Genomic DNA, 72,089 nt, shown 5'->3' with positions numbered 1-72,089 from the left:
TGGCAGTGAGATGGGTAGGAGAGGCTGGCAGTGAGATGGGTAGGAGAGGCTGGCAGTGAGATGGGTAGGAGAGGCTGGCAGTGAGATGGGTAGGAGAGGCTGGCAGTGAGATGGGTAGGAGAGGCTGCCAGTGAGATGGGTAGGAGTGGCTGCCAGTGAGATGGGTAGGATAGGCTGCCAGTGAGATGGGTAGGAGAGGCTGGCAGTGAGATGGGTAGGAGAGGCTGCCAGTGAGATGGGTAGGAGAGGCTGGCAGTGAGATGGGTAGGAGAGGCTGCACAGAGCTGGCAGTGAGATATGTAGGAGAGGCTGCCAGTGAGATGTGTAGGGGAGGCTGCCAGTGAGATGGGTAGGAGAGGCTGCCAGTGAGATGGGTAGGAGAGGCTGCCAGTGAGATATGTAGGAGAGGCTGCACAGAGCTGGCAGTGAGATGGGTAGGAGAGGCTGGCAGTGAGATGGGTAGGAGAGGCTGGCAGTGAGATGGGTAGGAGAGGCTGGCAGTGAGATGGGTAGGAGAGGCTGGCATTGAGATGGGTAGGAGAGGCTGCACAGAGCTGGCAGTGAGATGGGTAGGAGAGGCTGGCAGTGAGATGGGTAGGAGAAGCTGGCAGTGAGATGGGTAGGAGAGGCTGGCAGTGAGATGGGTAGGAGAGGCTGCACAGAGCTGGCAGTGAGATGGGTAGGAGAGGCTGCACAGAGCTGGCAGTGAGATGGGTAGGAGAGGCTGGCAGTGAGATGGGTAGGAGAGGCTGCACAGAGCTGGTGATGAGTTGGGGCAAGCTCCACTTTTTCAGAAAGTCAACAAACAGTGTTAGGTGCCTATTACTGGGATCTTAAAGACTGTAGCAAAAAGTAAGAGTGAACAAATTGTTAATTAGCTTTATTGAGAATTAATATCCCAGTTTAAATGGAGAGCTTCTTAAATGAGCAACTGAATTTCTAACCTCAAAAAGCACAAAGACGAATGCCATGTAACATGCAACAATATACACAGCTTTACTCTGAGACTGTTAGGGGTTACAATAACTCAGGAGAGGAGGATGCTGTGTTTAAACTGCGTCCCAGCGCAGGCGTGGAATAAAGAAAGTTACAATACTGGATGTTATTAAGACCAACCTATAAAAAAACCCAAGTCAAGATAAAAAAAAACTAAAAAGTACTGAATGAATGTGGCATGAATTGTGTAATTAGGATCAAAAAAGGCAAAGTCAATGCAAACAATAAAGATAATTAGAATGACTCTGTTTAACCCCTTACGTGTCTGAAAGGCCCTGCTGGCGCCCAAGGGATTAATATTGTGGTTTTCTGCTTCTGCGTAACAACAAAGCTTCACGGTTTTGAGTGACATCTTGTATATTTGGTGGACTCCGTTCAGGGGTAGTTTACTGACATCTCTAAGAAAATAGAACAGTCACTGTATGTTACTATACAATTATACTATAAGCTGTTCCAGGCGAGGAGTCTCTTCTCCCCATAGCTGCTAGCTATGTTTGTGTTCCTGCATTCCTCGCTCTGTCCGCACCTGTTTGCCTATACAACTGCGAACACAGGTAATGCTCTATAGCAAGGAGGCCAACCCTTGTCCTCAAAGGCCCCTGACAGGTTATTTTAAGGATATCCCTGGGTCAGCACAGGTGGCTCAATCAGTCCCTGCTTCAACACAGTCTTCGACTGAGCCTCTGATTTAGCCACCCATGCTGAAGTTTGGGTATCCTTAAAACCTGACCTGTTGGTAGCCCTTGAGGACTGCCAATCCTGATCTATAGCACTCACGCAATATGAATGCAGTATTAATAAGAGCGATGGCAGGGTACCTTGTGATATTTTAAGTTATTTGCGCTGAAGAAGCTGAAGTAAAGTGTGAGCTTGCTTTGTGGAGGAGGAGGAGGAGAGGGGTGAAATAGTGTTATGTCTATGGGGAAATGAGGGAGCCAGAGAGTGGTTGTGAAAGAGTTTATATAACCCAACGAGGCTCAAAGGATAATACATCGGAGACCTGGTCTGCTTAACCCAAAGAAAAATGCATGAGTATTACCACACTGAGGCTTAAAACATTATGCTTGGCTGCCTGTGCCACGTTCTGTGTCACAATCGTGTAACACGAGCGGGCACTGTTGTTCTTTACCAGCCGCCTAGGGTGACCCTTGGCAATTGTGTTTGTACAAGAATAAAACTGTAGCCATTGTAATGTTCCATCTAAGCTGAAGAACAAACAGATCGCTGGGCAGTCGCCAGCTCTTCTCTTGGGAGACTCTGCTTACTTTGCATTGAATTGTAATGAAGTCACTGTCACCCACAGAAGAAGCAAGGGGATGGGGCAGCTTTTTATTTGACTTGGTTACAAACTGCCCAGATTTCCTTAGCGGTGCCAAGCTGTAGGGCACCTTAGCACCCATTCAATGGCTCGTGTAGTGTCTTAAATCTTACTAATAGTGCCCTTTGTCCTGGGTAAACCAGTGGAGCATGAGAAAAACCCTCTTCACACATGGACAGGCTTGGGGGGGGGGGGGGGGATAACAGGGGGACCAGTGGGACAGGGGGCAACGAGCCGGGCAGAGGGCAACAAGCAGGGCAGTGGGGGTAAGTGCATAATGAGGGAAGACACTGGATGACATGGTGGAGGGTCAGTGGCTAAAACGGGTGACAGAGGGATACAGTGGGTGACAGAGGAGGGTGGTGGGGGTTAATAGGTGACAGAGGGGGGCATTGGGTAATCGGGGAAGGCAGTGAGTAATATGGGGGGCAGTGGATGACAGATGGGGGCAGTGGGTGATATGGGGGGGTAGTGGATGACAGAGGGGGGCAGAGGGTAATCGGGGAAGGCAGTGGGTGATATGGGGGGTCGTGGATGACAGAGTGGGGCAGAGGGTAATCGGGGAAGGCAGTGGGTGATATGGGGGGTAGTGGATGACAGAAGGGGGCAGAGGGTAATCGGGGAAGGCAGTGGGTGATATGGGGGGTAGTGGATGACAGAGGGGGGCAGAGGGTACTGGGGGAAGACCATGGCTAACAGGGGGGGAGGGGTAGTGGATGCTCCTTCCTGCCTGCTCATCACTGTGTCCTCCTCCTTCCTGCTCCACCCACATGAAGCTTCTCGCTCCGCGCCGGTGCTGCTGCTTGTATATGAGGCCGGGCAGCGCGGAAATGACAAGCTCCATCCTAGCCGGCCAGGGCATCATTTAATGGCCGGATTTTGGGGCCGGAAATTTGGGGTTTTGGAGCGGACCTTGCCCGCTCAGGCCCTATCCTGGCTACACCTACGTATGATATTTACTACATTACAGTCAGGTGTATCTCTACAAGTCAGATGAGTATAAATCATTTAAAATACTTTGTCAAATGTTTATCCCGGAATTGGACATGGATGGGGTTGAGAATAAGTCTGATCATTTATTAGGGTGAAAGAAAGAAGCCACAGTATAAATAGGCCCCAATCGCCTACTTTTACCATATTAACCATATCTGTGGCATTAGTTCAAGTTGCTTCTATTCCTCCTATGTGGACGAACACCTTTAAACCTTAGTAGGTTCCAGTGAGATGCGTTTTACGTCCCATGCATTCTTCAATCTGTATGTTTCATGTTACTCTGCCTTCTCGATACGTCAAACCACCCTAACCTTGCAGTAGCCGGGATTCTGTTTTGCTTCAAGGCAAGTCCGTCTTTGACCGATATTACTTATCTTGTATCGCTTGAACTTTTTATGCACACAGCATTGGATCTACAAAAGTTAGGTAATCCTGTCTTAAAACGACTGTTCAATAACCTAAGGACTTCAAAAGGTCTCAGTGATGGATGACTAATGGATATAAAAGCACCCACAGATAACATACAATCCTTATATATTTTACAGATAACCTATAGATCTTATAGGTTTAAAGTGGCTGTACCTCTTGGGGTATAAAAATAAATATATATATATTATTACTGGGATTGAAGCATGGGGGTCTACAGAGCTGAACCGTGTTGATTTAAGCTCCGGGGGGCCACCTGTGTCCCAAGATACTTACACCTGAAGAGGCTGCAGAAAATGTCTGTTTAAAGGACCTGCAGGCCATCAAGAAGCCACGGCGCCCCCCCCTGGCGGCCTGAGACAGGACCTTTAAACAGAAGAGATACCGGCATCACCTTGATGTAAGTATCTCGAGGAGCAGGGGGTCCCCAGAGCCGAAATCAACGCGGTTCAGATATGGAAAACTACTGCTTCCCATTGAGGGGGATAAACATTGTTATCCTATCTATCTATTCTATCTATCTATTCTATCCATCTATCTATCCATCTCATAGAACTAACAAATAATACAAATAACACATAATGGAACCAAGGGCTTCAGACATAAAAGTGACATTTAGGAAAAGGCGTTCCTGCCCCAAAGAGCTTACAATCCAATTGAGATTGTGCCAAAATCAGGAGGAAAGTGTCAAGTGTTCACGACAAAAAAACCAGCCTAACATTTGTCTGCAGTCAGATTATTGATATTGTTGGTAAACGTGTTATTTAAGGAGTGTAAGTTCAAATGAAACATATTGGATATGGTGGGAGGGAGTAACGAGGGAGTAACGAGGGAGTAACGAGGGAGTACTGAGGGAGTAATGAGGGAGGCTCATGGAGGTGCTAAGATCTCTTCTTCCTTCCGCACAGAGCTGGCTGAGGAGCGCACGGACGGCATGCTGGTAGAGAATACTGTGGAAGGAGGGGCGCTGGCTACTGGTGGGGTCATCGCAGGAGGGGGGAGGAAGACTTCCAAAGTCGGAATGAAGGAGCTGGCGGTGAACCGGGAGAGAGCCAATGAGCAGCACAGATCCAAAATCAACAAGCACTCTCACTCCGAGGACAAGAAGTTACGGCAGCCGCCCGCCAGAGTCAGTCACAAATACCTCTTAACCAGGGGTGGGCAACTCCAGTCCTCAAGGGCTACCGACTGGTCAGGTTTTCAGGATATCCCTGCTTCTGCACAGGTGGCTCAATCAGTGGCTCAGTCGAAGCTGTGCTGAAGCTGAGCCACTGATTGAGCCACCTGTGCTGAAGCTGAGCCACCTGTGCTGAAGCTGAGCCACCTGTGCTGAAGCTGAGCCACCTGTGCTGAAGCAGGGATATCCTGAAAACCTGACTTGTTGGTGGCCCTTGAGGACTGGAGTTGCCCACCCCCGCTCTAAACCTTTTGTGTGTCTTGTGGTGCAGCAATTGCAGACTGGTCCTCATCCCAATATATATTGCAGAGCCTCTGCCAGCAGCAGCTGGATCAGGTCCTGGAGCGAATCTCCGCCATGCACCTCCCCGACGAGAGGGGACCCCTGGAGCACCTGTACTCTCTCCACATCCCCAACTGCGACAAGAACGGCTACTTCAACTTAAAACAGGTAAGCGGCTTTCTTGAGTAGAACCAGGTTCTCTGTCTGTGATTGGTAAGAAAACAAGTTTCCTGTGCCCTACACCTGTTCTGCACGGGTTTATAGGAGGGGGAAATAAACATTTATTCTAATGAACATTTGAAGAATAAAAGAAATATCGAAATCAAAGTGCTCTTAGAATAGGACGACCCGCGTCCCGGTTTTTGGCAATGTGTCCTGACGACTTTAAAAAAAAAAAAAAAGGAAATTGCCAAAACGTCCCGTATTTTCTGTTTGCCGTTGGCACTTGTGCAAATGGCCTACACCGACCACGGATTCACTGCCAGCAAAGAGTTAATTGCGCATGCGCGGCTGGCAAGAGCCGATCCGGCTCATGTGTGATTGGCTCTTGCCAGCCGCGCATGCGCTATGGGTGTGGGCCGTTCGCACATGCGCGGTCGGCACGCGCATGCGAGGTTGGCTCTGGCTGTTTGCCCCTGCGCGGTTGGCGCGGGCCTTTTGCGCATGCGCGACAGTTGTCCAGGTTTTTCACTGCGAAAATATGGTCACCCTATCTTAGAAACATTTGGCAATCCTATATAATATGATTCAGAATTCAGAGAATTGAATCAATAAAAACATTTCTTCCTATGAGATCATTTGACCGGCTCAAGAGCCGCTTTTACATTGGACGCTATACGCGGTGGGCGGGGCCTCATAAAGGCCCTGGGCACTCCCATAATCGTAGGCCCCCAAGATACATCTATATATAAATATTTGCATTGTATACAATGTATAGGTGCCATAATATAATCATAGATCTATATAACATTAATGTTTAATGTACATTTACTTAAGTCAGAGCTAATATTATTCAACTAAATTCAGATTTCCAACACTCTACATTGTACGATATTGTTATGCTGTTGCTCTTTTTAGTATTAGTTCTTGATTATTCAACTTCCCATAATACCTCACAATTTGTATGTCACGTTACATACATGTGTGTATATAAACGTCAACATTTGTGGACGTATTATTATAAAAAGGTTGCGTAAAGTAATTCAATTAAGGCAAATAATTTAGTTTGATTTAGCAGTTTCCTTATCTCATTTTTTGAGTCCTCTGAGATTTTTGTGGGCCTAAAACTTTTTCGTAGGCTTTGGGCCTTGTGCCCATTGTCCCCAGTGGATAATTAAGGCCTCGTAGCAGGCAAGATATTCAATCTCAGGCAAGTACTATGGAGAGAAAGAAAGACGTTAGTGCATACAACTTTAGATGTAAATATATTGGTCTCCCAGGGGAGAAAAAACCAGCCAGACAGCTAAATAGTTTGCATATCACATTATCATGAGTTGGCCTATTCTGTTGTACGTTCCATGAAATGCATGTTTGTTTAATCAGTTAGTCAACTAACAAAATGTGTTTAAAATAATGGGCGAACCTGATTGTAAAGAACTAACTTTGGAGACCTATAAATTCTCTTCTTCATGCGTAGCGTACATAAAAGCTTGTCTGCAAATGAGGCAATTATAATTAAGAAGAACTATTATGTTGGTTCATTATGAGACATTGAATCCTGAAACAAACCGATCATTGTGAAGGAAGACTTCCATTTGTGTTCAAACATACGAGGGAACTTTCCGTAAGCTATTTACTGGAGTTAAATAATATTAAACAGGTGCATAGCAAGTTACAAGACACGGAGGAGTACACCTGATACCCCAGGGCAGGGTAATTATCCACCATTTACTGCCACACCTTATGCTGCTGCTGGGTGATTGCGCTTGTGGAATCCCCCTTTCAGTGATTGCCAGCAATTTCTTAACCACGTCGCTGGAGAATGTATTACTTTCTAGGTCGGGGAGGTCAGCTTCAGTCCTCAAGGGGCTACCAACAGGTCAGGTTTGCAGGATATGCCTGCTTCAGCACAGGTGGCTCAATCAGTGGCTCAGTTGAAGACGGCACAGGGGGCTCAATCAGTGGCTCAGTCTTCTGTGCCCCCTGTGCTGAAGCAGGGATATCCTGCACACCTGACCTCTTGGTAGTACTTGAGGACTGGAATTGGCCACCCCTGTTTAGGTGCTGGAGGCCTTTGCTGACGTCCTTGCGGGTAATGCCTATCCCATTCTTTACTTGAATGGAGTTACGGCCATGGTGTAATGGCAGCGCCGAAGCTTGATACATTGTTCCTCCTTGTATTCTGAATAACCTCTCCCTCCTGCTTGTCCCTTTTCAGTGTAAGATGTCCGTGAACGGTCAGCGAGGAGAATGCTGGTGCGTCAATCCCAGCACTGGAAAAACCCTTCCCGGAGCACCCACCATAAGAGGGGATCCCGAGTGCCAACTGTACTACCCAACCCCTGAGCAGGAGGAGCGTGGGGCGCACGCCCTGCGGGCTCAGCAATGAGACCAGATCCTCGTCCAGGCCATCGCGACCTGCCCGCTGCCAGCTAATATCCCAGTGTCTGTGTTTATATACATAGGGTTACAACTGACTTCATATGATGGTTTTGAAAGTGGGCTAGTTGATGTACAAGCTTAGCTGAAGCTGTCACTGCAGCCATCACTACGTTACCCTCCGAAATGCCATGTGTTTGTGCCGCCTTTGGCATCTAAGGGTCTAAAAGGAATTCTTCAGCCTTTTCAGGCTTTTATATGAACCATTCCAATTTCAAAACCTACGCTGGATGGACATACACTGTAAGAGGGGTCAAGAGCCAACTGGCACCTCTGTCCAGCAGAATGAGAGCTTCGCTGTGTGTAATTTGGGCAGCCACGTGGCCCAGGTCATTGGGACAGATTAAGACAGTCCTCGCCCCTCCCTCTTAATAAAAAGCCACTGCTAGAAACCCCCAAATGCTTTGAGGATCTAGTAAGGGAATAGCTAAATCCGCTCCGATGGCCCTTGACCTCTTTGTAACAGTATGACAACACGCAGAACGGTGGGCTGAGGAATACCTCGTTCATTTACACAGCCACCTACTGCCATCTTAACTGAAGGGGCCGAGTGCAAATAGGTTAATAAAAATAAATATCTACTGCTCGACAGAAGGAGACATCTGCCAACAGCAACAATAGTTTATTCTGGTTGTTAACTTTTGCATATTTGGATCATATAAAATTATGGACTTGCCTTATATTAAATTATAAACCCCTATGGAAAGGAATAGTAACCACGTAGGAGATAATATTGCTGATGGCAGAGTTGATTTCTTGCTATTCCCAATGAAATACCGATTTACTTAACCCTTTTACTGACACGGCCTCTCTGGCAGGGAAAGGGTTAGTGACGTTTTGCATTCTTCTTTCTTGGTTTTGTTGCTATAAGTGTTTTGATGAGGTTTGTGGGTGTGGGAAAAAACATGATCCGGTTACCGGGTTTGTCCTACTAATTTTCTCATGGTCAGAGGTCATTACTTGTGGTTTTGCCGGTTAAGAAATCCTTTGGGAGAACTCATTACGATTCAACGAAGGAAAGAAACTAACTAGATGTTGCTAATAAAAATAACGGAGTTGTAATTGTTCACTTAACGGACTCGCAGTTAAAACGGCTGTAACGGGGACATCCTCCGACAATGTCTGTTATTCTATGTTAACTGACATCTGTATTCCTCCAAACAGGAGAATACAGGAACATTTCTCAGGAACGTGTGTGACCGGGATAAACAAGTAACAGCACCGGCAAAAAAAGTCTCAATAAGTGGCTTAGTGTAGGGAAGGCCAACTCCAGTCCTCGAGTGCCACCAACAGGTCAGGTTTTAAGGATAGCCCTGATTCAGCACAGGTAGCCCAATGAGTGGCTCGTTCATTAACTCATTGAGCCACTTGTGCTGAAGCAGGGCTATCCTTAAATCCTGACCTGTTTGTGGCCCTTGAGGACTGGAATTGCCCGCCCCTGGTTTAGTGGAACGAGGGTTGTAGATTGTGAAAGTAACTGTGCGGCTTAAAGCCCCCACAAAATCCAGTATGACAGTCCCCGTGGCCTGTTTCGTGGTAGTCATGATTTGAAGACTTTGTAGAACATGGAACATACGCTCCCCTGCTTTGTCGTGTGCTTGGGATACCACCATACCTAGTGTCAGACCGCAGAGCTGCACGCTCAGTAGTGCCAAGCGAGTGCCACTTCTCATTAATCCCCAGGGCTATGGATACGGAATGCTGCACGGAGCTGCGATGGAGTCACAGAATGTACATGTGCTGCTCGGCACGTTGCTCGAGCTGCTGCTCCGCCAACCATGACCTGGCTTTTATTCTGAGGCTGACAGCATAGACCAGGGGCCGCCAACTCCAGTCCTCAGGGGCCACCAACAGGTCAGGTTTTCAGGACAAACGCCGCACAGGTGGCTCAGTCAGTCACTGCTTCAGCACAGGTGACTCAATCAGTGGCTCAGTCGTAGACTGAGCCACTGATTAAGCCACCTGTGCTGAAGCAGGGATATCCTGAAAACCTGACCTGTTGGTGGCCCTTGCGGACTGGAGTTTGCGCTCACCCCTGTCCTAGTGCATCATGTATATGGCGGTGTTTTATTTCTTCATGTTCCTCACACCTAAATCTTCATTGTATTACTCCATTTTGTGTCAATTCTGATTGTTGTCAAATATTACAGTACAATTCAGAATGTTCAACCGCGATATTTGCAAGTGCCGTGTGCCTCTGTGTAGAAACATGTTTAGATTGAAAAAGGTACCCTGAACTGTAAAGATGAAGAGCCCCCTTCCACCTTCGGGCCTTTGCCGGCAGGACAGGCCCCACTCACAGTGCAGTGTGTGACAGGAATGCGGCTTGCGCACTCTTCACCCATAAGACAATTCTGCTTTACTATGGATTAATCATTTCAGCTGCTCGCCGCCGTTTAACTGTCTCCTGTCAATAGCAGTGTTTGCACATGTTCTCCGCATAGCTCTTTCCCAACATGCGCTTGTACAGTCCCCTATGGGCAAGATTATGTTATAAAGAACCCCACCCATTGTAATGATTCAGTATATTCAGTATTTACAGGGACTGTGCGGCTCCTTTTCTACTCATTTCAGTGTCCGATTAAAGACAGAATGCTGTTACCATTGAAATAATAATTCCCCTGTGCTTACACAATATAAACTGTTTGTAGAATATTTAAGTATGTATTTGTTGTTGTTGATTTGTTGATGTAACCTGGCTTAGGGAGTGGGATGCATTCTGAACAATAACCACTGGGTGGCAGTCATTAATAGATCCCTTTGCAAAATGCACAGAGGCCCTACAGTTCCCACTGAAAACAAGAGGCCCAAGCATGAATGGCTGCTTTCACCGCTTCACTGCTAAAGGATTGTGTTGGGAAAACAATGGTTACAATTGCTGTTCAAGCAGCATTCTCTCCTTCCCAACCACCCCATTTTGTTTACAGGATGGGGGGGGGGTAATGTGGCTTCGGGGCTGAACCACGCTAATTGTAGCTCTGAGCACCACCCCCCATTCCCAAAATACTTACTGGCGAATTTAATGGGTTTAAAGCTCCCTCTGGGGGAAACAAAATGGCTGACCAATAGAAAGCCACCACATCATTGGCCTTTAAATCCCCATTATATACTAGTAACTTCACCAGTAGGTATCTTAGGGGGTCCCTGGTGCTCGGTTCAGCTCTGCCGAACTCCTGGTCCCAGTCATGGGAAAAAAAAACAACAAAAAAAGGGAGAGGGGGGGGGGGGGGGGATTGCTGCTTTAATATTGTGATGAAACTTGTGAAATTAAAGTGGCACTATTCACAGTACAGCCATTTTGCTTCTTGTTCTGCATTGTATAATCACACCGAGTACCACTATATATATATATTTGATATCTCTTTAGAGTAGTGTCACTTTTTAAACTAGTCACCATGAGATGCCCAGGCTAAGTCTTCCATGTTGATTTTTTCCCAGGTGTCCCCCCCCCCCCGTCCCCTTTAAAGTTTAGTAATAGCAGCAGAGGACACGACCAGACTACTGCTCTATTCTGCAAAATGTTCATAGTCAGGGGAGGGGGTGGCCCAGCACCCCAAATCTCCCGTTAGATCAGGGGGCTCGTGGGGGACGTTATCTAAAACAGGAGCTAACATTGAATCCTGCAAACCCAACATCCAAACTACACGTCATGAGCATAGGCCTAATATCCCGTAATGGCTGGACTCAGGCTTGGGGACCAAGTCGGCATGCTGGCAGAGGGGCCCCCCTATAAAGAAAGATAAAAGGGGGGGTGCTTCCCTTGACGAGCAGTCCTCCGGCAGCGTTGCGGTGTGATGTTATGTTGCCATGGCAACGCGACGTTGCAGCCCGCTGCGGAGAAGTTAAGTGGACACCCCCCCCACACCTACCTCTCTGTTGGTCTGGGGGTCCCGCACTCCCTCTTCTCCCTCCTGTCGGTGCCGGGATCCAACTTCTGACCGGACAGAGGACCTGGAGGGGGGAGGTTGGGGTGGGTGGGGGCGCCTTGGGCTCCCCCCTGACCTGTTAGTGGCCCATGAGGACTGGAGCTTGCTACCCCTTAAGGGGACGTTAAAGTAGTTGAACACCCCATTAAGTGACTTAACACAGCTTTGTGGCTTTGTGGCTCTGTGCCTAACTGAACTGCTGTTTAAATTGTTCAGTGCTGAAGGGATTGACTGACAACCCATTCACAGCCAGGTGTGTCCAAAACATATTGCAGGGACTTCTGCTGGAGAAGGGTTTACACAGCAGCCGGCTGTGTTGGCGTCCTGACTTGCTTTCTCTGTGTCTCGCGTTTAGCGTTATCGTGTCACTTAGCAGCTTTGTTCTTTGCGGCAGGATCTGTTTGGGCGTCCCCTCCCGTAAAAGCCAGGAATACATTCCCGTGAAACCTCCTCGGTAAAAATCAGTGCTGTACCTGTGTTTTCCTTTTATTTTAATGTACATTATACCAGCCTTTCTGTATTGTTTATTTGTATGTATCTGTATTATTAGAGGGGAATTCAGCACTCTGTATGGTGGGGGAGGGGAGGGGGGGTGTCACACATAGGGTTGCCAGACGGCTTCTCTAAAAATATTGGACACAACGGGGAAGGTGCTACACGTGCGAGAGACACACACACACACACCTCTCCGCTCCTTGCAGTTTCCTCCTCTCCTTGGTCCCACCCCCAGGCACCTGACACCTCCTCCTGATTGGCTGCAGCAGCCAATTAGGATGAAGGAAGCTGCCCGACCCCCTAGCAACAGCCCTGCTCGCGCGCTCTCTGCTCGGGGGAAATCCCGCTGCCCCCCTTTCCCAAGCCGGTCAGGTCCCTATATCCGGAGAGGTAATACCCGTATACACATACATGCCCAGAGAGGTAATACCCGTATACACAACATAGCTGTCCAGTATTACCTCTCATTTTCTACTGGACAGAGCGTCCAAATACAGGACAGTCCGGTTCAATACTGGACATCTGGCAACCCTAGATCACACACCTCCCCCCAAAACTGACCCTCCGCCTTCCCTCCCACCATATAGGGCTTAGCAGAGGTGAGGGATGACCGCCTTGTATGGGATAAGCATATAAAGATAGCACAAAGCATTGTCACGCTTGTTTATTGCACAATAAAACAAACCAATCAGAAAACAGGAAGCGTGTGCGAGGTGTGTGTTTTTTTATCAATTTCAGATTATATATATATATTTTGGAGTGAAAACAATTGGTGTTTGTCCCCCTGTCCCCCTGTCCCCCTGTCCCCCTGTCCCCCTCTCGCTGCCGCAGGTAATCCGGACACACAACATAGCTGTGCGTACTGCACAAAAGATTGTTCACTTGACTGGATCCCAAATCTTTTCCAACGTGGGAAAGATTGCGTCACCGCATGTATAACAGGAGTGGCCAACTCTAGTCCTCAAGGGCCACCAACAGGTCAGGTTTTCAGGATATTCCAACTTCAGCACAGGTGGCTCAATCAGCCCCTGCTTCAGCACAGGTGGCTTAGTCTTCAACTGAGCCACTGATTGAAGCCCCTGTGCAGAAGCGGGGATATCCTTACAACATGACCTGTTGGTGAACCTTGAGGACTGGATTTCGCCATCCCGGATATAGAATAAGGGTCTTGGATTCATCACCGGATCTGTCTGTGTGGTTGTACAGAAACACACACCACACATCACACACCACACACCACCACCACCCCCCCTCCCCCCCCCCCCATATTCCTGGGGAAGCAGCACGTATACTCCTGGGAGCTGCACGTATACTCCTGGGGGAGCTGCGCGTATATTCCTGGGGGAGCTGCACGTATACTCCTGGGGGCTGCACGTATACTCCTGGGGGCTGCACGTATACTCCTGGGAGCTGCACGTATACTCCTGGGAGCTGCGCGTATACTCCTGGGGGAGTTGCGCGTATACTCCTGGGAGCTGCGCGTATACTCCTGGGAGCTGCGCGTATACTCCTGGGAGCTGCGCGTATACTCCTGGGAGAGCTGCACGTATACTCCTGGGAGCTGCGCGTATACTCCTGGGAGCTGCGCGTATACTCATGGGAGCTGTGCGTATACTCCTGGGAGCTGCGCGTATACTCCTGGGAGCTGCGCGTATACTCCTGGGAGCTGCACGTATACTCCTGGGAGCTGCACATATACTCCTGGGGGAGCTGCACGTATACTCCTGGGAGCTGCGCGTATACTCCTGGGAGCTGCACGTATACTCCTGGGAGCTGCACGTATACTCCTGGGGGAGCTGCACGTATACTCCTGGGAGCTGCACGTATACTCCTGGGGGAGCTGCGCGTATACTCCTGGGGGAGCTGCGCGTATACTCCTGGGGGAGCTGCACGTATACTCCTGGGGGAGCTGCACGTATACTCCTGTGAGCTGCGCGTATACTCCTGGGAGTTGCGCGTATAATCCTGGGAGCTGCGCGTATACTCCTGGGAGCTGCACGTATACTCCTGGGGGAGCTGCACGTATACTCCTGGGAGCTGCGCGTATACTCCTGGGAGCTGCACGTATACTCCTGGGAGCTGCACGTATACTCCTGGGAGCTGCGCGTATACTCCTGGGAGAGCTGCACGTATACTCCTGGGGGAGCTGCACGTATACTCCTGGGTGCTGCACGCATACTCCTGGGAGCTGCACGTATACTCCTGGGAGCTGCACGTATACTCCTGGGGGAGCTGCACGTATACTCCTGGGAGCTGCACGTATACTCCTGGGGGAGCTGCGCGTATACTCCTGGGAGCTGCACGTATACTCCTGGGAGCTGCACGTATACTCCTGGGAGCTGCACGTATACTCCTGGGGGAGCTGCACGTATACTCCTGGGAGCTGCACGTATACTCCTGGGGGAGCTGCGCGTATACTCCTGGGGGAGCTGCACGTATACTCCTGGGAGCTGCACGTATACTCCTGGGGGAGCTGCACGTATACTCCTGGGAGCTGCGCGTATACTCCTGGGGGAGCTGCACGTATACTCCTGGGAGCTGCACGTATACTCCTGGGAGCTGCACGTATACTCCTGGGGGAGCTGCACGTATACTCCTGGGGGAGCTGCACGTATACTCCTGGGAGCTGCACGTATACTCCTGGGAGCTGCGCGTATACTCCTGGGGGAGCTGCACGTATACTCCTGGGGGAGCTGCACGTATATTCCTGGGAGCTGCGCGTATACTCCTGGGGGAGCTGCACGTATACTCCTGGGGGAGCTGCACGTATACTCCTGGGGGAGCTGCACGTATACTCCTGGGAGCTGCACGTATACTCCTGGGAGCTGCGCGTATACTCCTGGGGGAGCTGCACGTATACTCCTGGGGGAGCTGCACGTATATTCCTGGGAGCTGCGCGTATACTCCTGGGGGAGCTGCACGTATACTCCTGGGGGAGCTGCACGTATACTCCTGGGAGCTGCGCGTATACTCCTGGGGGAGCTGCGCGTATACTCCTGGGAGCTGCGCGTATACTCCTGGGGGAGCTGCACGTATACTCCTGGGAGCTGCACGTATACTCCTGGGGGAGCTGCACGTATACTCCTGGGAGCTGCACGTATACTCCTGGGGGAGCTGCACGTATACTCCTGGGAGCTGCACGTATACTCCTGGGGGAGCTGCACGTATACTCCTGGGAGCTGCACGTATACTCCTGGGGGAGCTGCACGTATACTCCTGGGGGAGCTGCACGTATACTCCTGGGGGAGCTGCACGTATACTCCTGGGAGCTGCACGTATACTCCTGGGAGCTGCGCGTATACTCCTGGGGGAGCTGCACGTATACTCCTGGGGGAGCTGCACGTATACTCCTGGGGGAGCTGCACGTATACTCCTGGGAGCTGCACGTATACTCCTGGGGGAGCTGCACGTATACTCCTGGGGGAGCTGCACGTATACTCCTGGGGGAGCTGCACGTATACTCCTGGGAGCTGCACGTATACTCCTGGGAGCTGCGCGTATACTCCTGGGGGAGCTGCACGTATACTCCTGGGGGAGCTGCACGTATACTCCTGGGGGAGCTGCACGTATACTCCTGGGAGCTGCGCGTATACTCCTGGGGGAGCTGCACGTATACTCCTGGGGGAGCTGCACGTATACTCCTGGGGGAGCTGCACGTATACTCCTGGGGGAGCTGCACGTATACTCCTGGGGGAGCTGCACGTATACTCCTGGGAGCTGCGCGTATACTCCTGGGAGCTGCACGTATACTCCTGGGGGAGCTGCACGTATACTCCTGGGAGCTGCGCGTATACTCCTGGGAGCTGCGCGTATACTCCTGGGAGCTGCACGTATACTCCTGGGGGAGCTGCACGTATACTCCTGGGGGAGCTGCACGTATACTCCTGGGGGAGCTGCGCGTATACTCCTGGGGGAGCTGCGCGTATACTCCTGGGGGAGCTGCACGTATACTCCTGGGGGAGCTGCACGTATACTCCTGGGGGAGCTGCACGTATACTCATGGGGGAGCTGCACGTATACTCCTGGGGGAGCTGCACGTATACTCCTGGGGGAGCTGCACGTATACTCCTGGGAGCTGCACGTATACTCCTGGGGGAGCTGCACGTATACTCCTGGGAGCTGCACGTATACTCCTGAGAGCTGCACGTATACTCCTGGGGGAGCTGCGCGTATACTCCTGGGGGAGCTGCACGTATACTCCTGGGGGAGCTGCACGTATACTCCTGGGGGAGCTGCACGTATACTCCTGGGGGAGCTGCGCGTATACTCCTGGGGGAGCTGCGCGTATACTCCTGGGGGAGCTGCACGTATACTCCTGGGGGAGCTGCACGTATACTCCTGGGGGAGCTGCACGTATACTCATGGGGGAGCTGCACGTATACTCCTGGGGGAGCTGCACGTATACTCCTGGGGGAGCTGCACGTATACTCCTGGGGGAGCTGCACGTATACTCCTGGGGGAGCTGCACGTATACTCCTGGGAGCTGCACGTATACTCCTGAGAGCTGCACGTATACTCCTGGGGGAGCTGCGCGTATACTCCTGGGGGAGCTGCGCGTATACTCCTGGGAGCTGCACGTATACTCCTGGGGGAGCTGCACGTATACTCCTGGGAGCTGCACGTATACTCCTGGGAGCTGCACGTATACTCCTGGGGGAGCTGCGCGTATACTCCTGGGGGAGCTGCACGTATACTCCTGGGGGAGCTGCACGTATACTCCTGGGGGAGCTGCACGTATACTCATGGGGGAGCTGCACGTATACTCCTGGGGGAGCTGCACGTATACTCCTGGGGGAGCTGCACGTATACTCCTGGGAGCTGCACGTATACTCCTGGGGGAGCTGCACGTATACTCCTGGGAGCTGCACGTATACTCCTGGGAGCTGCACGTATACTCCTGGGGGAGCTGCGCGTTTACTCCTGGGGGAGCTGCACGTATACTCCTGGGAGCTGCGCGTATACTCCTGGGGGAGCTGCGCGTATACTCCTGGGTGCTGGAGCAGGCGGCAGTCTTCCATATTTCACATTTATCTACATGTAGCTCCGGTGCCCTGCGGCTCCCAGAGACCCCCCTCCTTGCGCGCCGAGCAGTCACGGGTGCTGCCGGGGGCAGCGAGGGACCCGCCGGCACACAGCGAAGGTGGGGGCCGGAGCAGGGAGCGCTCGGCGGTGCACCCAGCTAGCGGGGGCCGCCATTGTGGTTGCGCGAGCTGCGGCGGCCATTAGACAGTCGCGCATGCGCAGTGGAAACGCGCACGCGGTCCCAAGTGTATAGAGGCCCCCACGGGACTACAATTCCCATGAGGCTAAGGGAGGAAGGCCCCAGGTGTCCCAGAGTGGCCAATAGGGCTGGAGGATTTCCCTTCAGGGAGAATGGATACATTTCGTGGGGTTTTGAGCAGAGGGTCAGTCGGCGCCAGGAGAAGCTAGGGGAAGGAGGTAGGGTGCAGGAATCAGTGACTCCCTGCACTAGGCCAGCAGCCCCCGAGGCCCCAGATAGCCCTGAGCCACCCTGTAGTGAGTTGTGTCAGGGACAGGCCCCAGGTTAGGGATCCTGCCCCTTACTATCCAGAGCCAGATAGAGCCAGCGGGAGGAGGAAGGAGACGGAGCTCCATATATAGGGACTGGCCCCAGCCAGGTTCCAGACCCCCGTACTGCGCATCTACAGATTATAAATTCAGAGACAGTTGCAGGTTGAGCAGAGGTCTGGGCTCAGACCCCGCTACCGTTGCTGCAGCCATCCGGGTGGGATCGCCCCGGACGGTAGTTCCTGTGGTCAACAGTCATCGGACCCTTTGTGAAGTTCCTCGGCAGGCCCGGGCACTGGAGTGCTCGGCAGGTAACCATCACCAAGTGCACCAACGATCCTATATTATATTCACACGGGACCAGTGGCTGCGCAGTCACACATATCTATCTCACTTGAAGGATGGGGGACATATTGTGTGGGGTTACTGGACACGGGGTGGGATCCCCTGATGGAGGTGGAGGTGGAGCGTCCTGCGCGACGCAGTAGTTAGTGTCTCCTCTAGGGAGGGACACCGGTGGATATAATATACTGCTTATGGTAACTATAGTAAAGTCATTGGTTGTTTTACATGCTGTGTGTGTGTGGAGTGATATACCATTGTCGTGCGAGGAACCACTCCCCCTCTGGTGGGAGCCATCGCAGGTGGAGGCGCTGCACTAAGTACGAGGTTACTCATATTATTACACGTGCCCCAGGCTCTCCGTGGCGGAGGCTTGGGCCTCCTGTGAGCCTAACAGGTAAAGCACCACACTGGGTAATACATATAGATCCCCTCACATGCACCCTATCTGCGATTGGGTGGGGGAATATGGGTTACATACATTTTCAAACTTTGAAAGAAAATATAAGCCGGAAAGTGTAACTGCCAAAATAACTAGGCCCCAGAAAGTAATACCGAACGGAGCACACGATTCATCCAGCTCCTACTTCCAAAGCTGTCGAAAGCAGAGAGAGTCTGCAAAGGAATTTTTACAGAACAGGGAAAAAGAGGCAAAAATGGTTTAATATAAATACTAATCCAAGGTAGAAAATGAGCAGGAAACGCCACAATGCAAAGTAAAGCAACGTGTGCAGAAGATGCACTGAGCAGAATTAGTGGTAATGCATCATTAAAGACAGCTCTTACTGTCCGAGGCATTGGAGGGGTATTGAAAGGACGAGTGTGTGTTCGTGTATCTCATCCTCGCTGCTTGATGCTACCCTGAGCTGACAGGCTGCACCTCTGTTTTTGGAGCAAGTCTGGATGTGTATAATCCCTTAAACAGTCATTGTGAAAACATTGCCAGAGGCAAAACCAACCCAGGATCTGGGCCGAATACATAAAAACCTCTGGTGATTTTGTAGATCTTTAGCAGGCTACGGGACACATTCAGCCGTTGGTAACCTAACTCCTGAGTTCTGTACTGCACTCACACGTCATTTATCTCCAGGAGGAAATCCTGAACTGCATTGGATAAGGATGACACCTCTCTCTCTGCTTACAGGGGCAATCCCTCCCTGGGATAAATTGAAGTAACTCCAGTGACATATTTAAGGGTCTCATCTGGGTAATTGAGAACCTTTTTTTTTTTTTACCCAAATCTGACAACTATAATAATTTTTAATGTATTTGTTTAAGTGAGATTTGGGAGAGGGCGTGATTTCCTCTGCCTGCTCCCTTTTGTGTGATGTCACTGTGTGATCAGCAAGAGCTTGTACAGCCACGCCCCCTCTCCCCTTATCTTTATTGCTTCTCTGATAAGGACAGGGTGGGATATAGGAAAAGAAAAGACTTGATAAACGCTTCCCCATTTAGAGGATACTGAAGAAATGCAACTGGCTGCCTACTGGGACTGCACCTTTAAAGTCCCAAGGCATCTAATTATTGTATACATTATGATATTATTTAGTTACATACTGTAGCATTGACAATGTACACTGACTAAAGGCAATTATACAGGCAAAATAAGGGCACAGTGGGCTGACCCTGGTAGGTGAATGGCAATAGCAGTAGGCCAGAGCATTGTGAACCAATGTACAAGTTGGAGGGCAGCGTTAGCAGGAGCTAACCCAGGATGAACAAATACTAAACTAACCACTTGACCACTATTTTGGAACGCTCCTCTTTCCGCTTAATGTCTATGGGATTTCACACAGGGTCGGTGCAGCCACTAGGCGGTCGACCTTGGGTGGCACATTTTGGGGGGTAGCAGGAGTGGAAGAGAACGATGATGGGTAGAGGAAGAGGAGGACGGGGGGGGGGCAGTGGGAGAGGAGCAGGGCGGCGGCTGAGATGAACGGCGGCAGGAGTGGAGCAGGAGGAAAGCCAGGCAGGAGCACGCCTTAGCGGTCTGATGCTGCTCCAGCGCAGGTCCATCCCTGTGCCACCCCAAGACGAGCGAGTGGGGGAGTGAAAGAATGAGGAGGGGGGAGGAATGAGGAGGGGGGGGTGAGAGAATAAGGAGGGGGGGAAGTGAGAGAATGGTGATAAGAGGGGGCGTGAGAAGATAGGAGGGTGAGAGGATGAGGAGGAGGAGGGGGGAGGGTGAGATAGAGGATGAGGTGGGGTCAGAGGATGAGGAGTGGGAGAGGAGATGAGGAGGAAAGGTGTTAACAGTGGATAGGGAGGGGTGAGAGGATGAGGGAGGGTGTGAGAGAGGAGGGAGTATGAGAAAGGAGATGAGGAGGGGGGTGATAAGATGAGGAGGAAGGGTGAGAGCACGAATGGGGGAGAAGGGTGGGAGAGAATGGGGGAGGGGGAGGGGGAGAGAATGGGGGAGGGGGAGGGAGAAAGAATGGGGGTATAACATTTTAGGGAGGCGGGCAGGGAGGAGCGCAAGGCTGAAGGTCCGCCTAGGGCGCCGAATACCTGTGTACCAGCCCTGGGTGCACGTATACTTCTGTATATTTAGGAGCTGACTTGGAACACACACCAGGATCTTTAATGTCCTTTCCGAAGTGCTGCTTTATTATTTGGTGTTTGGAAGGAAGTATTGGGAAATGGGCGAGGTTTAGCAGGTCACAGTATTACTTTGGGGGGTCCTACTGCTTTCTTTAAGATCTATGTGGCCCCTCAGACAGCCAAGGGGTTAATATGTCAGACTACAGAATGGTTTCTCATGTGTGGTTAGAACTTGGACACAGCCTAACTCCTTAGGTTCCTTATGGCCTCCAACAAAGGGATTATGGGAAATGAAGCCATGAACTCCGCTCCTTAATGCAGTGTATATAATGTGGGCAGTAGGATGATATCAATGCAGAAATGCACGAGGGAATACAAAATGGTGACATCTAAGGGGTCTCAATGCAATGTAGGATACTAGAGCAGTTCCAGCTTTCATGGAAGATTTCTTAGCCTTTAAAGGACCCGGGTGCATGGGTGCTGTTAACCCTGTACCTGCCGAGCACTGAGTTGCAGGCCCCTCTGGACGTAGAGAGGTTCATTTACAAAGTGATCGGTTTCTACATTCCTGCAATCCCGCGCCTCCGTGACCTGCGTAAGTAACAGGGAGAGATTGGGGCAGGAAATCAAAATGCCGTTCACTTTTACCCCTGTAGTGATCATTCACTTCTCCTAACATATCCTGCTCAGCACTAACCTGCTGCTGCGAACCTCTGGCTAATGGAACAGCTGGAGCTGATGCGCCCCGTGGGACTGGAGCTGGAGCTGGAGCTGATGCGCCCCGTGGGACTTAGGCATGTATTATGGTAAGCGCGCGCCCGACGTTGCGCGTTTTGTGTTTACAGGCAAAGGCTGCGGCCGGGCTGGCTCGAGCGCCTTGACATCATGCGTTCTGCCCGGCCGGGCGATTTATGGCCAGCTAGTTGCGGTCGTGTGGGGAGGCGCGGCCAGTGACGTCACGGAGCTGGTTCGCCCTCATTGGTTGAACCGCTCACGTGACACATCAGCCAAGCAGCAAGCGCACGGGCTTCGCTTCACCCTGGCCGCAGCCAAACAATGACGCGCGCGCCTAGGAGGCGTGGCCATGACGTCACGTGGGTAGGCCTCCCTGTGATTGGCTCACAGTGTCACGTGGCACGGCAGCTGCTCGAAAATACAAATTTCTTTGTATTTCCACCAAGCTGCCGCGCCGGCGCTGTCTGCCGTGCGCACGCGCATCAGCAGTGGATACACTGTCATAGGGAGACAGGTTTCTTTCATTGCTGCGCGCACGCTATCACGCACACACTTATATAATACAAGCCTAAGGCCGCGCGTGTAGTGCCCGCGACGGGCGACGCCGCCCAAAAACAAGTACATTGCCGCCGCCGCTTGCGCTTATAGTAGGCGCGACGGCGGCAATGCGACGGAGCGTCGCCAAATTTGGAAGCCAGGAATATTTGATTTTTCAAGGGCTGTCGCCTCATGTGACAGCTCCTAAACAAATCAAATGCCCGGAAGCCCGCGACGCCGCCGCAATGCGTAATATAACTTTTGCTAGCGGCGACGGGTGACGTCACCCATCCCGTCGCCGATCACTATACGCGCGTCCTAAGACAGACAGGTCATTCCTGTGCCTTTGGATTTATTACAAGACTTCACTGACATCTAGTGGCATGAAGTGAAATAGCACCCAGCTGCAGTAACCGGTGCAGACCAAGCAATTTCCTGTCCTACTTGTCTTGTTTTTCTTTTTATAAATCAATTTTTTTATATATGAGAAAATACTTGTAGCATTTTTTTTTAAACAACTCTAAATGACATGTTTAATGTTTTATAATGTAACAAGTATTTTTGTGTTTCTATAGCAACCATTTACATACCCCTTTTTGAGCCCTGCCCTCTTTCTAGGAGTGCACCAATTGTATCTAGTGACTGCCTACGGTCACATGATCTTCCCCACAGAACTTTGCATCTTTGGTCCTCTTCTACCAGGCTGGCAGCCATTTAGTGAACCCCTGAGCCGAATCTTCGCCGATCGATCACAGGAGAACGGATCGACCGGAAACTTAGCTAATGACTTATCATTGTGTAGGATTGTATATTAAAGGGGAATAAAATAAAAAAATAAACGGCAGCTTCGGCTGGAAGCGGATACAGCAGTTTCCCAACCTGGAAGGTCGGACACATATAAAGGGGGGTCAGTGATAGAAAGGACAGACTCACACAGGGATGTAGAAAGTGGATACAAAAGGGAGTGACAAAAAATAGAACGTGGAGATCATAGAGAGAGAGGGGGAAAGGCAGTTTCCTGCAGCTGTGTAACCCAGTCAATACATTCCCAATAAGTGAAATCCTTATTGCTTTCAATAGGATATTTTGGGAGCCCGACACCAGAATCTTGGCCATTGCCAACAAATACAGAAAGGATCCCAAAAGCAAAATGACACAAAGCCACCTCAAAGGCATTGCGGAGGTCCAGAGGTCCTAGATCCGTTTCATTTGGCGGGTTCTGGATTATCTGCATTTTAATGGTAAGTGCTGATTTTTACGCAAGACTTCACGGTCTTCGAGACTGTCGCTTTAAAAATCAATGAGCGTTCACACATGCCCTAATTTTACAGCTGAGAACAGTTTACAGCTGTAAATATGCATGATTTTAAAAGCAGTGATCCCACCAAAATCAAGTGTTATTTTTTTTAACCTTATATGAACCAGGGGGGTCCGTCGGTAGCTGAACCGCGACCCTCAAACCTCCCGGAGAAGCCCCTTATTGTGAAGGCAAATCAACAGCGGCCGTGGTATCACACTATGGGAAGATGCAATGATATCGCACAATGGCCTCATGAAGCCGCGAAACGCGTCAATCGCCCTTGATCTGACCGTAATTGCTATTGACTGGAATAGCAGATCGGGCGCGATATCCGGCATCTCGGCTTCATAACTCCAGACCAATGATGTCACGACTTTCTGAGAGATGTTGACCCTCCCCCCCCCCACGGCCACATTGTTTCTCCCAGACAAGAATTCTAGTAAGGGAATTTCAAAATTAAATATCTCACGTCAAGGGGGTTCCCTGTCCCCAAGAGCGCTGCTTGAGGTAGCACAGACTGCTCATTTGTCATCGTTATATGCAACTCTGTGCCCAGGACATACTTGAAAACGAGAGGTAACGGTCAGTGTGTTACTTCCTGATAAAACATTTTTATAAATAAATACAGTTAATCACACAAACGCGTCGTATTTCACTTGTTCTGTGAGTGCACCAGACAGTATTCCTGATCCTGGCATCGCCAGTTATGCTGATAGTAACACAGTGCGACTCTAGGATAACATGGACAAAGCCATGGTTTTTGGGGTTGCTGCACATTAGCGGGAGGCGCTTGTAATGCATTCACAGGACTGGCCGCAAGATGCCTTATTGCTTTGCAAAAACCATGCATTAGCAATCCCTCTTACCAACTTCCTCTATATACACACGCAGCCCCCAGTATCTGACCCCTTGCCTGGGAAAATCTGGGGCAATCTCCCAGTAACGCTGCAACATTTCAGTGAGATTCTGCAGCCAGACTAATGGCCCATCGGGTTAACACAGCGGGGGTCCCTGCAGTCCCATTCAGTTCGGGTTAACACAGCGGGGGTCCCTGCAGTCCCATTCAGTTCGGATTAACACAGCGGGGGTCCCGGCAGTCCCATTCAGTTCGGATTAACACAGCGGGGGTCCCTGCAGTCCCATTCAGTTCGGATTAACACAGCGGGGGTCCCGGCAGTCCCATTCAGTTCGGATTAACACAGCGGGGGTCCCTGCAGTCCCATTCAGTTTGGGTTAACACAGCGGGGGTCCCTGCAGTCCCATTCAGTTCGGATTAACACAGCGGGGGTCCCTGCAGTCCCATTCAGTTCGGATTAACACAGCGGGGGTCCCTGCAGTCCCATTCAGTTCGGATTAACACAGCGGGGGTCCCTGCAGTCCCATTCAGTTCGGATTAACACAGCGGGGGTCCCTGCAGTCCCATTCAGTTCGGGTTAACACAGCGGGGGTCCCTGCAGTCCCATTCAGTTCGGGTTCACACAGCACAGCGGGGGTCCCTGCAGTCCCATTCAGTTCGTATTAACTCAGCGGGGGTCCCTGCAGTCCCATTCAGTTCGGATTAACACAGCGGGGGTCCCGGCAGTCCCATTCAGTTCGGATTAACACAGCGGGGGTCCCGGCAGTCCCATTCAGTTCGGAGTAACACAGCGGGGGTCCCTGCAGTCCCATTCAGTTCGGATTAACACAGCGGGGGTCCCTGCAGTCCCATTCAGTTCGGATTAACAAAGCGGGGGTCCCTGCAGTCCCATTCAGTTCGGGTTAACACAGCGGGGGTCCCTGCAGTCCCATTCAGTTCGGAGTAACACAGCGGGGGTCCCTGCAGTCCCATTCAGTTCGGATTAACAAAGCGGGGGTCCCTGCAGTCCCATTCAGTTCGGGTTAACACAGCGGGGGTCCCTGCAGTCCCATTCAGTTCGGAGTAACACAGCGGGGGTCCCTGCAGTCCCATTCAGTTCGGATTAACACAGCGGGGGTCCCTGCAGTCCCATTCAGTTTGGGTTAACACAGCGGGGGTCCCTGCAGTCCCATTCAGTTCGGATTAACACAGCGGGGGTCCCTGCAGTCCCATTCAGTTCGGATTAACACAGCGGGGGTCCCTGCAGTCCCATTCAGTTCGGATTAACACAGCGGGGGTCCCTGCAGTCCCATTCAGTTCGGAGTAACACAGCGGGGGTCCCTGCAGCCCCATTCAGTTCGGATTAACACAGCGGGGGTCCCTGCAGTCCCATTCAGTTCAGGTTAACACAGCGGGGGTCCCTGCAGTCCCATTCAGTTTGGGTTAACACAGCGGGGGTCCCTGCAGTCCCATTCAGTTCGGGTTAACACAGCGGGGGTCCCTGCAGTCCCATTCAGTTCGGATTAACACAGCGGGGGTCCCTGCAGTCCCATTCAGTTCGGATTAACACAGCGGGGGTCCCTGCAGTCCCATTCAGTTCGGATTAACACAGCGGGGGTCCCTGCAGTCCCATTCAGTTCGGATTAACACAGCGGGGGTCCCTGCAGTCCCATTCAGTTCGGATTAACACAGCGGGGGTCCCTGCAGTCCCATTCAGTTCGGAGTAACACAGCGGGGGTCCCTGCAGTCCCATTCAGTTCGGGTTAACACAGCGGGGGTCCCTGCAGTCCCATTCAGTTCGGGTTAACCCAGCGGGGGTCCCTGCAGTCCCATTCAGTTCGGGTTAACCCAGCGGGGGTCCCTGCAGTCCCATTCAGTTTGGATTAACACAGCGGGGGTCCCTGCAGTCCCATTCAGTTCGGATTAACACAGCGGGGGTCCCTGCAGTCCCATTCAGTTCGGAGTAACACAGCGGGGGTCCCTGCAGTCCCATTCAGTTCGGAGTAACACAACGGGGGTCCCTGCAGTCCCATTCAGTTCGGATTAACACAGCGGGGGTCCCTGCAGTCCCATTCAGTTCGGGTTAACACAGCGGGGGTCCCTGCAGTCCCATTCAGTTCGGATTAACACAGCGGGGGTCCCTGCAGTCCCATTCAGTTCGGATTAACACAGCGGGGGTCCCTGCAGTCCCATTCAGTTCGGATTAACACAGCGGGGGTCCCTGCAGTCCCATTCAGTTCGGATTAACACAGCGGGGGTCCCTGCAGTCCCATTCAGTTCGGAGTAACACAGCGGGGGTCCCTGCAGTCCCATTCAGTTTGGGTTAACACAGCGGGGGTCCCTGCAGTCCCATTCAGTTCGGGTTAACCCAGCGGGGGTCCCTGCAGTCCCATTCAGTTCGGGTTAACCCAGCGGGGGTCCCTGCAGTCCCATTCAGTTCGGATTAACACAGCGGGGGTCCCTGCAGTCCCATTCAGTTCGGATTAACACAGCGGGGGTCCCTGCAGTCCCATTCAGTTCGGAGTAACACAGCGGGGGTCCCTGCAGTCCCATTCAGTTCGGAGTAACACAACGGGGGTCCCTGCAGTCCCATTCAGTTTGGATTAACACAGCGGGGGTCCCTGCAGTCCCATTCAGTTCGGGTTAACACAGCGGGGGTCCCTGCAGTCCCATTCAGTTCGGGTTAACACAGCGGGGGTCCCTGCAGTCCCATTCAGTTCGGGTTAACCCAGCGGGGGTCCCTGCAGTCCCATTCAGTTCGTGTTAACCCAGCGGGGGTCCCTGCAGTCCCATTCAGTTCGTGTTAACCCAGCGGGGGTCCCTGCAGTCCCATTCAGTTCGTGTTAACCCAGCGGGGGTCCCTGCAGTCCCATTCAGTTCGATTCCGTTTGAATGGGACCTTCGGGGCCTGCAGAAATCTCACAGAAGTGTTGCAGTTTACTGGGAGATTGCCCCAGTATTTTCCCAGGCAGGTGGTGAGATACTGGTGGCTGCATGTGTATGGTAAATGCTGTGTCTGCTTGTATTGTGATTGGAGACAATGCCTGGGAAGGGTACTTACTTACTAGCTATCTGTACTCTAGTGGAGTTATACCATTTAAAAAAAAAAACCAATACTACAGCTCAACCCCCTTATATCGCTGTGCTTGGGGTCCAAATAATCACATCGCGCTATAAGCGGATCGCGTTAGAAATAATGTACAATTGTATGCATTGTGCAATAAAGTATTTAAGACACCAATAATCGTGTTGTAAAGTATTCATAAATACAAAAATTGGGAGCCACCCTTGCAACGCGTTATAAGCGGATCCGCGTTGTAGCGGATCGCGTTATAACGGGGTTGAGCTGTATAATGATGTGCTGTCTCATATTTTTATCTGGTCTGTAACAGTTACATACGCCTATAATATATACCGGTATTATCTCTAACTTTGCGTGCAATGTCTTGAATATAATGTATACACTGTTCACTTATGTAACCATGTATTATTTGTCATCATAACTCTGTGCCCAGGACATACTTAAAAACGAGAGGTAACTCAACGTATTACTCCCTGGTAAAACATTTGTATAAATAAATATTCCTAATTTCTAATCTACTTATGTGCCAAAGGGCGGCTAATTTGTTGTGATGTGATTGTGTGATTAGGGTGCAACAAGAAATGACAATTTCTACAATATTTAAATGTACGCCAGCGATTACAAAAAAAATATACTCAGAGAAGTGCTCGGGCCATAAAGGTGAAGTTCCACTTAGCGGCTCAAAACGAAAACGTGTTTTAGGATAGGCGTTCATGGACATCGCTGGGTAGCCCTGGCCAGCAATGTTCTCCGTCCGTTCCCTGGGACTATTCACCGTTTTGTGCGGCCGTACACAGCGACTTGAAAAGGAACAAAAAGGGTGGTGTGCGGCAAAGTGGGCTGACCAGGTGCGCCGTGCGCATCACAGACCAACGCCAGATCTACCCAGGAGGACCCCCTGTGCCAGTCAGCATGGTGAGGAACTGCGGAGAATTCGGTGGGCACTTCAGTGGAGGTTAATGAGGTCTTAAAGGAGCAATTCATGCAGTTTTTTTAAATGATGTTTTTAAAACATAGGATTGAAGCAGGGGGGGGGGAGGGGTCTCCGAGCTGAACCCCATTAATTTCAGCTCCTGGGACCCCTGCTTCCAGACATACAGACCTCCTGGCCCCTCTGGCAGGAAAGGGGTTAGTGACAACAAACTAAAAAATCTCCCCCAAGTAATCTAAAGCGGAAAATTAAAAAATGATCATTTTAGCAAAAGATTAAAAAAAAAAAAAAAAAAACCTTGAATACATAACTTTATTAAATAAATGCTTTGTCATGACAAAGAGACAAAGATGGAAGAGTAACATAAATTATAAGATGAATAAATAGTATACAGCAATCTTCACTTTTTGTAATAAAATGTGAGATTTTTTTCTCTCTCTTTTTATTAAGTACAAAATGTTAAACAGAGCACTTAAAATGTCCATTGTGTTCAGATTTGTCCACAAACAATTTGCTTTTTATTGTACACCGGCTAAGATTATGAATATGTATTGTAAAGATGAGAACACAGGTGTGCACAAGCTATAGTGTGAAACGGATGTGAATATTGCATTACAAAATAAAAAAAAAGATACTCAATTCGACTGATTACTGCAGATAACGGTTATGAGATTACTGGACCAATGCAGGGAGAGGCAGTAAGTGGTATACTGTACAGTCCGAAACGCAAAGTGAATGGTAAACCGACTTTATGTGGCGTCCACGAAGAGAAAACAAGAACGGAATTATTTAAAAAAAAAAGAAAAAAAAATAGTGCAAAAATGACGCCTGAAGTAGTGGTTACAAAAAAAGGCTATATTGCTATTTTAGCAAAAATGCTTTCACAAATATGTCTTTCCAACTCTACACAATCCCCCTTAACTGACATCGGCACATCTGGCATTTCAAGGAAAGCAAAGTACGCATATACACCTTAGAGGCTGGTTCTGTGTGTCATCTTATTGCTGCTTGGAATTGTACTGTACATTCCATTAACCCAGGGGTTCTCAACAGGTCAGGTTCAGGATATCCCTGCTTCAGCACAGGCGGCTCATTCAAAGACTGAGCCACCTGTGCTGAAGTTGGGATATCCTTAAAACCTGACCTGTTGGTAGAGGGCAGGGGGTCTTGAGGACTGGAGTTCAGAAGCTCTGCATGAACCGGTTGCCAGTCTTCCAGAAGTGAAGGGGTTAAGCCCGTAGGCTAAGGTTATCACAGGTAAGACTGCTTTGCCTTACAATATGTACTTGCAAATGAAAGAGGATGTATACCCCTTCAGTGCTGGGGGATCAGTGCACAGCCTTATATGTGGACATTAAGGCACAGATTCACTAAACTCCGTTAAGGTTAATTTAGAGAAGCAACGCTCCACTAGTCCGAGCTACACCGGGCACCACTGCACCCAGACCCTGAAATGCTCAGCGTCTGGCTGGGTGTATGGCTAGACATGGATAGGATTTAACCCAGGGGTGCTCAACCCCAGCCCCCAATAGAGCAGGTGTTCAGGATATCCCAGCTTCAGCACAGGAGGCTCAGTTGAAGACTGAGCCACCTGTGCTGAAGCAGGGACTAATTGAGCCACCTGTGCTGACGCAGGGCCATCCTGAAAACCTCACCTGTTTGGGGGAGGGGGTGGAGGGGTTGAGGACTGGATTTGAGCACCCCCGATTTAACCAACGTAGCATTATTTCCCTCTCCTGTTACTCTCCGCTCTAGGGTCTAAATGGAAGGAACGCTAAGACTTCAATGAGATCACGTTCTGCAAGCTACCGCAGGAATAATGCAACGTTAGGCTGATGCTAATGAGCTTTAGTGCGGCTGCATATAATTAGCTTCGTTAACCCAGGGAACACAAAGTCCGTTCCGGTTTTAGGTAATGTCACATTATGTGCCCTGATTTCATGGCCGTCTTCCAGGACTGACCGCACATTAACATCTGTTGAACACATGCAAAATCTGCTAATTAATGGCAAGGTGCCTCTGCTGCGAGCCGACCGTTACAGGAAACACACCTACTGACCGATCTATAAAACGGACACATTCTTGCATCCGTAATATACTATGTATATGACATTTATGATCGTGTGCATTGTATAGTGTACATGTCTAACAGGGGACTGTTGGTGCATGGTGTGAAATATATTGTATAGGATGTTCAGCAGGCCATCGGCAACATGTAAATGCCGTTTATTTTTGGTTAGTTTTGCCTTAAGTGGGAGAGTTTAACCCTTTAACATACAGCTTTGCATCACTACCAAAAGTACCCCAACACAGAGCAAATGCAGCATTAATACCACAATGCAGAAGACACAATGCAGAAGACACAATGCAGAAGACACAATGCAGAAGACACAATGCACTTAAACATCCTGTAACAAACTCGCAGGTGGTAAAAAGTGTCCCAACCTATGGCCGCTAAATCCACCAGTTTCCACCAATCCCTTGTCCACCATTTTTAATTTGCATCTTTTATTATTGTAGAAGTCAATCTGGGGCCAGGGAGAACTCAGACTTGGCAACACCGTTAGAAGCGATTTCCATATGAAAAAATGTGACAAGCCATGGGGTGTCGAGAGTCCCTTATAGGGCAAGGCTATCAAAGCAGATCTTCTGACCCTATGTGTATACACCATATATAAAAAACTGAAGGCAATACGATATCACATTTATACTCACAGTTTATCAACGAGGAGAAGGGCTTCATCACTTACTCTGCCCCCTACAAGTCATGACTGGACTCGTACTCCTCAATCATGTTAAACATTCAGTATAAATATGGTTCTCTCTGCAAAACGTGACCGATTCTATGTACAGCACACCGACATCCTATGCTGATTTTTACTCTGTCTTCATTGGTGGCATCAATCATTTGTCAAAAAGAAGATGCACATCAACAATCAGGGTTAATAAAATATACCACATCCCCATTCAGCCATGCACCGTTTCCACGGGATTTGGTTCATGAAACAAATACAGACAAGGGGTGCCAAACCCAGTTCTCAAGGGCCAAAAACAGGCCAGGTATTAAGGATGCTTCAGTACAGGTGGCTCAATCAAAATGACTGATCCACCGGTTGAGCCACCTGTGCTGAAGCCAGAAGATCGTTAATACCTGGCCTGGCTCTTGACCACCCCTGCTTTAGACGGTTGTACTGGGGAAATAATTTTTCAAGCTGTTACGGCCCCTGCATGTTAGATCATTTATAAATTTGATACCCAGTCAGCATTTGGATTGTATAACATATGCTGGGCATGTAGAATACACCTCTAGATATTATTAAACCATCTTATCATGAACGTAATAGAAAATATTAAATCGATGTATGTGTCAATACGCTCCTGAAGGCGACTTGCTAAGGTTGGGTTTATTAAAAAGTCTTTGAAATATCAAACCCATTCTTATGCACAATGTACTCAGAACACACTTAGTACAATTATTGGCCTCTCCAGTCCCATACAGTGGTTATCAAAGGCGATTAATCCCGGGTCTTGCATGGTCTCACGTCTTTTTTTTTTTTTTTTAAAGCCTTTTTCTATTCTTGCCTTCTGTGCAAACACTGTACAGTCTCATGGTAATAGTGTTCTTGGGGGTTTTCTAGGATCCAAACAGATGAAGTACACAGAACACCCAGTGTTTTCCATTGATCTAGGATTGTCCATTCAGAACCTCACAAAAAGTCTCTGTGACATCAAATGTGCTTCCAACAGCCTGGGGTTTGCAGCATAGCCCAGCAGGCCCTGTGAGTGGAATGGGTGGGGTCTCTCAGAAGTCTTAACCAAGAAGAGGATGTTTCATGGATCAAGAATGGAAACGTAAAAATCAGGTGGTGCGAAGAAAAAAACGATTACTCGTTACGTTGGGCGGTATGGATCAACAGCACTCAGGAATCTCCATATCTGATGCAATGTTTGGATGAATGTCATACAGAGCGCACACATAGAAAAAAATAATAATAAGCCACAGACAAATCATGTGGATCCAGCGGTTGGAACCATGTCTTGTAGTTCTGAAAAAGCAATGCCGACAGAGGGTGTGATGCAGAAGAATACAATGTGACCCCATAAGTGGTAGGGGTTGTAGTCTCTGTCTGTAGGCAATGTCTCTCTTCTGCAAAGTCCACATATTAACTCATTGTCATACTCAACTAAAAGTTGCTTTGTACAGTCCAAAATCCACAATATGTAGGTAATGTGGCACGTGGCAGTATGTTCTCAAGTCCATGTAGAAAACCACGGTTACTAAAGTCTTCAAGCCTAGACACTACACATTGTGCACTATTTGTCTTCCTTGGCCTGGTCACTGCTGGAGAGATCGGCAGGTTATCGTGGTGCGAGTCATCATTCCCATCAGACTAGGTCTGTTTTTCACCCTCCAGGAGGAAGTACAGCATCCATACGCAAACAGTCCCTTCTACCTCTGTCAATGTGCGAGTCCTACTAATGTCTGAGGCACCGACTCCATGTTTCATAGCTTCATTCTAGCTCCGTCTTTGCGGTAATAGATTTTCCGTGGTGTGATCGGGTTCTTTCCAACTCTAGTGTCATCTCTCCATTGGCTCCCTCCTTAATTGTCCGTATTAAATAACCACGTTTGCCTAGCTCAGCATGACAATGTGAAGCAAAAAAAGCAGACCCTCAACTTTGTAAGACTTGGAAGTTAAGTGGTATCTGAAGCCTTCATTTAAAGCTCGAGTCATTTAACCCCTTGTGCTGCTGAAGAGCCGGTAATGCACTGCTCCGCAATGTGTCACAAGCTGCTCCAGCAACCAAGCGGTTAACGCAATCATTCCCAAATGCAAAAAAACTTTTGCAACTCATCTTTGTAGCTTATATTTTTCAATAAACGATTGAAACGTCATAAAGACAGTACAGCACCGAGCATCCCACAAGGGGCATATTAGCATGATTACACAACTACCATAGTGCCTTATTGTCCAAAAGGGAGTGAAGTTTTTTTTTTCCTTTTCGCTTCAATAAATTGATACTGGCAGGCAATCGCTCCCCCCCCCCCAAAAAAAGTGAGGCCCTTCAGTGCTAGAGAAGGTTGCAATGAATCGCAGGCTCCTTTAAACAGTGAATAAGTTAAACTAAAAGGGCCATTAACTACTGTAGCTAAATGAAATGTGCTGCAACAGCCTCCGGCACCAAACGGGGGTTGCAAATTTATCACCCTATTGTTGCAATAGAAATCAAACTTTAAAAAACAAAACAAAAAAAAGTGACAAATAATAGTTTGCATCATAAAAAAAAATCTGCACAAAAAGCACAAATGCTACGTCACAGCTTTTTTAGCAAATAAGACTGTCAATTTACTGCCCTGTGGCAAAGCAGACACAGAGGTGTGTGTGTGTGTGTCTGCTAGAAATGTGTATTTCTGAATCTATTAACCATGCCAACACGGTCACTGGCTGGATAAGCTCGTGTGACATTCTGCAAAGCAAGCATTAGGCATGCATTATACCACGTCTTGTCTTAATGTCATAACACTCGGCCAATGATGGCACAGAAATGAATGGCAAGGACCACGTCGCTGAAGTCACTATCTCCACCAGTCCCGTGAGCTTGAAAAAAAATCCAGAGTGGTAAAGTGAAAAGGGAACTTTGTGTGGCACCTACAGCGAAGGAGTGAACACTAAACGGTTTATTCAATGATGCAACACCGCACGGGCGGCCAACTCCAGTCCTCAAGGGCCACCAACAGGTCAGGTTTTCAGGATATCACTGATTCAGCACAGGGGGCTCTATCAGTGGCTCAGTCTTTGACTGAGCCTTGAACCCCCCGTTCTGAAGAGCTAACTGTGCCGTCTTCGACGGAGACACCTGTGCTGAAGCAGGGGTATACTGAAAGCCTGACCTGTTGGTGGTCCTTGAGGACTGGAATTGGCGCCCCCTGCATCGCCGTATACATTTTCCTCTTCCATTTTCATGCGGCCCCAGCACCCTTGATTAATCAAAGTTCATAGCATAGTTGGGTAGAGAATGTCTTAATTAATGAGCTGTGTGTGCGGTGGCTCAATAGATGGGTCTCAAACTGCTCCCAAGTCACACGTTGCAGCTGCTTTTGCAGAGAGATTAAACAAACCGCTTATGTGTCTTTAGAAATGGAAAGGACAAAGACTGCATATTTTCCTGACCGCTATATGGATAATAATTATATCTGAAGCACTGCAAGCCACTGCACCATTTTTTCCCCCTCTCTTCAAAAATGACCTATACATTTCTATGAAATGTTACACATGTGCCATAACCATACTCAGTCCGTCAGTTAAAATACAGAACAGGAACAAAACAAGCTTATCATCACTTTCCCCTGCTAAAAATAAAATTAAAAAAAATTGGGCATTTCAAAAACAATAATAATAATAATATATATATATAAATTCGCAACAGTGCTTTTGAGGGGAAATTCCAGAGCCAGTTTTCTCTTCCATGCTCCCGACAGAACCACAATTCACGTTTCTGTTGCCGCAAGCTTCACGCTGTGGTTATCAAAATGCATTTAAAAGTTTCCTTTCCTCGGCTAGTGCAGCGTCATTTCCCCCCCCCCCACCCCCTTCGCCCCCGTTTTCCAACTGAAGTTCCGGAGACTTTTCGGTGTCGCCAATGAGGGGGGAAAAAAACAAAAACAAAAAAAGACCAAACAGTCAGTATGCCGCCCGGGACCCCCTCGAGAAAAGAAAGAATTGTGAAGCTTCAGGCCTCAGCAGGTGCGGGGGTCGGGAGGCTCATTCTGTGTTACTGCTGTCGAAGCTGTGACACTGCAGGTCCGCGGTAGCATAGTCAATCCCGGGAAGCTTTAATCCATACTTGTCAACGCACCAGCAGATGCCGCGTTTCCGGCCCCGGGAAGGCTTGCACTGCAATGAAAAGGGAAAAAGCAGCCCAACTTAGCTCACAGAGGACACCTGCAACAATGTAACTGGAGGCCGTAAAACAGACGCCATTATTCCTGGAGGGAAAAATAGCACTTTTGTGGTTTCCTTTGGAAATTAAGAAAAACCAATTAAAAATTGTTTTTTTGTTTTTGTTTTCCCCAGTGGTGACCCAGGGAAGCTGCACCAATGTCAAATGCGTCATCTTTGGTGGGACGTTAACTTTAATTTGCTGCTAGATTCACGTTATTTAATCATCATCATCTAGTGGCATATAATCAAATTTAAGGCATGTTTTCTGTCCAGCATCTCCAAAAGATGGAGGGATTCATATTTTGGTTGTCGTTTGGCTTAGCTCCTCAAAAAGGAAATTAACACACACTGGCTGTGCCTCTTCCATAGTGTGTGACACATACATACATACGGCAGAGAATCGGGAGCGCACATACATCCAAGTTATCACTTGGATGTATGTGCGCTCCTGATTCTCTGCCCTATTCATCTGTTGTCTGGACTTCTGGTTCTGCACACACACACACACACACACACACACACACACACACACACACACACACACACACACACACACACACACACACACACACACACACACACACACACACACACACACACACACACACACACACACACACACACACACTGCTCACCTGTTTCCTCTTGAAGAATCCTTTCCGGTCGCAGTTCGGAAGATAAACGGCTCTTGGGGACATGCGATGGGAAGTTTTTAAGTCCTGCAGAATGGTTTCCATCTGTCTGCGGCAGGGACCCTTAAAAGCAAAAAAATAAACAAATCAGCAGTCAGCAAGAAGCATGGCGTGGGTGTAAAAGTCTTCCATTACTGCTCTGGCCACTTGTTCCATTTATCCGCTGGTCTGTCACTCACCATCTCGGACTCAATGCTGTGTTCTGGGGACGAGTGAGGCTGAGCTTTGTTTTCCACGGAGACCATCTTGGAGAGGGACAGCTTCTTCCGACGGTCCTTCTTCAGAGCCTCGACTTTATGCTCTGGGATGCGCCCAAACTTGGAGCGATACTTGGGCTGATAAGTGTCCTCCGTCATTTCTGATGTGGTTGGGTCCTCGTGCTCCCGTGAGTCTCTCTCTGAAAAGGGAAGAGTCGGAATCATTAGCCATCGCACAAGAAAAACAAAACAGCAATACTTGCAATAGCAACATAGCAAAACTAGCCAGAACTAATGCTTCTCAGGAACATCAATGGCGGTTGATTTGGAATATACTGCAATTAAACACACCCCTAGTTTATATAATGTGCTTGTTTTCCTTTTGTATCCGTCTTCCACTCTCCCACCGCAGCATAGAAACCACAGGGGTGTGGAATATATTAAAAAATACCTTTTTGACTATGCAAGACACACACACAAACACGCACACACACACGCGCACACGCGCACACACACACACTATTATGACAGGTTACATGCAAATCTCTTTACAAATATATTTTGGGCCAAGGAGGGTTTCCCGCCAAACTGCACCATCGTGACTTAACAGGGGCTCAAGATACACCCCCCCCCCCCCCCGCCCGGTGTTCAGGATATCCCTGCTTCAGCACAGGTGGCTCAATCAGTGGCAGCCAACTGTGCTGAAACTTGAAATTCTTAAAACCCGACTGGTTTGGGCCGCCTATACCAGCACAGAGAGGCGTGCGTTTTCTGGAGCAGAGCTACGGCGTGTGCAAGAAAAGTTTCTTACATCCGATGTATAATGTTACGCCGCGCTTACAGTCCCAGCCACGCGACGTCATCCGTCGCAATAGCGATTTCAGTTTATAGTGTAGGAGACAAGAGACGGCGACTGGGGGGCGTGGCCGTGAGCGGTTCGCCCTCATTGGCTGGACCGCTCACGTGCTGCTGACGTCACGAAGCGGTCGCCGAAAAAAAAAAAAAAAATCAATTTCCATTGACTTCAGCGATTTTGGTCGCTGTGTTGCGCCGTCACGCCCACTATAGGCGCACGCGACGGATTACAGCAACTTGTTCTGATGCAGCATTGTGCCGCCGGGACTATAAGCGCGGCCTTAGGGTGGGGCCATGGTGCCGCAGACCGTGCGGCTGAGCGAACAGACTGCCTTAAGGCAGTGTTCGTGTCCATACGGCGTGCTTGCGCCGATGCGGGAGGGTCGGGCGTTGCGCAAGAAATCAGTTTAATCTATTTTCTTGGCGCGACAGGCCGGTCACGTTAGCGGTTCGCCCAATGAGGGCGAACCAGCTCCGTGACGCCATAGGCACGCCCCCAGAGCACGCCCCGTCGACCATGCCCAGGGAAAGCACTCGCTTTCCCACAGCCTCCGCACGCCTCCGCATGGGCGAAGGCACCACGACCCGGGCCTTAGACTTGATTGTTATCTGTGCAACAAATAACGCCTCTCTATCTCCACCTACTGGACACTTCCCAAGGTGCAATCCGAGGCAGGCCGCCTACTTTTAGGCCTCGGGCATGGTGCCTCGGGCTGCGCTGATCCGCGCTCCTGCTCTGCCTCGCCTGTTCAAACTGGAGCTTTTTTGTGTCCTGGCAGGCGAGGCAGTGAGCGCGCTTTGGGGGGCGGGGCGGGAGGCGGGGCTAGTCCCTCGCTCCCATTGGATGTGAGCGGTCATGTGACCGCTCCTCCGCTTCCCTGAGCGGCAAATTTTTAAATTTGCCTGTCTGCTGAAATTTTCTGAGCCTCCGCACGCATGCGCAGGGGTAAGTGCATCTGCTCAGCGCGGCTCAGCACGGCTTAATCTACTATGTCCCAGGCCTTAGACATAGCTGGAGGGTGAGGGGGTCTTGCTCCAAAATTGCCGTGATACAAAAATACCCCTTAGTTTCTGGGACAGGTTATCCCTTCGCTACTGCAGTGGCTTGTAAATCACCCACAGGACATGACAAAAAAGCTACACAGAAGTGCTTAACCTTCTTGCTGAAAGTTGGAGGGGGCGAGTGGGACAGATTCATTACCATGCAATAACTTGGACACAAGGACAACATTCTTCTGCAATCCTCCTTGGATGTTATACATTTGTTGCAACTGTACATTCCCACATCTTTACTTTGCAGAGGTTACAGCCCGGGCTCTCCTGCACTGAAGCGGCTAAGAATGAGAACGTTCTCTCTCCCCCATGTCTTCACATCACCATGTATACATTAGCACGCAGTACTTTCAAACACTGAACACAACATTATGCTGACTGCAAAGTGTTGAATTAACAAGGAGATATTAATCTAAACCAAAAAGGTGGGCAACTCCAGTCCTCAAGGGCCACCAACGGGTCGGGTTTTCAGTTCTCAGTCAACTGAGCCACCTGTGCTGAAGCAGGGACATCATGAAAACCTGACCCGTTGGTGGCCCTTGAGGACTGGACTTGCCCACCGCTGGTCTAAACAGAGACAACATGCAAGATTAATGAGGACCATAGCGAATGCCTATATTTAGAGACATGGTGCAGAGAGTGGGGGTTCTCCACATGCAGGAGGTTCCAACCCAGCGGAGTGGCAAGGGATTCTGGGGATGCGCTGCATGCGAGCACATGAAAAGGGGAGGAGTTTGTCAAAGTCTTGCACCCAGCTTTAATCTACTGAAGATAAAATGATCCCATTATATGTCAAATATTGTGATATTTTTAGCCCCAACAGCAAATTTGTACAAATCTTTGAGAAGTCAAAGCATAAATCACAGTATCTTGTAAAATACTAAAATGTTATGAAATATATAAAAAAACAAAAAACAAAGAAAACACAGGTCACAGAAAACAGGTTGTTTTCTTATTTATCCTGTCTAAGCTCTTAAAAAAAAAACTTAAGCACATTGAATGTGAATAGAGAATGTGTTGCATGGCTGAATGGCCTCACTCATGTGGCCATCATAAAAGTCTGGCTGCATCTTCAAGTCTTTTCATGTTCAAAAAGGCGGACAAAGAAGTTTTTCAGATGAGCAAGAAAGGGGTCGAGTATTTCTTAGATTGCAATATCACTAATTGGGCAGAGGAGGGAGCTAAAACCCATACATTATACAGGCGCTCATTTTATAGGCCACTGTCTTAGACCTTGACCCCGCTGCCTACTACAGCGTCTGCTGTGGCGGACCCTGCACGGACGAGAGCCCTCCCCTCAATGGCGCCGGGCCCGCTGCGAGGGGGGGGCGCAGCGCTGGGGCGAGATCTGCTCCTGCTCTCAATAGAATTGAGAGCAGGACTCGCGTCGAGCGATTAGGCACGCCCCCCGGCGGTTCAGCCAATGAGGGCGAACCTGCCGGGTGACGTCATGGCCGCGCCCCCGTCACTCCCCCGCCACGCCCCACCCCCCGGTCTCTCTTCCTGCAGTGAGCTGCAGACCGGGGAATCGGCTGCACGCGCCGCCAATCTCGCGGGCGCGCGTTGCAGCGGAGATACCGGGGCCTTAGCGGTGTTTTCTAGGAAGGGGGGGGGGGGGAGGTTCTGGAATAAAAAGTGAATATGTAACTTAGAAATCAAAGTGCTTCGCTTTATTGTCTTGTACAACAGTGCACATGCGATGCACAGAGACTGCAAAACACAGGCCTATCATCAGAAGGATGGATGGGTAAGGAGTTCTACTCTCACTGTCTCCATACACAGCCCCAGCAAGCCCAGACCCCAATATATACATGTGTCAAAAGGAATGCTACTGGGTTAGTGACCTCATGTACACGACAAACAGCCCCAATGCTAAATCCAATATGACAAACTATATACACACTATAGTTACATACTCATCTATTTTTCTTGTCATAAGTAAGGGCCATTTAGTTAAATTCTCCGGCCAAAGCATTATAAGCCTGTAACTACATCACGGTATGACCCTTCTGCAGTGTGTGTGTGTGTGTGTGTGTGTGTGTGTGTGTGTGTGTGTGTGTGTCACAAAGGAAACGTGAAGTTTTCACTCCGTTTCTTCATCAGGCTCAGGAGTCCAAGAATATGAGAACAGACGTCCCGAGCGGTTCACTTGCTTTACAATTCATTAACCTGGCTTGTACAAGCTGCAAAACATCTGGGGCTGCAACCCCTCCAACGGCAAAGGGGCCAAAAGGGTATGTTTCCACTCGCAGAACGCTTGTAAAGGGGCAGCAGCCTAACGCACAAGGGCAAGCGCTTTAAAGGGAGGAAGCGAAAAATGGGCGCACTTCATATAAAATACGTTCACACTGGGAGATCTGGGATTTAAACATGTGGGACCATATTTACTAAGTTGTGCTATTCCATAAGCTATTCCGGCACTTGGGGGCACATTTACGGCCAATTCAAAGGGACTGCCTTAAGGGGTCTTTTGGCACCCAAAGGCACCGTATGAAATACATTTGCGTAGTAAATAACCAGCTTCACACTGATGAGACCCAAGAGGTTGAAAAAGCTGTCTGTGAGCAGGTTTACTAGCTCTGCACTTTAACCCCGGCTGTGCCAAAAAGCTGTGTAATGTGGCAGGCGTAAAGGTTTATAGGGGTCCATGTCAAAATGGATTTAAAGCAAAAGGTGACGCTGTGTGCTCATTTGCATGTTATTTCCCAGAATCCCTTGCTGCAGTGGAAGTGCTGTATCTTAGGCGATAAATGGTGAAAAGCAGGGTTGCCTGAGACATGTGAATGTGCTCACAAGTGATCTTTCTATTTGCTTTTTTCCCCACCATAACTTATTTAAGGCGTAGCAAATAAGGACCAGACAAGGAGAGTGTGTGCATAACCTGAAGATAGAGGCTCTCAACTCCAGTCCTCAAGACACCCAACAAGTCAGGTTTCAAGGATTTCCCGGCTTCAGCACAGGTGGCTTAATCAGTGGCTCAGTTAAAGACTGAGCCACTTGTGCTGAAGCAGGGATATCCTGAAAACCTGCCCTGTTTGAGGACTGGAGTCGAGGACCACTTGCTCTACCTAAACTACAGCCAATCACTCCGTAATAAAACCTTCTAGGGCTGCAATGTATTTCTGTCCGTTCTTTGGAAGCATTATGAGCAATAAAGGGTGGGGTTGCAGAGGGTCACGGCTGCTGGCCGTGGCTGCGTTTAGTACGGGGGGGTGCTTGTGGCAGTGGACCCGTGGTGACCTCCGGCGAGAGGAGAATTCATTGCATTCCCGGGACATGGCCTGTGACCTGGGCAATTCTTCTCATAAACTTGAGAAAGAGAAAGGTAACCAAAGTTTACTCCTGTTCGCTCGTCGGGGAGAGGGCAAGAAAATGGTTCCCTACAAAATCATGTACCCCCCGCCCCCCTCTATGATTTTCTTCCGGGGGGACACACACACGAACGGAGATCTGCCCATTGTTTAAAGGGATTAAGAAACTTCATATATTAGGTTGTGAAATAAATATGAAGAGTACCAAAAATAGTGATGTAGCCACGCTTCCTGTGCCACGCTTCCTGTGCCCCCTATGCAAGGCCTTGATTATGCTAGGTCCGGTAATGCGCGCCCACTCCCTTGTGATGTCACTTGGCGTATTGCACACGCCTGAAACCTGCACTGCAGGCGGCATTGGGAGGCGTGGCCGTGAGCAGTTCACCCTCATTGGCTGAACCGCTCATGTGACGCGGGCGCCACGCGCCAAAATAAAAACCTCCTTGGGAAAAGCTTGCGCAGTCGGTCTGCAGCGCTCGTGCAGCGCCCGAACTATGTGCAGCTGCATTGGAGTACATTCATTTGTTCCGGCACGGCCTTAGATGCAGCCAACTTTATTGCAACCCGCGGTGCGCTACAGTACATGACGCGCATCCATTGCGCCATTTCCCCCCCGCGGCAGCGCGCCATGGCATTGGAAACATCCATCTTCACTCGTAATGTCCATGTTGCACGTCGACCCATTGAAGAGCCACGGGCAGCAAAGGGTAAACTGGAGCGTGGGTTGTGGCGAGGAGCATGGGTTGTGGCGAGGAGCGTGGAAAGAAGTTTAAGAAGCACATGTAGGATGTGCAGGAGCCACGGAGGGATTAACCAGTTACAGAAAAACTGCCGAGAGGCCCATGTGTTTGCAATAGGAGACACCTGCCGAGGCTGGAGAAGGCGAGGAAATTACTACTGGCGGTATTTATTTGGATGTCAGAAATGTCAGACTGGGGGGGAAATACTTTGCAAACAGAGACGCTTGTGCTGGGTACGCGGACCTAAATTACTGTTTTTTTTTTTTTAAAGCAACCCTTTCATTGTTGGTGAGAAAACAGACATGTCGTATGCAATATGGGCATTCTGTCAGTTACCCGTTGGGATCGAACCTAGAAGAAAGAAAAAAGCACCAGCAGCAGGTAAACCGGCAATGAATTAGTAGGGGGCTCCTAGACGAAGCGCCCTTGCGGTGTGAAACGCGTAGGGGGAGGACATGGGTTTTGCCTGTTCTATCTGTGTGTACCATTAAAGCCATTAATCGGACTTTGGGCTCGTCTACTAATTCATTGCCGGTTTACCTGCTGCTCCGGATGCCTTTTTCTTTCATCTGTGATTACTCTCCGAGACCCAGGACGCACGCCACGAGGGCGGGTGTGGGAACCGTCAGTAGTGCTGCGCTGTTCACACGCCATTGCCAGGACCGGCACAGCCACTAAGGATTTCTTGCCTGAAGCAATTCTACATGACCGGGGGACCAGAGACAGAGGTAAAGCTTTGTCCTATTACACCTCTGGGTCCCGGTTCCTGTGCTTGACGCTTTCTCCCAGCATTATCTCTCCAACACACGGCTATATCACACACACTGATAAGACTGTGTGTAAGCACTATACCAGAGCGCAAGACAGCATCACATTCACTGTGGGATCAATCCTAGCCTTATTTTTCCCCCCCATTGTCCCTCATTAATTTCAGCTCCGGGAACCCCCTTCTTACAGAGATACTGGTCTCACGCAGGGGGAGCTGGTGCTCGCTCGTGTCACATGGTCCAATAGGAAGACGCACTGGATGATGTCACAGCTTCCTATTGGCCCGCAGGGTGTGGGAGCTTTGAAAAACAGCCATGTGAACCATGGCGCAGCTACCGGCGCCCACTACGGAAATATCTCTGGAAGCGGGGCGTCCCTGGAGCAGAAAGGCATGGGGTTCAGCTCCAGAACCCCCATTCCCCCCGGCGTCAATCCTGTACTGTATACAAAAGATAAAACCCCACAAAGCACACCACGGATTGCCTCTTTAAAGCTACTATCCCCATTCACATCAGATCTGCAGATCCTGCTCCGGCTCCTTTGCCATTTGCAAGGTTTAGTAATTAGGGTTTATTTCACATTGCTGCGAGACCCTCATAGTGAAGGGGTTAAATAAATAGTGCTATATACGATTTACCACCATCATATACATACTACATACGTCACACTCCACCAACATGAGCTTTCCCGCAGCCCGACAGGATTAATGCAGCCAGTGCGTGACGTCACTTTGTAGCCGGCGTTCCGGGGACTTTATATCTGGAACTATTTCTGGCTGTGGATAATCCCTTTTCTCTGGCTCGCTCTCCCACCTAGATCTCTTGCCAGTGTCCACATCCTGTAGGTCAGGCATGTCCCAGTACCACGGAGTGATGGGCCGGGCTCTACACTGGCCCCGTCGCTTGGAGACCATTGCAACACGGAGCAAGGTAAAGTGCCTCTTGTTTCCATGTTTCTAGAGCGTCTCACTTTGTTCCCCCCCCCCATCTTCAGAAACATCGTTGCCCAATTCTCCTTGCTGCTGACATGTAACATGAATGGCAGCGAATGCATCGCTACAGTATGCATCCCCTATACTCTATCCTAAACGCTGCAGCTTGAATCACTTTACGCTCTCCTAAATCAGTCTCAGCATCTCTCCTGCTGAAATCACTCTGCTGGCTTCCTATTAAATCCTGTGTCACTTACAAACCTCTCCTCACTTTTACGGCTATACACTACTCTGCCCCTCCTTACATCTCAGCCCTAATCTCGCACTGGACACCTGCCGACTCTTGCATTCGGCTCAAGGATGTCTGTCTGCCCCTTCTATATCTACCTAAAACCCTCTCCTGCCTTAAACCTCTCACTGACTGCCCCACACCTCTGGAATGACCTTCCCCTCAATATCCGACTAGCACCCCTCTGTCCACCTTTTAAGACCCATCTCTTTAATGAAACATATATGTAGATCCGTGGCTGATACCATACATCCATACACCCCCCATGTCCCTGTAGTTTCTCCCTACTTACCACTTCGATTGTAAGCTCTTGGGGACAGGGACTCCTTTTTCCTAGTGTTTTATGTCTGAAGCACTTACCACAGTATGTGTTAACCGCTATATAAAGACAAATACATACAGACCAGTCGTCGGCCGCGATTATAATGGTGGCACGCGTGACGCCGCCGGAACAAATTAGTGCAGACCAATCAAGGCGCACATAGTGCACGCGATCAAGCACTACAGAGCGACAGATAACAGAGGAGACAACTGAAATTGTTCCTGCAGCGCGATGGCCGCGTCACGTGAGCGGTTCAGCCAATGAGGACGAACCGCTCACGTGACGTCACGGCCACGACCCCAGCCCAGTTCATGTTTCACGCATGCGGCCACTATAATCGCGGTCTTACTCAGTTTTTCTGGGGTTAGATTTTGGGGCCATTTCCACCTCTATATAACACTCCTTCCCGCACGGCTTACTAAATATGGCCTTTATGAATGGGCCAGAAAGCGTGTTACAGCGAATCTTATGGAATAGCACTTGGTATTCATGGCCCTTGATACCTTTTTAGTGCACAGCAGCCAGATGTGTATATAACAGCAGCTGGAAGTCATAAGTGCTTCACTGTTCAGCAGAAATGTTTGCACATGAAGTGAGCAATCAGACCCGATGTTGATAGGTCATGGAGGAGAAATTATTATTATTAATAATAATAATACTATACGTACAGTATATGTTAACACCCATTTTCCGCAACGTTTACAATCTAAATCTTGGTGCGGGAGACACAGGGATAGAGAGAAACAAAAGAAGAGGAATAGGTGATCACAGAACAGACAGGAATGAAAGATTAGCCCCCCGACCCCAAATTGCCAACACTCAAACTACCCCCTTCACTCCCCCCCCCCCCCCCCCCCGTAAACATCTTGTTTGTGTACTCGGCTAAACAAGGCCTTCCGGGCCCAGTTAGTAACGCTGCGTTAATGCTCGGATGTGGTAATTTGTTCTAAATTTGGAAACATTTAGAGGATTTCCTCCAGGCTTTAAGCCGCGGTCTCTCCTAAATTCCATACATATAAACAGACCCACAGAATGCCTGTATGTCGTTGCTTTCACTCGTATGACGACTGTTCCTTGGTCACAACCAGGCCCCTATTTGCAATTATGTGTTGAAAAGCAGTGACGGTTGTAGGCATAACTAACATAATGTCATCTACTGAAGCAATTTGTGCTACGGGACTTCAAAATCAGACTTCCATGCTCATCTGGTATCCGTTGATATTACCGAGGTACTTGGTGCCCAGAATACATCAGCCCTTCTGGTAGCTCGAGGGTTAATAGCTACCAGTACAAAACTATCAAAATCCAAAAAGGGGGAGCCAGGCTATATGAACTGGAAATACAACATGCAGTGTGAGCTGCACAACCTTCTTCATCTTCCCACAAGGGCCTAGGGAACAATGTATCTATACTCAAACAGCAAATACAAATATCCCTTGTGAGCACATCCACGTCTCAGACAGGTCTGCAAGCCGGCTTTCCCCCAGTATCTCTTAGCATACAGTGCTTCCACAGCAGCTAGGGATTCTGGGTAATGACATGCAAATGAGCACTCATAGTAGTGTATATTCAAAGAAATGGGACCGAAGGGAAAGGGCTCAACATGAGGGGCAAAAATCCTCTCTGCTTAGAATAAGCCGGGGGGGGAAGCCAGCTGTTTTGCCCACGCTGCGCTGTTTGCAGCGAGGAGTTAATAGAAAGCCGGGCTTCTGCTTTATTATCAGCATGGTTTTTAAATAGCCTGTGTAACTGCTCAGGTCACCGAGATAAAAACAAACAGTGAACTCCCTGCTGGCTCAGTGAATACCCACATTTCACCATGGATATCAGCTGTGGAAACATGACCTTTTTGGTATCTCTGCCCCGTGACCTTTTCAAATAAGCCCGTTCCCCTCCAATTGTCCATTCTACACACACACCTGCCATGTTCCTCCCCTGCTCCCTTCCCCCATGGTAAACTCTGTAACCCTTTGCTACCGGAGGGCCCAGTAACATATTTAATGCTCAAGTTACCCCGTGTTTCTTTCAGTTTCTTGAGAGCGTGTTTAGTTTGGAAGACATGCAAGCTGTAATAGAAAGCTATACAGAGTATAACTACTCACCCATAAAAAGGTGGAGACGAAAAAAAAAAAATTCGTACATATTATTGGCGACTCTGCACCCAAAGCATATAAACCCAACCTAAGAATTATGGGGAGCCCATATACTGGCGTGGAGTCTGGTTATTACGGATGGTTGGATTGGTTATAGCAGCAGGATAAGCCGTAACACTGTTTCTGAAAGGGTGAGTCAGTACGTGTTATGCTTTGTGATGGTTCAAGTGCCATACGCCAGTATAATGATGAGCCAGTCCTGGTTTTGTATTTCCATTGACAAGTGAGTGAGAGTCCAGGCTGGGTCATTCTCACACTTCATGCCCAATTAGTTGGCAAGGTTTGTATGGTCTGTAGAGATACTCAACACCACTGTTCAATGGTCATTTATTTTTCATGGTAGTCTTTTCTTGACAAATATCTTGAAAACAGCCGAGCAAAAGTATTAACACTGCATGTAGAAATAAATGCCTTAAGCAAAGTTGAAGATTCAGTTTTATTGTGTCACCTTGCGCCCTGGGTGACTACATCTTCAGGCAGCCTGGAATTCTGGGACGTTGGCCCATCAGCCCTAGAGGGGCCTGAGAAGTCTGGCAGGTCCTTTGTCACTGGGGGTTAGCTGTACCTTTCAGTGGCCTTCTGCAAAGCCTATTTTGTCTTTGTGTATTTCTGTGGGTCTGCCTAACCCAGAGTTGGCCAACTCCAGTTCTCACGGACTAGCAATAGGTCTGGTTTCCAGGATAGGTCTGGTTTCCAGGATATCCCAGCTTCAGCCCAGGTGGCTCAATCATTGGTTCAGTCTTTGACTGAGCCCCCTGTGCTGAAGCTGGGATATCCTGAAAAGCTGACCTGTTGGTAGCCCTAGCGTACTGGAGTTGGCCAACCTTGGCCTAACCATTACAAAACCGCACACATTATCACAGAACTGTTTTGACCAGCGGATTTCTGCTTTATATTGAGCTCATGGTCGCTAAAGCAGCATTGCAGACACGCATTTAAATTCCCTCTCACCCTCTATTGCAAACAAACATGGTGACTGTATAACAACAATGAGCATCTATAAACTTACAGCCCTTCCTCTCCTCGGAGAAAAACAGAAACCCCGCATGCAACGGTCTTGTTCACTGCCCGCATGCTTCATTTTGCTGCCAGCATCTCTGGTGACAAGGGGTTAAACCACAACAATCATTTGGAGAGTCCCACCTTCTATTACTGCTTGGCACCCGGAGGACGCAAGAAATTAAGACTGGGACCAGCACCTGGAGTATTTGTCACCTTCTAGATTAGTGTTTTTCAACAGAGGTTTCTAGGAATTCTTGGGTTCCGTGGGCATCCTTAAAGGGGTCCCTGTAATTCTCAGGTCATTCGAACATTGTATAAAATACAGAAGAATTCACAATGCATGTGATCCCAGACGCGCTATTAGAGAGGGTTGGGGTTCCTTACAATGCATGTGATCTCAGACGCGCTATTAGAGAGGGTCGGGGTTCCTTACAATGCATCTGATCTCAGACGTGCTATTAGAGAGGGTTGGGGTTCCTTACAATGTATCTGATATCAGATGCACTATTAGAGAGGGTCGGGGTTCCTTACAATGCATCTGTTCTCAGATGCACTATTAGAGAGGGTTGGGGTTCCTTACAATGCATCTGATCTCAGACGTGCTATTAGAGAGGGTTGGGGATCCTTACAGTGCATCTGATATCAGACGCGTTATTAGTGAGGGTTGGGGTTCCGCAGAATTTCACAATATAATTATAGGGTTTCTTAACCCAGAAAAGGTTGTAAACCACAGATATAAAAAGGCTGAAGGTTTTAACCACAGCCGGGTTTCTTCTGCAGTGAACCATAACTTTGTGAAGATGAAAAGGGGGATGGGCGGGTGTTTCACGAAATAGGCCAAGCTGTAATAAAGTCCTACACGTGGCTTGGAAATCCGTGGTTTAAAGTGTTAAACAAAGTAAAGAGAAATAATTGGTTTATTTGCAAACCTAAACTCCTACTAGCTTTTTTTTTTACAAAACTGTATTTAGTTTGAAAAGGTTCATTAAGTTTCTATTCTTCTAAAATAAATGTATAATCCTCTTAAAAAGGAGAGCTTTGCAAACAGGTCCAGCATGGAACACAGTAATACTACTTTTTATGGTGCTCTGGATCCAGTGAACTGCTGCATTTAAAATCCTATAGTTGTCCTTACAGACTATGCTTTCAAACATCTGTTCGGAGAGTAGGGGGTTAAGCAAAGCACAGGCTTCTGTTACAAATCACGTCTTTCTTCAGGGTCTAACTCATCCTGAGGTTTGTGCTGACACAGCAGATCTGCCCTCCCCCCACACACCTTCCCCTCCTTGTGTCACTGGATTTGGCTCAGGGGAGAAGGGTTCTCTCTTCTTTCAAAAGGAGGGGGAGGGGGGGCAGGAGGACCACACTTCTTTTCTATAACATTTTCTCTCCTTATTTTAGGTACTGAACACACAAGGCAAATTAACCCTCTTCACTGCCAAAGGGGCCTGCAACTGTGGGGTAACCCATTCAATGCTGGTGTAACCTGTGTTCTGACAGCCGAACCTGGGATCCATACCTGCCAAAAAGTATACGCTGCGACATAAAGCTATGCCAAGTATACACGCGTCAACCGTCTTAAGAGCATGGAGCTTGTACAGTTCTGTTGTAAATCTTCACACCCATGGCAAAGATGGAGTTAATACAGTTATTGCTCAAGGGATCAGCAGTGTTGCAAGAGCTTCCAGCACACAATGGGTTAAAAGCGTGCTCTGTAATTTTCCCATAAAATACTTAGCTTTTGGCACCACTTCTCTAAGCCTTGATGATTACTGATGCAAAGTATCACCCCCAGGCAGTGTCCTGTATTACCTAATACTAATTCAAGCCTTGAGCAACTTGTTACCAAGGAAGGGGCGGAGCCTGGTGATTAAATCACTGACCTCTGAAGTGGGAAAACCCTTCAAATACCAGTTCTACCTCCGAGTGACCTGAAATATGCAACTTTAAGTCCATGTGCTACAGATTTCATTGTTCATTGACCCAACACTGCCTGAAATCCTATGGAAACAGTGATATTCTGCCTAATAGCACATGTTATTTTAGGAGGACAATGAAGCCGGTTACACTGTTTAGGTGAGACAATTAGAATGTAAGCTCCTTGGGCAGGCACGAGTAATCCCTCCAATAAAAGTATTATTTAGCGACTTTTGTATCTTTAGAGGCAATTAAAATTACAGTGTGTGTGTATATGTGTGTGCGTGTGCGTATGTGTATAATACGCCACTGTAAAATCTATTAGCCTACTAATTTATTTGTAAAATATATATGTTTGCAGATGCTTCAGTATTGTCTATTACTTACGACCAAAAGAAATGTTTTACGGCTTTATAATTCAATGTGATGTCACTTTGAAAATAGCTACAGAAGTATTCCGAAGAAATCCAAGTCTTTGCTAAATCCACCTAAACGGTACATAATACATTACGAGTTATACGTTGGTACATGTTGCTAAGTGGGACTAACATTTCTCATTCACATCCAACCCCTTGCCCGATTTTTGTGTGTGTGCAATATTACAGGATGTGTACTGTAGGGTTGTGCAAGGATCCCTTACAAGACAGCGAGGCCTTGTTACTGTACAGCTGCGATCCTACAGGTGGGGATCCAGGACCTCATCTCCCAGAGAGAGCTTCTCCGCTGAGGATACATTGCTGGTAGCCCCAAGGACACAAGGGAAAGACCAGTGACCAAGTGACAAAGTATTTCTGTGCATGGCGTGATGCTTTGCAATGCGTTACTAGTAAACGGTCAGGGTTATTTATGAAGTAACAGGGTAGCACAGAGGATTGGGTACTTATACAAGTTACTGCATGGTTAAACTGATGCTCTCCATCCCCGTAGAGCAGGGGGTCAGGCAAACTCCAGTCCTCAAGGGCCACCAACAGGCCAGGTATTCGGGATATTCCTGCTTCAGCACAGGTGACTCAATGAATGAGCTACCTCTGCTGAAGCAGGGATATCCTGAAACCCTGGCCTGTTGGTGGCCCTTGAGGACTGGAGTTGGCCGCAAATGCCATAGAGAATTCAACAACTCTACTACCTACAGCCCCTCCCCCAAACGGGGGGAAATCCACTGAAATCCAGTAACGGGTGCTGATCTGGAAGGGGTGATGTTTTTTTAATTAGGTCACCCACAGAGGTATAGCACAGTGCCCGCTTTGCCAGTGATCCACAGGGCAGCTAGAAGCGCAGGCCCACATCTGGGCAGCTTCCTGCAACCCGCTGCTTTGCAATTTGTTGCAGCACAGAGAGCTATTCTGAAGGCTCCCGCAGCTTAAGGTGGAACAGCGAACGCCGATTACATTTCCAAGCCGATTATACAAAAAAGCAAACACTGCAGCAACTGGGTTTGCGAATGAAATAAACCTCCCAACACTCCCATCCTAATAATTACATTGGTAACGCGACTTTGATGCACCTGTTCTGTGCCACCATGCGCGGAAACCCTGAATTCCCGTCGTTCTGTGCCACCATGCGCGGAAACCCTGAATTCCCGTCTCGTACCTCCTCCGTTGCGGCAGGGATTGGGCAGGGATTGGGCATGGTAGCGCTGATTCCGGTTGTTTTTCAGTTAACAATATGCATGTTACATAACCCATTCTCTGCCGGCGACACCTAATAAGAATCACAGTGCTCCGCAGGGCGCTCAGCCAGTAATAAGGAGGTGGGAATCGTAACCCCTCCAGTGCCAAAGAAGCTTTGCAATATAGTACAGGCCCAATGAAATATGGATCCTCCCAGCCGATTTTGGAGAACTACAACTGCTTTAGTGCGGTAGGGGTCTACATTGGGGAGGAAAGCAAAGCAGTGCTGGGTCTTCTAGCAATAAATCCTCTATCATACAACTAGACCAACATCTCAAAGGGGATCTGATATATACGGTATATATATATGGTACGATTCTAAATTGCAATGTAACTAAACAGAAACTCTGCATGGGCTTTGCAGACTCAACCTATATTACAACTAGGAATCTAAGTGGTTAGAAGAAATTATACAGGATGCTCAGCATCACAGTGAAAGGAAAAGACCATATTCTTAAAATATTAGGGGGACTAGGCCCCTCGCATGACAAAATCACACAGCTGCCAACAGCATGCACAATGTTCCAGGCACCTTGACATCTGCCGAATTGTGGACAGCCTGATTCCCCAAAAACTTTTAGGAGATCCCGTCAACCGAATGGGGAACCAAATCTGTTCTTGAGGGTTACGGTTCCATAAAGACTAATACTCATGTAGCCACCTTTCCCTATGCCTAAGGGAACTGCGCGTGCTGCTGTACCTGTTTGCTCACAGGAGGCCTAAGCCTCCGCCTCTGGGAGCCTGCGGTGAGCTCTGTCTCCTTGCAGTGCAGCGCCTCCACCTATGAGGGATCCCAGCGTGGGCGGGATAACCCCTCACAGGAACCAATACACAGTAATGAGTTATACACACACAATGTATATAACTAAGGTTTACTGTACACACACTAACACATGCACACATGCAATAACGGTAATAACTGTACCCTCAGTGTACACCCAATGACACAACACAGGGCGGTTCCCCCAAAGTACTGAGGGTGCCGTGGCACCAATACCCCTGGCATCCTGTCCCAGCAATTCCCACCCAAGTGTGAGGTAGCGCTACCCCCTGTGGATGTAGTTGCACGTTGGGTACCTGCCTGGGTACTCCAGTACCCAGGTGCTGCTTGGCGTAGTGAGTTGGAGCGGGTCCCACACAGCAGGGCCTCCAACACAAATCGCCTCACACCTTAAGAGTCCTGGATGATGTCTGTCCTGTAGGCCTGCACACGTGGTGGAGCCTCCAGCCGGAGGAACTCCATGCTGTCTGGCGTCCTGCTCCGCTGCAGCCTAACACTACAGGGAATGACTGAGCTAGGGCGGACCCCACAACACTACTCTACTGTGCCAGGGAAGCTAACTGGGGCCTGCGGGGAAGTCCGGCCTAGTCCAGGGGCTTACTAGCTCCCTGGACACTACCTCCTCCCTTGCTGCCTCCGTCAAGACTGGCTATCCTTCCTGGTCCAGGATGGCTGATCGTGGCTTTTCCTGCAAGGCCTTCTGGGACTTGTAGTCTATAGTGGCTTTTGGAGCCATTTCAAGATGGCCGCCACTCCGGCCGCAACTGCGCCAGTTCCAAAATGGCCACCGCCACATTTCCCCGATCGCGCGGAGCTCCGCAGCCCGGCTAACCAGCTGATCAGCCAGGCAGTTCCTCCTCACCAGAGGTAAGGAGAGGGACTCGGCTACACTAATAAGGACTGAGGGTGTATGCAGCGCTGTACATGGAAATTTGCAGGCACAAATCAGGTTAAAAGAAGGAATAAACTACAGCAAAAAAAGTAGCACGAGATTTTTCTAAGAAAAGAAAAAAAAAAGGGACGGTCTCAGGACACCACGGGATTTTTCAGCTGACAAATATGGTGCAGTCCTTGCACTGTACGTTTTACGGCAGGGGACTGAGCCACCTGTGCTGAAGCAGGGATAGCCTTAAAACCTGACCTGTTGGTGGCCCTTGAGGACTGGAGTTGCCCACCATCGGGACCCAAATCGCTGCCCTGTAGCTCTTACAAACAGACTGAGTGACGTTTCTGAGGTAATAGACTTTTGTGATGTGCACTCCCACTGGGGGTGCACTTTTAGCCTTTGTGTTTCACCAATTCACTAGCACAAAGAGGGAGAAACATGTACAGCATCAAGCGCAAGAGGGGCTACGAAAGTGTGTTAAATACCATCCTGATGGGGATCTGTGCAGCTAACACTAGAAGTGAAAGGCTTACACAAACCAATTAAAATACAGTGTCACCAGGTGGCTGCATTAAATACTGGTCCTTGATACATTGTATCTGCATTTAACCATCACTGGCCAATGGCTCATCCCAACTGCACAAGCGTCACAACCCTTCCACTGCCGGATAGGCACCTCTCTGCAACACGGAAAGCCAACTCCAGTCCTCAAGAGCTACCAACAAGTCAAGGTTTTCAGGATATCCCTGCTTCAGCACAGGTGGCCCAGTCAAAGACTGCCAAAGTCAGAGCCACCTGTGCCGAAGCAGGGAGGATACCCTTGAGGACCGGAGTTGTCTACCCCTGCTCTACAACTAGCAGGAGCAGGGGGGGGTTAATCCAAGCACATAGGGATTTAATTAGGAGTCTGCAGGAAGGGTTGGTCTGTGCAATAAAAGCTACAGGGAGTTGGAGTTGAACCCGTTTGTGTCACAATGGGACCGCACATCTCTGGGCTGAGGTTGTGCACTTTACTTCTTGCATTTAGAAATACAATCTCGCGGTAAGGAGGCGAAGTGCGCGGAGCGGCGAAGACTTCGACACAAATACATGAAGAATTGCACAGGTGTCCGCAGCGGCAGCGGCAGCGCGGAAACAGTGACGCGACAGAATGTACGGTGTATCGGAATTTAACCCTTCTGCCGCCGGGATTAGCCACAATTGCAGGACCGAGGCCCATTAATCCCCAAATGAGGGGGATAGTTATACAAGATAAATAATAATAATAATACAATATTTGGGAGTCTAAAAAAGGAACAGGACAAATATTTCTAACGTAACTAAAAAAAGACAAAAACCACCCAGAGGAAACCAATGTCATCTCTGGAAGGGGTTAACCCTTTCTGTGCCATGATTAAGAAGTGATGGATGGGTAACCCCACTAACAGCGCGCAGGTAACCGGAACCCCCACAGCTCATGTTTGGAAGAGGAGAAGTACTTGGGAGTATTTCACGAAGTATAGTACAGCATTTAACCCTGTAATGCCTGCAGGTTTAACCCACGCAGTGCCAGACAGGCCGACAATAAATTTCATCCCTCTATGGACTAATGGGGAATACCACCTCATCAACACACCGCACACCTCATCTCCCACTGATTTTATATTGGCGCCGAGGAACTTTTATCAGGGAGAAAGCAGTAAAGATTACATTTCCCAGCAAAATATAAAGGGGGGTCTGCATGAGAGGAGGAGGAGGGGGGGGGGGAGAGCATGTCTTTAACCCATTCAGTGTCATGGGGTTCAGCAGTTTACATCAACAGGAAAAATGAGCCATAGTTATGGGGAGGAGAGGGAACCTCAACCAGGGAGAAAATGCACAGTTACTAAGCGAGGTCACTGACACGGGAATGAAACTGTTAACCAGGGAGAAAGTGCAGCAATGATACATTGTATCCAGCCAGTAAGACACCCTCAGGGGGTTGCACACCTACCTACCTTTCACCTGGTCTCTGTAGCTCTTCTCGTTGAGGCAGACCCCTCTGCCATGGAGGAGGGCGTGCAGGGGCTTCTCCTCCCCCTGCCTGGGCAGGCAGCGCAGCCCCTGGGCACAGCGCTCCGTGTACACCCCGCAGGACTGCCCCTCCGCCAGGGCGCACGTCATGCAGCAGCCGCAGCCGGGCTCCTTCACCAGCTCGCAGCCCACCGGGGTGGGGGGGCACATGGACATCGCCTTCTCATCGCAGGGCTCGCAGTGCACGAAGGAGCCCAGGCACTGACCCAGTCCCAGGCACAGCGACAGGAGCAGGCAGACAGGCGCAATCATCTCCAAAAAAAATCTACCGGAATAAAGGTCCCCCCAAAATAATGCACCAATCACTGGGGAAAAAAAAGGGGTAATTCCCCTGCTCCAGAATTACCTGGAGAAAAGTGCAAAAAAAAAAAAAAATAATAATCCTCACAAAATGTTAAATAAGAGTAGGGTGGGTACACCCCCCACCAAACTGCTCCCACTAAATGCACACACCCAGGAAGGTGCTGTCCTGAAGCTGATTTGCAGAACAAACAAATCAGTCAGAAATGAACAAATACTTCTCTATTACCTGTTGCTGCAGCCAGTCTGAAAAGTGAGCAACAGGTTGCAAAGAAAAAAAAAAAAAACTGGAGGAGATTTGAGTTAAAAAAAAACAAAACACCAGACTGCATGAAACAGGAATAATCCCAGAAACACAGGATGTCAAAAAAAAGCCTCTAGTTTCTTGCAAACATTTTCTATGCAACCAGGAGTAAAATAAATAAATAGCAATGTTCTATAAATGCTAGCCACTAATGCTGCAGCCTGATTTCATTTCTATGCATATTCTCCAATGTGCAGCATAAAACCAAAAAAAAAAGTAGAAGAACTTTTGCAAAGTATGCAAGTCAGAGGGATTACACACACACACACACACACACACACACACATACAAAAAAAAGAACTAGTTTGTAGATCTCCCAACAGTTTTACCCTGGAGAAGTTTCTAAAGAGACTGATTACTGTGGAGCAGGCTGTCTTTTTTAAATAGACTACTTCTGGCAGCCAGCCAGCCTTTAGCTGCAATCCGATATCACGACACCCAGTCTGAATAGATGCCAGTAACCAGGGAATATTAGAGCACTTTAAACACTGGTGTAGAGAATATGGTTAGTGTTCTTATTGAGCATTAACCCATGTGCAGCTGGGGGGGGGGGGGTGGGGGGGGTGTCTGAACATGTTGCTTTGTGTCTTGGGTTTATACACCCCCCCCACCCCTGTCCCCAAAAGTTTAAGCCCCTCCCAAAGAAGTTATTTTTTTTGGAGGAGTGAGTTTTAGTACACATTGGATGCAAAACATTTTCTAGAGAGATCATGAAAATCTGTAGCTCTTCTATGGACATGTTAGAGGTAGAAGATAGGCTCATTGCTGCCACATTGATGGGAGATAAGATGAAGATGCACAGCAGCAGCCTCTGGGAGTTTAGGGGTTAAATAATTCAGAATAGAAGACATTTCTGCAGGACTAGCGGACACTCAGCAAAATTACATTTATGCAACTGAGGCTCACATAACGCGAATTCCACGGCGACAGGGTTCTTTTTTTTAGGTGTATAATGGACCGATGTCTTCATTTTTATATTGCCTTTCTTTGAAACCAACGTTCGTTTCGTGTAGCTAGGCCAATGCTGGTAAACGCCCTTCCGCGCTGGAGAAGTATTCGGCGTTCTGCGGTGTGGCACTGAAGGGGTTAATTTCGCTGAGGCCAAGCAGATTACCGTTTCTGTTTTAAGTTTTGCAACAGCCTATTGAGCATCTGAAAATACTGCCCTAATGTAGAAATATTGGCAGCGGCAAGGAGCAAGGTGAAAAGTAATCCGCTGGCAGGCAAGTGATTAACTTAAACTGGACAGTGCCAAGTTATATCGGAGTGTGGGACACAGTTCACCGTTTTTTTGCCGTTTATTTTTCAAGGGTCAATGGGTAAAACAAATGCAAGTATGAAGACTGATTGAGCCACCCCTGCTGAAGCAGGGATATGCTGAAAACCTGACCTGATGGTGGCCCCTTGCGGACTTGAGTGAGCACCCCTGGTATCTCTCTTAGCCCATGGTGTGACAGGAAGATGTAAGGCCTTGCTCCGCAACGGTTTGCCGGACTTCTGGCAGTGCCGGTGTTGAGGCAGACGCGGCCTTAAGCTAATCGCACTACGGTGAACGAACCTGGATTGAAACCTCGCACCTTGTCCCTGTCACTTTCCAATTTCTCCCTGTGACTTGGGTGCCATTATAGGGTTGCCAGGTGTCCAGTATTAAACCGGACTGTCCTGTATTTGGACGCTCTGTCCAGCAAATAATTAGAGGTAATGCTGGACATGTATGTGTCTCTTTATTTATATAGCGCCATTATTGTAGATAGCGCGTCACAGCAGTAATACACATGACAATTATATAAATAACGAATAATACAAATAACACAAAGGGGGGAAGTGCTACAGACATAAAAATGACATTTAGGAAAAGGAGTCCCTGCTCCGAATAGCTGTGTAATGAGGGTAGGGCCAAGGAGAGGAGGAAACAGCATGGAGAGGTGTGTGTGTGTGTCTTGAGCGCGTCACACCTTTCACCATTGTGTCCAGTATTTGGAGAAGCCACCTGGCAACCCTAGTCATTAAATAAGACTCAGCGCTTCAGACCAGGATACTTGAGCTTGCATAATTCTATGCCATGTGCCTCTGTTTAGGACAGAGTTTGAGAACAAGGCACATTAGTATAAATACCAGAGCTTTGCAAGTGTGTTGCCCTAATCACACAATCTACGCACAACTCTCTGCTTTTAATCATAGCAAAGTCCTTCCGCCTGCAGCATATCGCTCTTTCTGAAGTCTGCCGTTGAATTCTGCATATATTAGTCGCTGGGTGGTTAAAATGGCTGCCACCATTTACCCCCTTTAAGACAACAGATGTTGCCATGGTAACAGCGGATACAAGGTTACTACAAAATAGGAATACTACAAATAAGGAATATTAAAAAAAAAAAAAAAAAAAATGAGGAGTTAGAAATAGAATAGATCAACATAATTATGTTATGTTATAACTTCGGTTTTGGGTTTCAGGAGAGGGGAGACTGCAGCTAATGTCTTCTTCGTTGGAAGGGCGGAAAATTGGTGGCTTGAGTCTGAACCTGAAGGGGTTAATGATAAGTCACACCCTGTACTTATGAAGTCAGAGAAAAGAACTTCAAACGAAAATATGAGTGCGGGATAAGTAACAGATGTGGAGAAAAGGTCTACTTTCTTTTATAGGGAACATAGATGTTTAATATTTAAAGTAATTTGGAAGCTATCAGAAAGTATGTAGGATTCTTACAGCGTTCGTTCATGTGTATTTACAGATTCAGCCCTTAGGCAGTGCTGGTCTATACCACAGAGATTCCTTTAACCCTATAACTCAGTCCTCAAGGGCTACCAACAGGCCAGGTTTTATGGCAGGTGTTCTAAACTCGTCCTCAAGACCCCCCAACAGGTCAGGTTTTCAGAATCTCTGCTTAAGCACAGGTGGCTCAATCAGTGGCTCAGTCTTTGACTGAGTCTTCAACTGAGCCACGGATTGAGCCATCTGTGCTGATGGAGGGATATCTCGAAATCCTGACCTGTTAGGGGGTCTTGAGAACTGGAGTTGAGAACAACTGTTTTATGGCTATCCCTGCTTCAGCACAGGTGCTCAATCAGTGGCTCAGTCTTAGACTGAGCCTTGGATAGAGCCACTTGTGCTGAAGCAGGGGTAGCCATAAAACCTGGCCTGTTGGTGGCCCTTGAGGACTGAATTTGACACCTATGCTATAACTAATGCAAGGTCATGCAAAACCATCAACTGAAATGCCTTGCAGGTACCAACTGTAATTATGCAGTTAAGAAATTAGCACCGGGGATAATAATAGCATAGTAACAGCTTCTTGCAGATCAACAAACGAGGGATCCCCAGCTTTCAAAGGTATTTTCAAGCATAAACTTTTTAATCCGAGTTGAAATTCCAGCCTGTGCAGTACACTTGTTTCACCACTTGAAGGCACTCTTATCTGTGGCAAAAATGTTGGATCTGCTGCAGCGGAAAACCTCAGCTGTTTATTGAGATTCTTGTAGCACAAACTATCTACAGTCCTGAAGTACAAGTATTGTAACCCCTTCACTGCTAGATGGGTCTGCAATGCATTGGTTTGTAACACAGTCCTCCCCCCCCCCCCCCACCCCTATGAGATGCAATCCATTGCTACATTTCGGATGTTGTATACAGATCTATGACATGAGGACATTGAGTGCAGAACTGCTGTAATTATTCAAATATAAATGTTAACAAAGTGAAGCCAATATGAGCTATGGAGTAATGCGTAAACAAGGGGATCTCATCATCTGCTGTGTCTACAGATTGTAAGCTCTTCTGAGAAGACATCATTCCAACCACTGTATTATAATTGTATGTTTTGGTATCGTTACCAAGCGTACTGCACTATGGAATATGTGGGTGACATACGTATGGTTCTATTGAGATACAGTTAGTGTTTAAACCAGGGGTGGGCAACTCCAGCCCCCAAGGGCCACGAACAGGTCAAGTATTAAGGAAATCCCAGGTTCAGGATAGGTGGCTCAATCAGTGGCTCAGTTGAAGACTGAGCCACCTGTGCTGAAGCAGGCATATCCTGAAAACCTGACCTGTTCGTGACCCTTGGGGGCTGAAATTGCCCACCCCTGGTTTAAAGTGACGCTGAACAAAGATGATTTAGTTGGGTATTAACTAAGCCCTCCTCACCTTCAGGGCCCCACACTGCTCTTCTCCTCACATCTCCGCTCCGATATCTCACTGTGGAAGTTATTCATTGAGCTGCGATGGTGCTGATCGGGGCAATATAACACAGAGCCTTCCATTGACTTCAATAGGAGTTTCCATGTGATGATGCCCCGATCAGCACTATTGCAGTTTAATGAGTAACACCCTGTGTTCCTGCTGACCTCCTGCTGTTCCAGACTTTCCAACCCAATGGCTTGTAACAGTTTTTTAGTCTCTGCTCAGCCTCTGAGACCCCATGGCCCTCATTATCCATCAATGGCCTTCTGTCTCCACCTTCAAGTCGCACCTGAAACATCAGCTTGGTAATGAAGCATTTCTGTGCCTGTACTCATTGACTAGTTTACTATCTCTGCCCCTAATTGCACTTAATAACCTAACCAGGTAAGTCCGTCTCCACTTCTGTTTGCAACCTTTTTTACCCTCTTCCCCCTGCCAGAAAATATTTATTATGCAAATCCCTAATTAATAAATGTTATTGCCGACTCATCAGACCATCGCTAACAAAACCGTGTGACCGATCCCAGGCAGTATAATGTCCTGAGCTCGCGGGGCGGAACACACGCTTAATAAGTCTCCAAACTGCCCCTCAGTGTGTGCAGCATGGGTGGTATAGCTGGCAATCACTGTGGGAGTTTCCAAAGTCGCGCCCCACAATGCCTTGCTGCGGTGGATGCAAAGCATTGTGGGCAGCTAGCCAACCCATGCAAAGGTGCAGTTTGGGGCCTTAGTAAGTGTGCAGCTTGCCCACGGTCTCAGAAAGCCTCTTTAATGCTGTCAGCAGCCATTACTTACTGTATTTATTGTGGCAAACACCTTGGAAACACCTCACAAACCCCTAAGAGTTCCCCAAACTCGCTGTTGGGAGTCACAGTTGTAGATTATAGCCTCTTCATGGCACAGACTCCTTGTTCCCTGGCATACCTTTATATTTGCTGCACTTATTGTGTATTATCTCTGTGCGTGCTATGCTCATGAATTAAAAAAAATAATAATAGCCATATGTACAACATCTTCATAAACGAGTAGGCCTCAAACCTCCCGCACCTACACGGAAAATAAAAATGCAATGCACTCTCCAACATGGACAGCTCTCAGGTAACCCGCACTCACTTGGCTCGGTGACTCCAACTGCAGCCTCACAGTGATAGCCATCCAGAGTAGGGACTTAACATTGTTCTTTGAGTTGTTTAGGTGGAATTAAAGAAGCAATCCCACTTGGCTGCTTCTTAAATATTTATTTTATGACATAATTGGAACTGGTTCTCCATAGCTGCACCCCTCTAGTTGTAGATCCATGAATCTCCAGAGATATTTACCGGTGAAGGAGTCCGGTTTAAGGATCCACCAAATGTCTCAGGATCTGCAGGCCAGTTGGAAACCACAACTTTATCCTATTGAATAATGCAGGTGGCCATATTACATTCTCGATGAGGGAGCACTGGTACCTTCAGATGTGAGTAGGGAACTGGAGGGGTCCACAAAGCTGAAAATAAAGCAGTTCAGCTCCAGAGAACCCCCTGTTCCAAGGATGTAAAAACATCCATTAACGTTTCTGTCGGGATCGCTCCAACAGTCAAGGCCGGTGTTACCACTAAGCGACCTAGGTGGTCGCTTAGGGTGGCACATTTTTGGGGGCGGCGGGAGGGGAGGAGGACAGCGGGTGGCAGGACAGGATGGCAGGAGTGGAGCAAGGCAGCAGAGGATGATGATGTCAGGCGGCGACGGGAAAGGAAGACCGCGGGAGGAGAGCGGCACAGGAGGATGGCCAGGGAAGGAGCACTCCCCAGCGGTCCGACCCAGAAGTCTTCACTGACTTCCGATTTCTGCCACTGCTACAGCGCAGCTCCTCCCCGGTTGCCCTGCTCAGCACCCGCGGTCCTTAGTCCTCTTCTCCTGCTGCCGCCTGCATCCTCTGCAGCCCTGCTCCACCTCGGACTACCAAAGCCAGGTAAGGGAGAGGTGGAAAAGGGGGTGAGAGGAGGAGGGGCTGAGAAGAAGAGGAAAAGATGGGGCGGGAGGAAGAAGGGAGGTGAGAGAGGAAGGGAAGAAGGATGGTGGTGAGAGAAGAAGAGGGGAAGGAAGGTGGTGAGAGAAGAAGAGGGGAAGGAAGGGGGTGAGAAAGTAAGAGGAGAAATAGGGGGGTAAGCGAAGAGGAGTGGGATGGGGGGAGAGGAGACGAGAGAAGATGAGGAGGGGGTGAGAGATTGGGGATATAATAACAGACTGAAGATTCGCCTAGAGTGCCTTATACCCTTGCACCGGCCCTGCCAACAGTGAGTTGCGGTGGGAGGATGCAAATTGGAGGGTTGTAATAATGATTTTTCAGTCTCTGTACTCTGGCTACAGAATGATGGATGTGCGCATAGTAATGCGCCGTATTGCTATATGCTTCATAGTGTTCAAAAGTGAATAAAGGGAGGCACAGTGTTATACAACTAAAAACAGGCGTCAGCACACACAAAGTGAAGCCAAAATAATCTAACTCAGGGCAACTCCAGTCCTCAAGGGCCACCAACGGGTCAGGTTTTCAGGATATCCCTGCTTCAGCACAGGTGCCTCAATCGGTGGCTGTCTAAGATTGAGCCACTGATTGAGCCACCTGTGCTGAAGCAGGGACTGATTGAGCCAGCTATATCCGGACCTGTTGGAGGCCCTTGAGGACTGGAGTTGCCAACCTCTGATCTAACTTCATAGCCACATATATTGTGCATTTGTAATGGAAATAGCACATTCTCTTTATTATATACTTATTCTAATCAGAGGTCTCTACGCATCTCTACCAAAAATAAGCAAATGACGTACAGTATAATAAAACCCCAACTCTTCTGCGCTGCGGTATCCCAAACACAGTGTTCGGCTTTGCACAGCAACCAAAAAGTTCAACGTGAAATATGGATTTCTCAAACCAGCGGTTTGTTATTAAAGGTGAAAGCTGAGACACACATGGACCTTCTGACGGATCACAAACAAAAGCCAGTCTGCTTCGTCTTCTGTGATCACATACAGAAAGAATCAGGAAGCAGAAAAGGCAGACAAAGTACTTCTTATCTCTGTACTGCTGCTCATAAAGCGTGCTGCACACGCTGTGTACATATGGCTATTATATTGCCAATCTTACTTCATATCATTACAAGGTTTTTTATCCAGCCCTTAGTTTTTTTACTTCATGCCTGCCAACTAATTCCAGATCAACATCAGTACAATGTTCCCAGGCGGTCTTTGTCCAGAGCTAAACTTACTCTATAAATATCCAATCTGACGGTCAATCAACGGAGAGCGAGGTGCTTTATTTTTTTTATTGTTTTTTGGGAGTATTGTTTGTGATATTTGGTATGCACCTTTATATAATTTTCCATCTTATTGTAGGCCTAACACCCCCACGGAGATCCCCGAAACTGGCCTCCAGACTGTGCTTCTGCTAACGTCGTTGCACATGCCTGGGCAGCTAAGTGCTTTTTTAACACTGAAACTGTCATTTGTAAGATAAGGTAATGTAAATATATAAGGTACAGATGTTATATAAAACAAATACTGTACTTAGTACCTGCGTTCCTCCCTCTTTGAAGTATGCAGCGGGTACAAGGACTGGGAAACACGTGTGGGAAACAAAGAGTAATTCCTGCGATCCTAGCAATTGGGCAAAATGATCGTAGTGACATTTTGACATTTAGAAGCTAAGTCTGTGTAACACAGGAGTCATTTGGTTGTCCTGTGGACTAAACTTTGTGAAGTGCCTCCAGGGCACTCTCACACACCTCACAAAGTTTAGTCCACAGGACAATAAGAAATTGCATATACTCAGTGCAGGTTCCTGCTAAACAGAGGTTACCTTGACACGGTTGGCGGCTTGAATCGTGTTTTGATCAAAAGATACAACCAAATGTCCCCTTGTTACACAGACTTAGGTTCTAAATGTCAAAATGTCACTGGTATATTTTAGCTAATTGGGAGGAGTGCAGGAATTGTTCTTTCTTTGCCACAGATGTTATATATACCTGCAAAATGTCGAAGTATAATAATTTTTGATTTTTTAAAATATATTCAAAATGATATCACAATATTCTTGCGGCCCATCTATTCCTCAGTGTTTTCTGATCCAGACCCTTTTGATAGCCAGTTGAAGAGCCGTGTTGTAGGCCTTAGGCTGAGTCCACTGTGCCGCTTAGCGCGGTCAGAACTATGAATTTGTATCTGTCCGGCCACGCTCATGCGGCGTGCACACGGGCGCTGGGTGCTTGCCGAGACGGGTAAAATTGTGTTTCAGGCGCGCTGAAGGGTCACATGACCTGCTCAGCCAATCAGCGCCAGTCACAGCTCGGCCACGCCCCCAGCCACGGCCCCCACGCTCGTGCTTACAAAAAAATTTGCCGGGCAGCCGAACGCTCCTGCTTGGAGAGTTGGGGACGTCACCACACTCAAGCATGAGCACGGTCAGCGACACCGTGGACGTAGCCTTACAGACATGTCAACTCTCATTGGTTTTCTGGGATACTCCCTGCTTTGGAGTTAGTCTCACGGATTCTTAGCATCAGCAGTCTCCTAGACTTGAGTGGAGTACAGTATAGCTGATGGAGATCAGCACTTTTTAATGAAATCTGAATGTTTTCAATCTCAAATCCCCAAATCGCAATGATTTTGGTCTATGGAGATTGATATTTCGATAGGGTACTAGGGTCAAAATGTAGCTTTTCAAGTTGTGATTTTGTTGTTGTTGAAGATTTGGATACATTGCGGAGTAACAAGTGTTAGTTGTGTATCTATGGCATGCATCTAAATAAATATCATATTGTAAATATTACAGGTTTTATGCAGTCTGATTTAAAGATTGTTCTTGAACATGTAGGAAATAACATGCTAAATAATCTATTTTTAACACGGTATATGTGCCTGATTACTTTTCTATTTGTGCCTCATTGGTGTCCGACTAATTGATTGGCATTGGAACTATTGTTCTGATAGTTTTGTCCCATTCCCAGTAGAGTAGCAAGTCAAAGAACCAGAGCACTGTTACTGCTCTGAGGTACCGGCACCGCGCTGTAATTGGGTTTGGCCAACCCAAAAATCACAAGAGTTTTTACCCAAAGATCCCAGTCCATTCCTAGCTTTTTTTTTCATGAGTGAGTAACTGTACTCAGTAAAACTTTTATTGTTAAAAAGGGTCTGAAATAGGACATGAAATTATAATAATATATTTATTTCATACAGTATACAGCTCTGACAGTGCATGCAAACATGCAATTTTCTTTTGGTGCCTGACAAACAGGGGGATAAAGTAACTGGCCCAAGATCTACTACATCGAAGGCAGCGCCATTACTCGTTCAGCCAAAATATAAGAGGAGTGCAGAGGCTCTGCAGTCTCACCGCAGTCGACAGGGTTTCAGCGCCCCCCGTGACTCATCTCCATCACTTCCGGTCTGCTTGTCTCTGGCTGTAGGGGCACCAGATCGACCGTGTCTCTCACAGCAGGTACAAAGTCAACGCGTTTCGCGTCTGTCGACAGCACGGAGAGCCTGCTGAGACTCTGACTCCTCGTCCAGATTTATGTTCTGCTTTGTGAGCTTTTAACACGGGCAAAGAGCGAGTGTACACACACTTTGATGTGTCTTATTTTAAAACGTAACGTTTTTTTTTTTATCTGGGATTTTCTGCACTATTGTGTCCGTCTCTTCCGTTCCGAGATATAAAGATACCAGGAGGGGAGAGTACCTATAACCTGAGGAAAATAATCAGGTTTCCAGCCAAAGATTGGAGCGTTAATATTTTGCCCTGTTTTTAACATCTAAAATGTGAGTGTGGATCCATCGTTATACTCGCAGCATTAATATGTGAGAACGTTATTATTGTGCGTTCTTTATCTCTTTTCTGGTCTCACATCCTGCACTCCCCAACTCTAAGATTTGTACTATATTCCAAGGATCAGAAAATTATATATATATATATATATATATATATATATATATCTTTCCTAGAGCCTGAGGTGTAAGAGGCAGAATAGAGAAGCCCTGAATCTTAGCCCTTTGTGTTTGATTTTTCTTGGACTCTCCCAGCGCTTTGTTAAAATAATAGCTCCAGAAAAGATTATTTGGGGGAAGATTACAGGATTGACGGGATCTCTCAGTACGTCGCAGACAAGAAACAACATACATTTTTGTGTGCATACTGTTTTTCCTTCAGTGTACTTTGATGAGTGACGCTGGGACAAGGTTTTACTCTACACGCTGCCCAATTATCAGACGCTTGTGTGCGTCCATCCACTTCTAACACTGCCCCCCCCCCATCTGCTGGAACCTCCCCCTCCCCCCTCTCACACCTCTGCTCCCTGCTTCAGTGGCCAACTAGTAATTTATTTCAATAGTTCCTTGTAAAGTAATCTGTTGTCTGCTACAGTATCAAATGTTCTTTTTTTTTATTGCTTCACCCTGTCTGATCGCCCACGTCAGTTCTCTTTCACTTCCAGATACGTGACAATGGCCACTTTCTGCGCAGTGCAACTGTGCACGTTAACCGCTCGCCTGTAACAAGGTTAACCCCTTTGCTGCTGGATGAGCATGCAGCATATTGGGTGTAGACCAGGGGGAGGACCAGGTTGAGGACTGCAGGGTTGAGGACCAGGTTGAGAACGGCAGTCCTCAAGGGTCACCAATAGGTCAGGTTTGTAGGATATCCCTGCTTCAGCACAGATGGCTCAATTGAAGACTGGCCAACTCCAATCATCAAGGGCCACCAACAGGTCAGGTTTTCAGGATATCGCTGCTTCGGCACAGGTGGCTCTTTCAGTGGCTCCACTGATTGAGCCACCTGTGCTGAAGCAGCGATATCATGAAAACTGGACCTGTTGGTGTCTCTTGATGACTGGAATTGGCCACCCCTGCTTTAGTCCTACAAATAGAGACAATTGATGATAAAACCATGGGATCACCTATGTTACTTTTTTGGGGGGGGGGGGGCCAAAAACGAATTGAAGGAATGCTTCAAAGCAGGAGTTCGCAAACTTGGGGGCACGGCCGTTACAGAGGCCCCGCGCTCTTCCCCAAGGCATTTAAATTAAATGCCGGGGGTTCCCGTGAGGCCTCTGCAACTTTCCTTATTACCTTATGTAATTTGATGCCGGAGACAAGGTAAGAAGGGGGGAGGGGATGTGGGGTGGGGGTGGGGGTGGGTGAGGGGGGGAGAGAGGGTGTGGGGGGGGGGGGGGAGGGGGAGAGCAGGCAGGGGGTGCAGACTGAAAAGTTTGCACACCCCTGCTTCAGAGTATACTAAAGGCACCCTTAAATGATGTGTATGCTAAGGGGGGAAGGAAGGGAGTGACCCATTCTTTAAAGAAGTTGATGATGTGTAGGTTTGCGAAGGAGGGATATTGGGGGAAGGGGGCAATCTCGGGTACACCTCGGATCATCGTATGCATTGGAAGGACTCCCGGATTCATTCTAATTTCCTGTCACCCCAAATGTTATATACTCTCTTAAAGAAGCAGACCAAGCAATATCCTACGTGTGTGTTCTTTTAAATAAATCAGTTCTGCAGTATTAGATAATACTTACCTTTTTTTTACATTTTAAAATTCAACTCCATGCCGTTTTACGAGTATTAATATACTGAGCATCCTTTGATTTCTATAGCAGGTTTATCCCACCTCCCCAGCAGTGCAAGATCTTTGTAACACTTTCCTGTTTGTGATGATTTGTTGCCAATATTCCCAGCAGTCTGAGCTGCAAACTGTAACAATAGATAGTGTTACCTTATTAACATAAGAATACATTGTAGCTGCTGAGTTATACTGAAGGATTGATTTGAAACTCAAAGGCAGACATTTAGTGAACCCTGGGAAACAGGATTTTGCTGATCAATCACAGGAGAACCAAATCGATCAGCAGCTCAGGTAATTAGTTTTCAATAAAGGTAATCAAAGGCTGCCTGTATTAAAACAAAGACATTTTGAAATTGTTTTTTAAGCTGCTTGTTTTGCCTCTGTAAATATATAAGAGAAAGCTTCAAGAGCAATCAGCAGGCCATGTTATCAGGCCACACGCAGCAAAGCAAGTTGTCTTGGTGATAATTAGCGCTAGGATAATTGATTAATTGTGGAACCTTAAAAGTCTGACCTATAGGTTGCTCTTGAGGACTGACCCTGGGCAGCTCTGATGTGAGAGGTGGCTGTCATTGTCACCATTAACCCACTTTAATTTATGGTTTCAGTTGCAGGAATGCGAAAAGAATATGCACTTGTAAAGCTCTATTTCCTGTTCCACTTTCCCACGTACAGAGGGCGAAATCCACGTGTTCCAAGGTGCCACGAAACACCATTTGTAACAAAGTAAAGAAAAACTCTGCTCAGACCAGACCTCCTTTTCAAAAACCTACGTTCATATTATGATGCAGTCTTCTCCCTAATCATAACCCCACCAATTAAAAGTTCATAAAGATAATATTTTCTTTTCGTGGAACTTAATTGATGAGTCATTTTATTGCATCCCGTAGCTCGTGTACTTTTCAAGGCTCTGTATCTCAGGGATGGGAAAGGCATTAAGAAACTAGAAAAAGCATTCAAGTAGAGCAGGAACAGCAGTTTTAGGTAGTCAAAAAACCAAAACATAGGATGTTGCTAAAAAGGGGGGCCCGATCCACTAGATGAAGTCAGGACAGTAACAAGTGAAAGTACCTCGCATGGGTGTTAAGAGTGGGCACCCAGGGAAGAAATGTATCCAGAGTGATAGATGAAATAAGGAACAACCATGTCCATCTTATTGTATCTGTGACTGCAGTGTTCCCAAGCCTGGGAACATGAATAAGAAGTTGCACTATAAAAACTCCTGGTGTCCCGTAACAGGGGAGTTATCCCTGTTCAGGTAATGTGCCTCTAATCCAGCAGTGTGGTGGTTAACTGCTGGTAGTCAATTAACAAACACCACCTGCCTGATTAGATTGCTTAGAAAAGCCTGTCTTTTGAGACAGGAGGGGAGACTCCTTAGCTCACACCTGAGCTGAACTTGGAGACAAAGCAGAGATTGTCCCTTACTCTCACAACTTGTGAGACTGACATGGGGACAGACGTCTTGAGTCTACTGTACCAGAAGAGGCTGCTTGCAAGACACAGAGGAAACTTCTAAACCTGAATGCTGACACATCCTGAAGAAAAGGTAGCAACCAGGAACAGAGAAGATTTTCCCTCCAAACCACAAGGAACAGATAAGACTTTCATTTAAAATACTTTTTTATATCTGTTCATTTCATGCTATATGTTTGGGGCTGGGAGACATGCTTATCTAAAGGGAGTGGTGGATTGCATAGTATTTCACTAGAAATACTCCCAAGTGAATAGAAGCTTTGTTTACCCCTTGTTTGGATGGTTTCCTGATGCTAAGGAAACAGGCACAATAAAAGCCTTATTTAATTTCACTATAACCAGACTCCCTTGCATACCTCTGTGAGCGTCCGCCTACATATGGTGTCCGAAGTGGGACGAGAGGTGGTTCTTGAAGTTAAGGAACCAGGAGTTTGGCTGTGAATTTTTTTTATGTTTTTTGCCTACAAACAGTCTGAGCAACGTAAAAAAAAAAAAAAAAAATCTCATGCAGCAGAGACCAGAATTAAAGTGATACACACCCATGCAGGAAACTTACACTGCACTGAAACTTACAAAACCACAGATGGACTCCTTTCCCCAATCCCAAGAGGAGAGATTACCTGCTGAAGCAGGTAAACCTTATTTGCCTATCACAATAATAAAGTGTAATATGGTCATTGAAATAGGGGGGTTTGCCTTCCAGCCATAGTCAGGGTTCAAGAAGTGAGTTAGCCCTTGAAAGGGATAGGCGTTTGTTGTTTTCAAATGTTTCGCTGAAGCAGTGAATACAGATGGTGACCCATGAACGGTACTGATTCTGCAAGTAAAGGCTGCCACACCGCATATGACTACCAGTTGTGAATGGAGTATATGCAGAAAAATTTGAAATTTTATGCAAAACTGTGCTGAAGCAGGGGAATTTTCAGTAAACAAGTGCTGAGGGTAAAATTGCCTACTTGAAAAAAAAGGAATTGCTGAACTGTATAAAAGGTATCCCAAAGTGTGAAGAGTGAAAGTTGAGACTGAAGCAGAAAATCACATTATTTGGCTGAAGCAGAGAGATTGGACCTAGCAAGTAAATGGTGTAAAGCAAACATAAGTTTTTACCTAGCAACTACACAACCAGCATACCTAATGAGATTATACCTGGCAAGTAAATGGTGTAAAGCAAATAGACGTTTTACCTAGCAACTGCACATCCTGTATACCTGATGAGAGAAAATGCATGCACAGTACTGCTGATATTGTAAAACTTATCCAAGAAAGAAAAAGTCTACAGAGATGCCTGTGAGAGCTATGACCTCTACAAGCAAAATATGCCCACCTGTAGGACTACCACAGTTGGGGGTTCTAGCAAATACTGTGGCAAAAGCTGCAATAGCACCTCTTGAGGTCAGGAAGAAAACTACACCTGAGAGCCCCAAAATGGAGGACAAGATTCAGCGTTCCTGTAATGAACCCTACCCCACAGAAGAGTGGCCCTTCCAGTCCAATAAGGAGGAACCCGAACCGAGTCACACCCACAAAACACCCCAAGAATGGTGGGGGTGCCTGAACTCGGCAGAAACAGAAAAGACCGCTCTCTATGATGACTAATATGGTCGACAAGAGAAAGAGCGGGAGCAGCAGATCACCCAATATTTCTGTCAGCTAAAGCAACTGCAAGAAAAGACTGGCGTATATAATGAAGCTGTTGAAGTATGAAATAAAGAAGGAGACCCTAGTATTCCTGATGGGACGGAGTCATCCAAAACAAAAAGGCGGAAAAAGAAAAGCGGTCCTTCACTTACCGTGGAAGGAACAGACACGTCCGCAGACCCTGTGGAGAAAAAGGGGGACGAGATGCCCTGCAGCCTAGAGAAAATGGAGAATTCGTCCCGCGGATAACCGAATATCCAGAGGGCCCAAGGCAGAAGTCGTGTACCCCAAAGAAGTGTCTGTCCGGTGCCAACAGTGAGGAACCCTCAACCAACCATCCCAGGGAAGCGGAGCCGGAACCAGTGAGTGTCGATCCCTTGACCAGCCCTGAGGATGCCCTGAAAAATGCCAGGCGTGACTGTGATTTACTCCGTGAACAATTGAAACAAAAGAAAGATGATTACGCTGAGCTACTGAAAGATAATGCTGAGTTACAGAAGACGGTGCTCGCAATGTACTCTGCAGCGAGGACAGAATTGGACGATCTCAAGACTGAGCTAGATACTGCAAATGCTACTATTTCCGCCATGTATGAAAAGCAGAGCCAATCTGATAAAATGATGGCTACGCTAAAGCGGAAGTATGAGAAGGCACTCAAGCAGATGACAGTCTTCCAGCAAGAGGTTCACACTCTTCGCATAGAGCTGAATGCCTCACAACAGGAGGTCAACAGTGTCCAGACAGAGGTGGACGTATCTCAGAAAGAGGTTCAGACACTCTGCAGAGCACTGGATGCCTCACATCATGAGACCAACAGCTGCCGCACAGACCTGGAAGTTTCCAGAAAGGAACTACGCAGTCTCACTGAGGAGCTGGACATTTCTAAAGAAATGATTGTCAATCTTAATACAGATCTCCAAGTCTCCCAGAAGGAGCTTCAGACCCTCAACCTAGAGAAGGAAGTCTCACGCCAGGAGATTGTCATTCTCAAAGCAGATGTGCGTAAATGGAAGGAGGACTGCAAGGAGGCCCTGAATAGTACAGAGACTGAAAAAGGAGAAAATTTAAGATTACAAAGAAAAATCTTAAAACTCAAAGAAGAAAATTTTAATTTGACAAACTACGTTAAGGAAAAAAAATGAAAAGCTGCACGAGCTTAAAAAAATAAATTAACTTTTGGAAGGTGAGAAGTTTGAAGCAGAGCACCGACTGCAGAACCAACTGCAAGGTCTGCGTACGCACCTCGAGAAGGCCGAGGAGAAGCAGCGAACTCTGCAAGAAGACAATCTGAAGGCTGTTAAAGAAATTCAAGTGCTTCAGGAATGACTGATTACCTAGTATGTCCCCGCAAAGCAGCATGAGAAACTGAAGGCTACCCTGAGCGTCACCAAAGCAAAGCTAAAGGCCAAGCTTAGAACCCAGGTGACGCGGCACAAAAGGGAGCACAAGAAGGTCCAGAAACTGAAACAAGTAACTGTGGCCCAAGCAAAAAAGTTCATAGTGCTTCACAATGCAATAAAAATGTGGAATCAAGCTCACAGAAAGCAAAACATGCAGATAAATTCCCTGAGAAGAGACTTGCAAGATGCACTCAAAAAACAGGGATCTCTCGCGGATGAGATGAAAGTTCTACAAGGACAAGTATTGACCCTGACTAAGCGTCAGTATCCCACAGCCACAAAAACCCATGAAGACAAGGGTACAGTGAGAGCTGGCAAAACCTTCAGCCATCAACAGGCAATAAAAGAAGGTACACGTGCTAAATCAAAACCAGAGGAATCCTTAGCTGATGAAGCTGAAAAGATGGGACATTCTCTGGAAGTGGGGGTGGAATTACAACTTAATCCCAAAGAGGCTGAACTAGCAACCCCATTGAGTGGAAAAAGGGCAGAGAGACAGCTTCAAGAGCAGAAAACTCAAAGGGCTGTTTTTAAACGCTCTGCAAATACTGCCATACTGTCTGCCTACAATAAGACGAGCACCCGACGTGAGGGAA

At 48.1% G+C, this 72,089-nt stretch overlaps 2 protein-coding genes across 3 annotated transcripts in view; one reads left to right on the top strand and one right to left on the bottom strand.

Moving 5' to 3' along the window:
- Window positions 1-12,913, top strand: part of IGFBP2 (insulin like growth factor binding protein 2) — a 42,908-nt gene extending 29,995 nt beyond the window's left edge. The window contains exons 2-4 of the mRNA XM_075609717.1: window positions 4,642-4,862; window positions 5,220-5,360; window positions 7,570-12,913. Coding sequence (XP_075465832.1) covers window positions 4,642-4,862; window positions 5,220-5,360; window positions 7,570-7,740 — 533 coding nt within the window. The 3' untranslated portion in view covers window positions 7,741-12,913. The remainder of the gene's footprint in view (window positions 1-4,641; window positions 4,863-5,219; window positions 5,361-7,569) is intronic.
- Window positions 12,914-28,337: 15,424 nt separating this feature from the next.
- On the bottom strand, window positions 28,338-55,572 carry IGFBP5 (insulin like growth factor binding protein 5). 2 transcript variants are annotated; one of them, XR_012802749.1, is made up of 5 exons: window positions 54,531-55,572; window positions 35,859-36,076; window positions 35,623-35,742; window positions 29,665-34,939; window positions 28,338-29,634 (listed from the first exon to the last, which is right to left on the bottom strand). XR_012802749.1 is itself a non-coding variant. In XM_075609716.1 (4 exons), exons 1-4 carry the CDS (start codon window positions 54,856-54,858, stop codon window positions 34,808-34,810), a joined length of 798 nt encoding a protein of 265 aa, XP_075465831.1. In that variant the 5' UTR covers window positions 54,859-55,572; the 3' UTR covers window positions 28,338-34,807. The 2 variants fall into 2 exon arrangements, 1 of the variants encoding a protein (XP_075465831.1); XM_075609716.1 differs by having other exon boundaries at window positions 28,338-34,939.
- Window positions 55,573-72,089: the final 16,517 nt, after the last annotated feature.

The sequence above is a fragment of the Ascaphus truei genome, chromosome 7, assembly GCF_040206685.1.
Source record: "Ascaphus truei isolate aAscTru1 chromosome 7, aAscTru1.hap1, whole genome shotgun sequence".
NCBI classification, from domain to species: domain Eukaryota; kingdom Metazoa; phylum Chordata; class Amphibia; order Anura; family Ascaphidae; genus Ascaphus; species Ascaphus truei.
Note: the sequence above shows the minus strand (reverse complement) of the source record. Positions and strands in the feature narration are given on the sequence as shown.

Excerpts from the sequence above, each read along its gene's own strand:
- IGFBP5 (XM_075609716.1), bottom strand. The coding sequence starts at position 54,858 with ATGATTGCGCCTGTCTGCCTGCTCCTGTCGCTGTGCCTGGGACTGGGT. Across the intron at positions 35,743-35,858 it reads ACAGCATTGAGTCCGAGATG|GGTCCCTGCCGCAGACAGAT; the intron begins GTGAGTGACAGA and ends TTTGCTTTTAAG. Across the intron at positions 34,940-35,622 it reads GATTCTTCAAGAGGAAACAG|TGCAAGCCTTCCCGGGGCCG; the intron begins GTGAGCAGTGTG and ends TTTTCATTGCAG.